At 46.6% G+C, this 71,552-nt stretch overlaps 1 protein-coding gene and 1 long non-coding RNA gene across 6 annotated transcripts; one reads left to right on the top strand and one right to left on the bottom strand.

Moving 5' to 3' along the window:
- The first annotated feature begins 1,065 nt into the window (after positions 1-1,065).
- LOC141407103 (uncharacterized) lies at positions 1,066-3,731 on the top strand. Its single transcript, XR_012414349.1, has 2 exons — positions 1,066-1,522; positions 2,536-3,731. It is a non-coding gene; the product is annotated as an uncharacterized lncRNA (long non-coding RNA).
- A 404-nt stretch (positions 3,732-4,135) lies between these two features.
- On the bottom strand, positions 4,136-46,933 carry BOD1 (biorientation of chromosomes in cell division 1). 5 transcript variants are annotated; one of them, XM_065547053.1, is made up of 4 exons: positions 46,455-46,933; positions 43,431-43,555; positions 39,521-39,717; positions 37,828-38,586 (listed from the first exon to the last, which is right to left on the bottom strand). In XM_065547053.1, the coding sequence occupies exons 1-3, from the start codon at positions 46,689-46,691 to the stop codon at positions 39,522-39,524; spliced, it is 558 nt and encodes a 185-aa protein (XP_065403125.1). In that variant the 5' UTR covers positions 46,692-46,933; the 3' UTR covers positions 37,828-38,586; position 39,521. The 5 variants fall into 5 exon arrangements, with proteins under 5 accessions (XP_015307736.2, XP_073850836.1, XP_065403125.1 ...); XM_015452250.4 differs by lacking the exons at positions 37,828-38,586; positions 39,521-39,717 and adding an exon at positions 4,136-5,053; XM_005558549.4 differs by lacking the exon at positions 39,521-39,717.
- Positions 46,934-71,552: the final 24,619 nt, after the last annotated feature.

A 71,552-nucleotide genomic window follows, 5' to 3' on the forward strand; every position in this document is an offset into this window, starting at 1 on the left:
GAGCCCCTCCAAAACCCTGGGTCCATTTAGATTTGGGGATGACTCGGGGTTATTTGCCCATTCAGCCTCTGCCCTCCACCAACCCTGGAGGTGAAGGGCTGGGGCGGGTCAGGGACACACGTGATGTGGAGAACCTGCCCCAGAACAGGGTCAGCTGCAGTTGTGCAGCTCCCGGCCCACTCGCCTTCCTTTGTGACATGCATCCTGCGGCCTCAGCTCTCCTGCACACCTCCTTTCCTTCCTGTCCCATGGGGCCCTCACGGCCATCCTTCTGTGACTGCATCATGACCCTGAATTCTGCTCTTGGACCCCAGGGGGTGCAGGCCTTTTGTAGAACACTCCAGACAGAGCCACTTCCAGATCAAGTGTTGAAACTCAAATTAGCTACAGCTCAGAGGGACATGGGGGAGTGGGAAGACCCCAGCCCCCATGGAGGCAGAGAGACCTGTGTTTGGGGAGGTCGCTTGTACCTCATATCTGGGCAATCTAGCACAGGGCTCTTCATTTCTGAGCAGTCTTTTCCCTACATGTTCTTCCTCCATAGGCTTGTAGAGAAGATTAAGACAAGGTGACCCCTGCAACCTCTTAGCCCAAAGGCCCAAAGCTACTTCTCCCTACATCCTTCTCTTGAGTTTTAGTTTTTAGATTTTCCTGATTCTCCCCCATTTTGTTACTAATAATTATAACACATTTTTGCAAGACACTGTTCTAAGTACTTTATACATGTCTACTCTTTAAATACTTACCTTGACTTTTTTTCAGATAATCAAGTCAATGTGTAGGTACACTTTTGAAATTAGTAAGTGACATGGTTTGGATGTCTGTCCCCTCCAGACCCCATGTTGAAATTTGATCCCCAATATTGGAAGTGGGGTGAATGGGAGGAGTTTGGGTCATGGGGGTGGGGTGAATGGGAGCAGTTTGGGTCATGGAGGTGGGGTGAATGGGAGGAGTTTGGGTCATGGAGGTGGGGTGAATGGGAGGAGTTTTGGTCTGGAGGTGGGGTGAATGGGAGGAGTTTGGGTCATGGAGGTGGGGTGAATGGGAGGAGTTTGGGTCATGGAGGTGGGGTGAATGGGAGGAGTTTGGGTCATGGAGGTGGGGTGAATGGGAGGAGTTTGGGTCATGGAGGTGGGGTGAATGGGAGGAGTTTGGGTCATGGAGGTGGGGTGAATGGGAGGAGTTTGGGTCATGGAGGTGGGGTGAATGGGAGGAGTTTGGGTCATGGAGGTGGGGTGAATGGGAGGAGTATGGCTCAAGGGGGCAGATCCCTCATGAACAGATTAAGGCCCTCCCTTGGAGTGAATTCTTGCTTGACTAATTCCCTCTAGAAATGGTTGTTAAAGAGCCTGGCATCCGGCTCCCCACTCACTTCATCTCTCACTACGTTATCTCTGCACACCGACTCCCCTTCCCCTTCCTCCATGAATGGAAGCAGCCTGTGGCCCTCACCAGATGCAGATGCCTAACTGTGAACTTCTCCAAACATCAGAATCATGAGCTGAAGAAAGCTTTTTTCTTGGTAAATTACCCAGGCTCGGGTGTCACTTTCTAGCAATACAGCACGGACCAAGACAGTCAGTGTGCCCATGCGGAACAGCGTGTCAACAGTCACCTGTGCACTTGATAAAAAAGCACATTCTCAGGCTCCAGCCCATGCCTACTGAATCAGAAACTCTGAGGGGGCCCAGCAATCTCTGTGCCCACGTGACCTTCAGCTGACTCTGATGTGCACCCAAGTTTGAGAATGATGGCCTAGTTTCCCCGTGTACTCAGCTACCTTATGTGATTAATACAGGCTGAGGGTACCTTATCTGAAAGTGTTTCAGGCTTTGGATTTTCAGACTAGGGATGCTCAACCTGTAATTATTACTAATAATAGTAAATGCTTATTTGTCTCTTGCTATGTGCCAGGGGCTCTGCTAAGTGCTTTGACATGGAGTGTCTTCCTTATTCTCAAAGCATTTGATGAGGCTGTTAAAGTCCCCATTTTACAGGCAAAAGAACAGGCACAGAAAGACTGGGTGACTGTTTAAGGTCACACAGCCTCCAGCGTGTGCCTCCTTTTCCACAGTGTTTGCAATGATGACAGGGAGGCATGGCAACATTTTACATAATTTTTAAAAAATTTATTCCCAGAAAGCCTTGCAATCTCAAGGATTTTTTCTTAAAAATGGCAGTTGACCAGAAAATGTAATTGAAGGGAACTGGCCCATTCTCAGGGCATCTGGATAATTCAGGCTTTCCTGTGGTCTAGGTGGCCAAGCCAGATGCCTGCAGGTCCCGGCAGGAGACATAACACAGCGAGGTGGTGCCAGGGTGAGGACTGTGGTGAGCTGGAGAGTGTATGCCCAGTCCAAGGGGAGCAATGGCTGGCTCCGCAGCTCTAGCGAGAGGGAGGTGTTGCCATGGGGGGATGTGGGTGTCTTTTACCTCATTTTATAAGAAAAAAACCCCCAGATATCTGGGTGTTACATGAACTCTCCCAAGTTTAAAAATCTTTCAATGTTAAACTCTCTGAATTCTATCTTTCAGGCACCATGAAGGCTGAACAAAGGATACCTGGGAGCAAAACCTGGGCCATGGGCTGCCCATTGCCATCTCTGGGCAGCCCTCCTTGATGGTGTGGAGTCCGCAGTCTGCATTGGTTAACTTACCTGTGCTTCCTCAGATCCAGTCTGGAATTAATTATTGAATTGTATGCAGTTTCAATGCCATTCTCAAGCAAACAGCCAACTATGCGGGGGAATAAAACGGAGCAGATAATTGAGTTGGGTTCCGGAGACCCCAGACCGTCTTCACTGCAGTTGCCAGGTTCCCTGCAGCCCAGGTCCGTGGATGTCTTGTGGCTCAGCGCCTGCAGCTCCGACTCCGTGGAGCCCCGCGGCGTGGAAGAGGCGTTGCGCGCGCCCTCTAGTGGAGAGAGGAGGTCACTGCCGAACGCCAGCTACGGACTGTCGAGAGTTCCTTGGGCCTTGGCTCCTGCCGGGAGCAGCCCTGGGGCCGGGATCCAGGATGCAGAGGCGGGAAAATGAACTGCCCGGCCACCAGGAAGACGGTCCACCCTCTGCCAGTCGAGAACTACTCAAACTATTGACAATGTCAACAACAATAATTATAACAATCGTGTTAATAATGAGTAGCATGACAAATATGGGAATATTTAACAGTTTGTGATTTTCAGCTCACAAGGTTTCGCCTACTGTGTAGATTACTTGGGGCTCTGCAGGCCAATAGGCCATGCACAGATGGATAGAAAGACGTTTGTTAGGAGACACTGGCTCACACGATTGCAGATACTGTGAAGTCCCACGACCTGCTGTTTGCAAGTAGAGGATCAGGGAAGCCAGTGGAGTAGGTCAGTCCAAGCCCAAAGGCCGAGAACCAGAGGAGCCGATGTCTGGGGGCAGGAGAAGGTGGATGGCCCAGCTCAAGCAGAGACAGTGGCGTTCACCCTTCCTCTGCCTTTTGTTCTCTTCAGGCCCTCGGCAGATTGCAGGACGCCTGGCTGGCACACTAGGGAGGGCGATCTTGACTCAGCCCACGGATCCAGCTGCTAACTCCTTCCAGAAACACCCTCACAGATACACCTAGAAATAATGTGGGTTTTATTATTATTATTTTTTTACTTTTAATTGCATTTATTTTAATGCTGGATGTATTCCCACGTTGCCAGCTCCTGAGCATCCCTGAGCCCAATCAAGTTGACACATAAAATTAACCATCACGCAGTGTCCGTTCAATCATTAAAAATATGCAACACTCGGCTGGGCGCGGTGGATCACGACTGTAATTCCAGCACTTTGGGAGGCTGAGGCAGGTGGATCACAAAGTCAGGAGTTCAAGACCAGCCTGGCCAACATGGTGAACTGCCGTCTCTACTAAAAATACAAAAAATTAGCTGGTCGTGGTGGTGTGCACCTGTAATCCCAGCTACTCAGGAGGCTGAGGCAGGAGAATTGCTTGAACCCACGAGGCAGAGGTTGCAGTTAGCAGAGATCACGCCATTTCAGTCCAGCCTGGAGACAGAGCAAGACCCTGTCTTGAGAAAAAACAAACAAACAGACAGACAAAAAAACATGCAACACTCTAGTAACACATGAACGTATTCTCACGGAACAAGATTCAAACAGAATGAATGAACATATTGCAAATGCTTTTAAGTGTTTTTGAAAACTTTCATTTTGAAACAATTTCAAACTTAGTTGAAAAGTTGCAAGGATGGCACAAAAACTTTCTATTAATATATACCTTTTAGCAGGATTCCTCAGTTGTTGACAATTTGCCACATTTGCCTTATAATTTTTGCTCTGTCTCCAAATACATACTTTTTTTTTTTTTTTTTTGAGATGGAGTCTCGCTCTGTTGCCCAGGCTAGAGTGCAGTGGCTGGATCTCAGCTCACTGCAAGCTCCACCTCCCAGGTTCACGCCATTCTTCTGCCTCAGCCTCCCGAGTAGCTGGGACTACAGGCGTCCGCCACATCGCCTGGCTAGTTTTTTGTATTTTTTAGTAGAGACAGGGTTTCACCGTGTTAGCCAGGATGGTCTCGATCTCCTGACCTCGTGATCCACCCGTCTCGGCCTCCCAAAGTGCTGGGATTACAGGCTTGAGCCACCGTGCCCGGCCAAATACATACTTTTAAGATCTGAGCCATTTGAAGTATAATGCCCCTTTATAATAGCTCTGTGGATCTTTCCTAAAAACAAGTCATTATCTTCCATAACCCAGTACAGTTGTTCAAATCAGGAAAATTAACATGAATGCAGTAGTATTCTCTCCTCTGCAGACCGTATTCAGATTTCACCACCTGTCTCAATAATACCATCCTTTTTAGCACTTTTTGGCTGATTCCCACTACAAACTACGAAAGTACAAGTGTCTTTCCTCTGCCTTGCCCAGAAGTTCCTCTTCCAGTCATAGGGGAGGTGCCTTCGAAAGGGTCTTTCATTTTTCTCAATGCAAGCACATTCCCCACTTCTCAATTTGCCTTGGGAGCTCTTATTTCAGTATCTTCTCAATCCTTCGAAGCAGGACTCCTCCCTAGCCGTATTCTACACAGAAGGAAACAGAAACTCAGCGTGAGGACGGCTCCTGCCCTGTGACCTCAGGTCCCCCAGCCACCTTGCTAAAGGTTGAACAGTGCCCCCAGCCCCTACCCTGATACATTTCAGCAAATTTATATGCAAGGCCCCTTTCCAGGCCCTGGGAACATGAAGAAGAAGTTGCTGGTGGCTGTGCTGAAAGACTTCCCAGGCTAGTGCAAGGGACAGGAGAGGGTGGCCCCGCTGGAATCTCAGTGAGGAGTCCTGCGGAGGGATGCAGTTCAAACCGTCAAGTCCTCTGGTGACCTATGGGTGTGGGGGCCGGACCAGAGGGCCTTAAGGGGTAGCCCTGCAGGTCTCAGCCCCATCCTTGGTGGAAGTGTTGGCTGGGGTCTCTGGAGTTGAGTGGGGTGGCGGAACTGGGGACTTGGATGCCAGGAGAGGGAGGATGGGCAGGAGAGGTGTTCAGGAAAGGAGTGCAGGGAGGGTGGAAGAGCCGCTGTGTGAGTTTACCCCAGCTCCTTGAGCAGCTGTGGGCCTCCTGCCCAGTCCCCATGCTGGGACCAGGAGAGCAGAGCGTGCAGAGAAGGCTGTACAGCCTGCAGCCTCGGCCAGCATGTGATAGGGGAGCTCTGGGCAGGGACAAAGCTGCAGTCCCTGTCCCTGAATGTCAGAGGGGAGAAGGGAATAGAAAGGAGAAAATGGGGCAAAGAGAAAAGAAAGCGGTGGCGCGCACACCCCCAGGCCCTTTGCTCCACTTTCCATGCTATATGAGACACTTCCCAAATGTCATGCTCCCTGGGACCCTGAGGATGGGGGCAGTATCAGAGGAATTAATTCAGTCACAGGACGACAGGAGTCCAGCTCCGACTCGGTCCCAGTGGAGCATCGTAGAAAACCAACCACCAGTGTCTGAGGAGCCCACTTTGGTGTCCGGCGGGTCACCAGGAGGAGTTTACTAGATTCCTGAAAATCATAAGTGAGCATCCCTGCTTTGTGGAATTTCAGTTGGTGAGTGACAACGCCAGCTATGCAATTTGTCCTTCAACCTTTCATTTATGCCACACCGCGTGCTGGGCTCTCTGCAGGTGCTGGTGAAACAGACGTGAAAAGGCACAACCCCTGCCTCGGGCTCTGGTGGGAAGACCAACAGGTAAACTGCAGGTCTGATAGAGAATGACAGGTGTCACTTGGAGTGAGTACGGGTGGCAGAAACCCAGAGGGCACCGCCTGCCCAGCCTGGGATTGGGAAAGGAATCTGATTAGTTTCTCATGGCTGTTGTAACAGATGACCACAACCTTAGTGGCTTAAAGCAACATGAATGTATTCTCTTAGCACACTGAAGGTGGGCAGTGTGAAATCAGTTTCCCTGGCTATAGGTGTCATCTGAGCCGGTCTCTTCCGGAGGCTCTAGGGCAGAGTCCGCTTCCTGGCCCTGCTCAGCTTTGGGAGGCTGCCTGCATTCCTTGCCTGCAGCCCTCTTTTCCATCTTCAAAATGCACCCCTGCAACCTCTGCATCCAACATCGCACGGCCTTCCCTACTGTACTCAAATGCCCCTCAGCCTCCCTCGTTAAGGACACTTGTGATGACATTTAAGGCCCATCTGGATAATCCAGGACAATCTCGCCATCTCCACATCCGTACCCACACCTGCAAAGTTCCTTTTGTCACAGAAGGTAGCATTCCTGGGTTCCAGGGATTGAGACGTGGACATCTTTGTGGTGGGCATTACTCGGCCTGCACAGCTGCCTAGAGCAGACGGCTCTGGGATGGCAGGCAGGAAGAGTGAGGGTGCTCCTGGGTGAGGGCCTTGGTGGGGTGGCAAAGGCAGGAAGGGGAAAGCCTGGCATAGTCAGGGAAGGACAGATGAGCAGGAAAGGCTGGCAGGGGCCAGATCCCATAGGGCCTTGAAAGCTCAGCTTGGTCTGGAAGGAAGTGGGTCTTGCCTGAAACCTAAACATCGAGTGAAGGCTGTTGTCTCAGCCAGGGCCCCAGCAGGACACAGACAACACACTCAGATGGGTAACTGAAGTGCAGGCTGATAAAGACGCTGTCTGCAAAGGGGTGGATGGGGTTAGGGAAGCCAACAGGGCATGGAGCATGCCTGGGACTGACACAGCTGTGAGGTGCTACTGCCTCTTTGGGGAGCTGTGTCTACCCCTAGCCCCGAAGAGAGGAGGCCAGGGAACGGCTATCAGAACCCAGAGAGGGTGGTTGTGTGGAGAAGGCACATATGAGTCTGCAGTAAAGGGACGCAGCCTACATGTGGCAACCTGGCAGGGAAGGAGCGGGGGTAACAGATGTCCAAGTCCATTCTTCCTGCCCTGAGGGCCCGCCCATGCTTCTGTTGGCCAAATCCCACTTGAAGCCAGAGAGCAAGAGTGATTGTCCACACGGAATGGCTGGGTGGGCACAGCAGGGAGAAGGAAGATGGGGTGGGGACAGAGAAACCCAGCACAGGTGTCACATGGGCAGTGGCACCACCAGATCATTGTGGAGAAAGATCACAGTGACCATGATGTGGAGGGTGGACCCGCGTGGGACAGAGGAGGATGTGGGGAGGTTGGGGCATTCCAAGTGATTTAAAAAGCACGTTAAAAAAAATGCATTGCCCTAGTTAGTGGTCCATTGACTCGAAGAGGTATCTGGGATTGTTCTGCTCCCAGCTTTGTCTGGTAGGGTGGAATTCATTCCAAAGTTGCTGTTGTATATCACACCAAATGTCTCCCTTGCAAAGGTGCAGCGCCAGTGGAAGGCCTCAGGCAGGCTTGGTTGCAAACAACAGAAACCACTTGTATTGAGTTTAAGCAGAAATGGGATTTATCACTGGCTACTTGAATGACTTGGGAACTGGGCTCTGGAATATGGCCCAAATGTGCCACCCACTGCAGAGCAGCTCCAGGAAACAATACTGCAGCCTGCCCTGAGCAGGGCAACCACAGAGGGGCTTCCAATGCTACCCTGCAGCCTGCCCTGAGCTGGGCAACCACAGAAGGGCTTCCAATGCTACCCTGGAGCCTCTGCTGCCTCCCCACCGGGGTGGATCCCACGGGACCTTGCTTCGTCCTGGAGCCCCTGGCTCCGAATCTGAGTCTGGTGCGGGTACATCTATCTGGTGAGTTTGGTCACATGCCTGCACCCTCCTTTCTGAGAAATAGAGTTTCTGGCTCCTCTAGACAGTCAGGGACTCAGGAGGCAGGAGCTCCCCAAAGAAAAGAAGATGTTCGGAGCGCTGGACAAGAAGAAAGCAGGATGAACGTTCATTACAGGTAAATAAGGTAAATTCCTTTAAAGCTCAGACTGTCAGGTACCCCCAGGAGAGATGGCATGTGTGTGAGTGTCATGCATGTGAGTGTCACGCGTGTGAGTGGCGTGTGTGTATCATGCATGTGAGTGGTTTCATCCTTAGGAAGAAAAACATGGGAGGAACCTGCAGTGTGCAGCCTCTGTCCAGACCCACCTGCTGAAGGGCACAGGCACCCAAAGTATCCCTGTGATCTGGTCCAGGGAGCATTGGGACTGAGTTTTCAGATTAGCCTCTGTGCAGCCTGACTTCCCATGGGCATGGTAGAGTGCTGGGAGCATTGATTCAATTATTCCCTTGAGCACTCTTCACCCCGCTCTCTCCAGAAAGGTACTGAACGTCTAACTGCTCTATACTCTGGGAGGAACATGAACATGATTCCACCTCAGTTCCAAGCTTTCTGAGACCCATCCTGGGAACCAGCAAGCACACCAATACTCCACCTTCTGCATCAGTCACTTCCGAGGAGGCCAGTGGGCACAGTTCATGCTGCTGAGTGAGATGCTGCCCAGAGGCCACGGGCAGGGCTGCATTTTCTGATTCTTTTGTATTTGTAGCAAGATACTCGTAGTGGAAGAGCCCAATACCTGGGCTTGCCTAAAAATCTCCTTAGCTAGATCATTCCATTTATGAGCTTTCCATCTTGCTGCAGTGTTGCTTAATTTCTGCCTCTCCATAACAAGAATCACCTTTCTTGAAAGTGAGAATGTTTTGTTCTCACTTTCCTATAAACCCTCACCAACATCCTCCTCCCACTACCGGCCTCTCCAATGCCCTTTAGGCTTTCTCTGACACTTTCTTCAAAGTCGTTTCAGCTTCTGCCCTCTGCTCAGTTCCAAAGACACTCCCACATTGGTAGGTTTATGTCCCATCAGCACCCCACTTCTGGTACTAAACTTTGTATCAGCTATCTACTGTTACATCACAGCCAAAACCTAGTGACTTAAAACAGACACAAACATGCATATCTTTCACAGTCTCTGTGAGTCGGGAATTCAGGAACAGCTTAGCTGGGTGCTCTGGATCCAGGTCTTTCCTGAGGTTGCAGTCTAGATATGAGCTGGGACAGTGGTCCTCTGAAGGCTGGAGGATCCACTTCCAAGGTGACTGACTCAGATGGTTGGCAAGTTGGTGCTGGCTGCAGCAAAGGCCTTGTTTTCTCCCCATGTGGGCCTCTCCACAAGGCTACTTGAGCAGCCTCACAACATGGTAGCTGGCTTCCCCAGGGCAAGTGATTCAAGAGCAAAGGTGGAAGTCACAATGCCCTTATGACTTAGCCTTGGATGTGACATACCATCACTTCTGCAGTGTTCTACTGGCAACACTGACCAGCTCTGATTCAGTTTCAGAAAAGAGGACACGAAAGCATGAATAACAGGAGGTAAGGTTCATTGAAGACCTGTGGACCATCTGGTAGCTCTCTCCCACCAATAGTCAAAAGAAAAAATTAGGTATAAATATATGTGTATGTGTGTGTGTATATATATGTATGTGCACACATACATATAAACATATGTATGTATAATTTTACAAATATATATTTATTATAAAAGTAATTTATGTTATTTGTAGAAATTTTAAAAAAATTTAGAGTAGCAAAAATAAGACAGTAAAGACTACCCCACAGTAACCCCATTCAGAGAAAAATCATTATCAACATTTTGGGGCATATCTTATCAGCCTGGACTTTAAACATTTTTACAAAAGTGGAATAATACTGGACAAAATCTTTCATGCTATCAATTTTTTCATTTACTAGTACAGTCAAAAATGCAGTTTTATTGCATCTTTTTTAACGGTGACATTATATTCCTGCCAATGATTAAGATGTAATTGATTTTTCCAGTGCCCTATTGCTGGACATGTAAAAGTTCTCAAATTGTTACATCATTAACAAAACTGGAATGACCATCTTTGGAGCTAACTTGCTATCTATATCCCTGATCTTTCCTTAGGATGGATATAGAATACCAGCATCAGCAAGTGTACACGATTTAAAGCACATTTGGTATCTATTATCAAGCTGCCCTTCAGAGAGGTTGTCTCTGTTACACGTTCCACAGCTGTGACTGAGAAAGCCTGTTGTCGCATTTGACAATCCAGGTTACTATCATTAAAACTTGAGTTTGTAAGAGCAACACACCATGAGATAATATTTGTAGCCAATGTAACTGACAAAAGACTAACATCCCATAATATTAGAGCACCTACAAACCAAGAAGATAAACATCCCTTTGGGAAAGTGCAAAAATATGAACATAAAGTTTACAGAAGAAAAAACACAAATGGCTCATAAACATACAGAAAGATGATTTTGTTTCCTGGCAATTGGGGAAATGCAAACAAAAACTACAATGAAATGTCGTGGTATTGTGTATCAAATTTGCAGAGCATAAAATAGATTACATTCACAACCAGCAAGTACAACCCAAACTTCAACCTCACTAGACTTCTTGCCATTCCCCAAACCATATCCCTGCTCCTCTCCACAGTCTGTTCCTTCTGCCTGCATGCCCTTGATGGCACCAAGGAGGATGGGCACTCTAACACAACTGCTGGGAATGGGAATGTTTCAACCTCTTGGGAATAAAATCTAACAGTATTTGTTGGAATGTAACCTGTGCATACTCCACAGTTGGGCCGCTACCCTGCAAGAACCCCTCTGGCTGCTGCACAAAGCTCTTCTTTGCATCCTTTTTTATACTAGTGGAACCCTGGACACAGCCTGCATATGGATCAAAAGGGGAGTGGTTATAAATATACTATGGTCCATCTCTAGGCTAGACTGTGATGCAATAGTTAAAGTCAAGTAATGCAGAAGAGTGATTAAGCATTCGTGCTCCAAAGCCATATGGCCTAGGTTTAAATCCCAGCTTTGCCACTTACTTGCTGTGTGATCTTGTGCAACTCACTTAGCCTTTCTGTGTCACAGTTTCTCCATCTGTATAATGCATGATAACACTAGCCCCTACCTCATAGGGTCATTGTGAAGATTAAATGAAATTAATATTGCATATATCACAGAGTGATCCTCCTCAAAAGTTATTTATTACATGAAAATTTATTAGATGAAAAAAGAAACTTCTAGAAATTATCTATCTACATACATATTCAGATGGGATTTGTGTAAAGAATTTAACCAATAAACCCAAATTACACACACATGCACATACACACACACACGTGCGTAGAAGTAGAAATAGGAAGATCCATGACACACATGCGAGGCAGGTGGAATGGGGACATTAAAAGGAGGACTTCCACGTTTAATTCTGAATGGTTTAACCGTTTTATTTGTGCAATTAAAAAAAAAATCAAAGCAATAAATCACTGTAAAAGAAACCGGCCAGGTTTTGAGTCTCACCATTCTACCCTGGGCTCACCCTTCTCTCTCACTGAATCTCAGGTGTCTTCAAGATCATTTAGTTTAGAAGAAGAAGAAATGTCCCTGGACCCCACCAGTTGAACACCAATGCTTGGTGGGTTGGGGTCTTGTCCTTGCTAGCTCCTCCCGCCTGCTCAGAGTGCGCCCTCTGGTGGTGATACCTCGCAGTACTGCGCGCCTGCAGGACGTGTGGGGAAGGCGAAAAGCTTTCCTGATTCTCCCAGGGGCTCAGCCCAGGAGCCCTGGGCTTTGACTCCGGATCTGGTGCTAGTGGTGGTGCCAAATCTCTGTCCCTTGTGGAGGAAGAAAACTTTCTATTTGTTTTTAAGTTGTCTCTCTCTAGGGTTGTCAGATTTAGCAACTAAAATCACAGGACGCCTGCTTAAATTTGAATTTTAGAGAAATCACAAGTAACTTTTAGTATGAGTATGTTGCATGGTATCTACTAATTTTACACAGCTTATACTTATATTAAACAAAATTATTTGTGGTTTCTCTCAGGCTTAAATTCCACTGGGCACCTGTGTCTCATCTGGTGACTATGGGAGGAGATCTGTTGGGAAGGGGGTAGGGGAGGTGGTGAGAAAGGAAGGGAGAAGGCCTGGGTACGGTGTGTGATGGAAGGGCACGATGGTTCCGGTGAGTCTTTGGTTGCAGGAGACTGTAAATGGCATCTGCTCTCCAGGCAGCTGGAGCTGTCGGGCTGTAGAACAATGCTGTTCAGCCCTGGGAGCTTTGAAAACCTGATATGCGGGTCTGATTCCCACAGATTCTGATGTCATTGGTTTGGTGGCATTGGGGTGAGGGTAGGCTCTGGCATTTTTAAAGCCCCAGGCAATTCAAATGTGCAGCCAAGATTGAGGACCACTACTCTAGAGGATCTGGGGTGTGTGCATGTGTGCGTGTGTGTGTGCATGTGCGTGTGTGCACCCACTCGTGTGTATGCCAGATGCCTTCAGCTTGCGTACTGCCAAGTTCACCAGTCTGGGGTCCTTCCCGAGAGCCTCCCAGTCCACATGTTATGGAAAAGCCTTGGGCCCTTTCCAAGATGTTTCTAGATTCCCCCAGGGCTTGTATTTTACTGGCCATCCCTGGCTCTGATTTCCTGTTCACACTGAGCACTCCATCTCATTCCTTTCTTCCCCCTGGGACTGTCTTTTTCTTTCTGCCTGTCAACTTAATGCTGGTCTTTCAATGACCACCAGCAGCACACAGCTGTCAAGTTTAGCAGATGCTTCCTGCAGGTCTGCAGTTAACAAGAGGTGTCATCCCCAAAGTAAATGATTCTACACTGAAGTCCCCATCTGGGCGGGGAACTCCTGCTAGGAGGAATTTATCACTGGCCTGTTTCCTCCTCCAATTCCCTCTGCCTCATTTGTACTTCCAGGCCCTCTCACTCTTTCAGAAATCACTTTGTCCCCTCCCAAAAAAAAAACAAAGAAACAAAAACAGAAACAAACCCTTCTTCCTCTAGCAGTCAGCATGCAGCTGCTGATCAAGTTCCAAATTGCAGTTCCTTTCTTAATCAGAACAGTTCAACTCATTTTTCCTATACTGCTCCTATGCGTACAGGTATTTCCGAGAGTGATGCACGCTCCCTGGGAAGCATTGGGAATTCTGCACTTCTGGGCAAGCCAGCTCCAACTGCAGCCAATGTTTTAAAAATAGCATCTCTCCCTTCTTTCTATATGTACAAATCTTCAGGGATTTAGCAAATTCTCTTAAATAGCTAGAAGACCTTGCTGACTTCGATGCAAATATTCTGGCCAGAGAACTGAGGTCCTTGGATGAAACCCAATAATCAGAGGGGTCACAGTTTCCTTAGCCCGGGAGGAAGGCAGCTGGTGTCTCAGCAGATGTTCCTAAAGGCCTGGCTTTTTCCACATCTGTTCTGTGTGGTGAAGGAGAAGAGGAAGGGAGGAAGGGAACAGAGAGGAAACAGAGAGAGCTGAAGATTAAAACAATACTGTACAGGTCCCCGCTAAAGATGGACTCTCTGGCCACCAGAAAAGGACTGAGAGATAAATAGAAGGAGCAAAATCTCGTGAGCATAAGAACCTGGGAACTGGAGGCTGGTTCACCCTCCCTCAGCTTCCAGGACCCAGAGGGAGGCAGGCACAGCCAGCCTTGGCCCTGTGGAATCAACACCTTCCAGCCAGGCTGCCAGAAAGCCAAATTCCAAATGTCTAACTGTATTTTGCACTTTTCCACAAGGTGACCTGCAGCTGCTCTGATGGCCTCTAGGATTCCGTAGGGTACTGTGAGTCCAGAAAACTTGACTTTCCAATTCTTCCCACTTAGCCAGCTGCCATTTTCCTTCCCTCCTAACCGCTTTCCTTCCTATCCTTTTTCCTCTATATGTCCCCCCTTGTTTTAAAAGTTCAACATGAAACTTTACTCTGTACACTTATCAGTTTAGCAAAACTTAGAAAGTCAGCTAATGCCAAGTGTTGGCTGGAGTGTCAGGGAAAGAGGAACCCTTGTTCTTTGCAAGGGAGTATGAGAAGGTGCAGCCACTCTGGAGAGCCGTCTGGCAGGGGCGTTGGCCACTCAGGTGCCCATCCCTGCGGAAGATAGAAGTAAATGTGGTGGGTGCACACCTTGGAGAAGCATCTATCAGTCAGAAGCAAGGGAGGAAATGTCTACACAGATTTAGGTAACTTACGTTAGATACTATGTTCAAATTCAAGGATGAATGTCAGAGCACATAAAGGCTGCCTGTGGGGGAAGGGACTGCAATTGGAGAATGGGGATTGTAGTGGATTGAAGATGGTCCCAAATTCCTTGATGCTACCTGCATGGAGAGGTGAGGTGGGGTGACTGCTTGACCAATAGAATACAGCAGAAGTGGTGCTTGTCAGTTTCTGGGCCTGGGCCTTAACAGGGTGGCAGTTCACCTCGCCTGTCTTAGGACACTCTCTCTGGGAGCTTGAAACTGCCATGTAATCAACTGCCCTAATACCACCAGGTTGGAGAAGCCATGTTCAGGAGCTCTGGCTGGTGGTCCCAGCTAAGCCCAGCCTTGCAGCCAGCCCCCACCAGCCAATGTCACCAGACATGTAAGTGAAGCCATCCTGGGATCTCTAGACCAGCCCAGCACACCTACAGGATGATTACCATGGAGTGACCTCAGTTGGCGCCACATTCATCAAGAGAATCAACCAGCTGAGTCATGCAAATCCCAAATCCACACAATTGAAATATGATAAAGTATCTAACTTTGGGGGTATATATTAGCCTGTTTTCATGCTGCTGATAAAGGCATACCTGAGACTGGGAAGAAAAAGAGGTTTAATGGATTTATAGTTCCACGTGGCTGGGGAGGTCGCATAATCATGGTGGAAGGTGAGGAGGAGCAAGTCACATCTTAGATGGATGACGGTAGGCAAACAGAGAACTTGTGCAGGGGAATTCCTCTTTATAAAAACCATCAGATCTCATAAGACGTATTCACTATCATGAGAAGAGCACAAGAAAGACCCACCCCCATGATTCAATTACCTCCCACTGGGTCCCTCTTATGACATGTGCGAATTGTGAGAATTAGAATTCAAGATGAGATTTGAGTGGGGACACAGCTAAACCATATCATTCCGCCCCTGGACCCTCCCAAATCTCACGTCCTCACATTTCAAAACCAATCATGCCTTCCCAACAGTCCCCCAAAGTCTTAACTCATTTCAGCATTAACTCAAAAGTCCACAGTCTAAAGTCTCATCCGAGAAAAGGCAAGTCCCTTCCACCTATAAGCCTGTAAAATCAAAAACAAATTAGTTACTTCCTAGATACAATGAGGGCACAGGCATTGGGTAAATACAGCCATTTCAAATGGGAGAAATTGGCCAAAACAAAGGGGCTACAGGCTCCATGCAAGTCTGAAATCCAGTGGGGCAGTCGAATCCTAAAGTTCCAAAATGATCTCCTTTGACTTCATGTCTCACATCCAGGTCATGCTGATGTAAGAGGTGGGTTCCCATGGTCTTGGGCAGCTCTGCCCCTGTGGCTTTGCAGGGCATAGCCTTCCTCCTGGCTACTTTCATGGGCTGTTGTTGAGTGCCTGCAGCCTTTCCAGGAGTATGGTGCAAGCTGTTGGTAGATCTACCATTCTGGGGTCTGGAGGACCGTGGCCCTCTTCTCACAGCTCTACTAGGCGGAGACCCAGTAGGGACTCTGTGTGGGGCTCTGATCCCACATTTCCCTTCTGCACTGCCCTAGCAGAGGTTCTCCATAAGAGCCCTGCCTCTTCAGCAAACCTCTACCTGGAGGCATTTCCACACATCCCCTGAAATCTAGGCGGAGCTTCCCAAACCTCAGTTCTTGACTTCTGTGCACCTACAGGCTCAACACCACATAGAAGCTGCCAAGGCTTGGGGCTTCCACCCTCTGAAGCAACAGCCTAAGCTGTACGTTGGCCCTTTTAGTCATGGCTGGATCAGCTGGGACACAGGGCATCAAGTCCCTAGACTGCACACAGCCGAGGGACCCTGGCCTGGGCCTGGCCCACAAAACCATTTTTTCCTCTTAAACCTCTGGGCCTATGATGAGAGGGGCTGCCACAAAGGTCTCTGACATGTCCTAGAGACATTTTCTCCATTTTCTTGGTGATTAACATTCGGGTCCTGTTTGTTACTTATGCAAATAAATTTCTGCAGCCAACTTGAATTTCTCCTCAGAAAATGGGATTTTATTTTCTATTGCATTGTCAGGCTGTAAATTTTCCACACTTTTATGCTCTATTTCCCTTTTAAAACTGAATGCCTTTAACAGCACCCAAGCACCTCTTGAATGCTTTGCTGCTTAGAAGTTTCTTCTGCCAGATACCCTAAATCATCTCTCTCAAGTTCAACGTTCCACAAATCTCTATGGCAGGGTCAAAATGCCCCCAGTCTCTTTGCTAAAACATAACAAGAATCACCTTTGCTCCAGTTCCCAACAAGTTCCTCATCTCCATCTGAGACCACCTCAGCCTGGATTTATTGTCCATATCATTATTAGCATTTTGGTCAAAGCCATTCAACAAGTCTCTAGGAAGTTCCAAACTTTCCCATATTTTCCTGTCTTCTTCTGAGCCCTCCAAACTGTTCCAATTTCTGCCTGTTACCCAGTTCCAAAGTTGCTTCCACGTTTTCAGGTACCTTTTCAGCAGCGCCCCACTTCACTGGTACCAATTTACTATTTTAGTCCCTTTTCACACTACAGATAAAGAATATCTGAGACTGCGCAGTTTACAAAAGAAAGAGGTTTAATGGACTTACAGTTCCACATGGCTGGGGAGGCCTCATGATCATGGTGGAAGGCAAGGAGGAGCAACTCACATCTTACGTGGGTGGTGGCAGGCAAAGAGAGAGAGCTTGTGAAGGGGAACTCCTCTTTATAAAACCATCAGACCTTATCAGACTTATTCACTATCATGAGAACAGCACAAGAAAGACCCACCCCCATGATCCAATTACCTCCCAATGAGTCCCTCTTATGACAAGTGGGAATTGTGGGAGCTACAACTGAAGATGAGATTTGGGTGGGGAAAAAGGCCAAACCATATCGGGGTACTTTGTTGTCAAGCAATAGAGAGTCAGAATGGGAAGAAAAGGCAGTAAATAATGAGAGGCCTCACGCTGAGCAGTGATGAGGCTTAGTAGCATAGAAGTGTACAGGGCAGTCTGTTTCTTGCACCAGGGTCCCAGGAACTGGGCCGTTCTGCCACTCCTCTGGGCAAGAAAGAAAGTCCCCAGTGCAATTCATGCAGTCCAAGTCCCATGGTGCAGAGGCAGAGCAGTCTTTGAGAATAACCAGAGTAGGTACTGCAGAGCTGACAAGCAGCAGGAGATAATTGATCCTTTTATCTATTAGTCCCACAGCCCAGAAGTGCCACATACCCTGTGGTATTGTCAATTCAGCCACCATTAAAATTGATGTAGAAATATTAATATGTTGTCAGGGTTAAAATAATTTCAGATTAAAAATATGTTAAAATATAATTACTAAGCAAGAGATAGCAAAAGTGGCTCAACTGAATTAAAATTGATCAATATTTGATAAATACCCATTATATTCCAGGCATAGTACCAGCATCAGGGATAGAGATAAAGTAAGACACAGTCTTGTCTCTGGGGAAAGGCAAAGATTAAAGTTAAACAATAAACTGACACTCACCTTGTGCCACAGAACACTTCATGAACTTGGAGTTTCTGTAGCCTTCTTGATGATAATATGATAACCTGATGCTAATATAATATATATTTAAATTTTTAGTGTTTTTTTTTTCCAGGGTGAAATCTACTTATATATTATCTTTCTTCCAAAGCAGCATTTTGAAGAATAATGGTTGCTATCAGCATTTTTTAGATAATTAAATTACTAGAACATCAGGAATTTTTTTCCCTAAAATTTCTTCACAGAAAAAAATTATTGTCAAAATTCAATACCTCTGAATTAGTTGAGAGAAAAAAGACTATATTAGTAGAGCATAAGTTCTATTTTTTAAGTGTATTAATTTAGATCCTACCTTGTTCCAAAAATAATTTGGGATGGCTTACACAAATGCGTACCACATGAAGAAAAAGAAAATTTGATATAGAAATCAAGACAAAAAAAAATAGGAAAGAAAAGGAAATAAAAGGCATCCACATCAGAATAGAAGTAAGCTATCCATACTTGCAGATAAAAAAAAAAAAAACTAAGGAATGCACTAGAAAACTATTAGAACTAATAAATGAGCTCAACAAGGTTGCAGTATACAACATTAAAATACAAAAATTAATTGTATTTTGATACAGCAGTAATGAGTAAAAGAAAAACAAAATTTAAAAAACTTCAATTTGCAATAATAGCATCAAAAGCAATAAAACACCAAGAAAATACTTAACAAAAGAAATGAAAAACTTATACTCTGAAAGCTACAAAACATTGTTGATTGAATTAAACAAGACCTAAAAAAATGGAAAGACCTAAAAAAATGGAAAGACATCTGATGTTCATGGATTGGAAGGCTTAATATTGCTAACATGGTACCATGGATTGAATTGTGATCCCCAAAAAGATGTTGAAGTCAGTCTTAACTCCTAGTACCTGTGAAGGTAATCTTATTGGATATAGGATCTTTGCAGCTGATCAAGTGAAGATGAGGTCATTAAAGTGGGCTCTAATCCAGTAAACTGGTGAAAGGGGAAACTCAGACACACAGACAGACATGCACGCAGGGAGAATACCATGCAAAGATGAAGGCAGAGATTGGGTTGATACATCTAAAAGCCAAGGAACACCAAATACTGCCAGTAAAGCATCAGAAGATAAAGGAGAACAGCATGGAACAGATTCTCCCTCACATTTGCTCAACTGTACCAACACCTTGACCTGGCAATTCTAGGCTCCAGAACTTTAAATAAGAATAATATTTTAAATAATAATATTTTAAAAAGAATAATATTTTGTTGTTTAAGTCAACCAGTTTGTGATACTTCATTATGGCTACCCTTGCAAACTAATACAGATAGTGATATTCCCAAAACTGATCTATCGATTCAAAATAATCACTATCAAAATCTCAGTTAGCTTCTTTGCAGAAATTGACAAACTGATCCTAAAATTCATATGGAAATGCCAGGGACCTCAAGTAGTTGAAACAATTTTGAAAAATAAGGACAAGATTGGAAGACTCATACTTCTTGATTTCAAAACTTACTACAAAGCTATAGCAATCAAGACGGGGTAATAATGTTATAAGGACAGACATACAGATCAATTGAATAGAATTGAGACTCCAGAAATAAACCCTCAAATTTATAGTCAACTGATTTTTTACAAACTTGCTAAGATAATTAAATGTGGACAGAAGAGTATTTTCAACATATGGTGTTGAGATAGCTAGATATCCACATCCAAAAGGATAAAGTTAGACCCCTACCTCACGCCTTACGTAAATACCCCTCAAGTGGGAGAGCAAAATAAGCTTATCATCATCAAGATGCCAAGGCTGGTAAGAAGGGTATGCAGCCAGGCACAGTGGCTCATGCCTGTAATCCCAGCAGTTTGGGAGATTGAGTCAAGTGAATCACAAGGTCAGGAGTTTGAGACCAGCTTGGCCAAAACTGGTGAAACCCCATCTCTACTAAAAATAAAAAAAAAATTAGCTGGGCATAGTGGTGGGCGTCTGTAATCCCAGCTACTTGGGAGGCTGAGACACAAGAATTAATTGAACCCGGGAGGCGGAGATTGCAGTGAGCCAAGATCGCACCACTGCACTCCAAACTGGGCAAGAGAGTGAGACTCTGTCTCAAAAACAAACAAACAAACAACCAACAACAACAACAACAAAACCCAGGGGATGCAAGGAATGAAAGAAGCAAGGCAAAGATGAAATCAAACCATTAATTAAAAAAATAATAATTTGCAAAGTTTCAATTTACAGAAATATTGCAAAGACAATACAGATGCCTTCCCACATGTCCCACTATTAAAATCTTGTATTACTATCGTACATGTGTCACAATTAATGAACGAACGTTGGTACATGTTAGGAACTAATGTTAATTCAGAATTCCTGAGTATTCCCCTCATGTCCTTTTTCTGTTTCAGGATCCCATCTAGATTCCACACCACATTTTGTCACCATGTCTCCTTGGGCTTCTCTTGGTTGTGACAGTTTCTTGGACTTTCCTTGTTTTGATGACCTTGACAGTGTTGGAGAACTCACCAGATATTTTGTAGCATGTCCGTGACTAGAACATGTCTGCTATTTTTCTTATGATTAGACTGGGGTAATAGGTTTGGGGGCAGAGAATCACAGAGGTTAAGTTTCATTCACATCACATTCTATCAGTGGTACAGACTACCAGCATGACTTATCACCGTTGATGTTGACTTTGATCACCTGGCTGAGGTAGTGTCTGTCAGGTTTCTCCATTGTAAAGTGACTCTTTGCCCCCCTTTCTATATGTACTCTTTGGAAGGAAGTCACTATACGTGGCCAATACTTAAGGACTGGGAGTCATGTTCCTCCTGGTTGAAGATGGCTACATTAGGTAGCTCCACGATTATTGGGAATTCTTCTGCATGAGATATTTGAATCATTCATTTAAAATCTGTTACAAACCAAAGCAGGGGGCAATGGGGATGGCATGGGGGAGAAATATCTCCAAGCTTGGAATTGCTCTTCTACCCTTTAGGGAAATGAAGGGATGGTATAAATCTAGAAGGAAAAGAGGAAAGAGGAAAGAGAGCTCACAAGCTAGGGCGCATGCAGGTGGTGGCTGTGTCTTCCCTCTTGCTTGCTCACCAACACAGTGAAAGCTGGGCAGCCCACTGACATCACTGCCCCAGGCTATCTCAACTGTACCTCAGATCCCATTAACATGCCCCAGAATCTTGAAATAATATATTGGTGAGTTTCCTAAACAATAGTGGAAAAGTTTTCCTTCTTTTGTTCTGAGCAGACTATTTTTAAAAAGAGTCAAATGGTTACAAGACCACAGCAAAATCATCTGTTTCAAGAGTGTCTCTCCTCCTCCTTCCTCTCTCTGAATGAGTGGCCAGCGCTGAGCTGTGTGCCCACACCTCCTGAAGGGAAGTCCTCAAGAACATGTTCCCCAGCGAATGCCCCAGCATCACCTGGTCAGGAGATATGGGGCCCTTGGGACTTGTGAACAGGTCCCAGCTCTGGGGAAAAACCACCAAGAATTTTTCCACTCTGGGAGGGAAGAAAGAACTCTTCTAGTTTGGGATCTTTAATGAAAGGCAAAAGCAATTTGGGAAAAACAAGATCTGGCTACGAAATAAAAAGGTTATTTTTACTGCAGAGAGCAAGCCATCTAATAAAATGCTGCAATTGCCAAAGTTTGTTCAGCCCCTGGGGAACTTTATGGGCACTTAAGTGTCTGTCCTTTTGACTGTGGAGCCCATTTGTGGTGAATGTTTCACAAGTTCAGGGAGACCACAGCCAAGGTTGAGCAGTCCCTGCCAACTGAGTTGGTGTCCCCTGAGGATTGAAGTCTGTTTCCAGAAGGGGAGACTGAGGTTTCATTTGTTAAAGTCACATCACCATCCTTCCTCAGAGCTGTCCCGGACCCGGAGCTGCCGCCCACACACCGGCACATAGGCCACAGGGGACCTTGCCTTCTGGGTCATTCTGTCCTTGAGCTCTCTGCAGATGCACTGAGAGGCGAGTTTCTTGCTGAGGTCACATGCCCTGTGCACACATCCTTTCAAACTGGACAGAAAATATTCTCTGATGATTGTCTGTAGACAGATTTAGAGCTGAGATCCCTGCATTCCTGAATTCTGAATTGAGAAGTATCAGGTAAGTGGGTCCGAGAGCCATGGCTCTCCTAGGAGACACGTGAAATCAGCATGCAGTTGGCACCTGTCACCCATGCTCGCTGCAGGCCTCCCTCCTTTACAGAGAGACAGGCAGAGTGGCGCCAAGGCAGCTGTGGCTTTGCAGTCAGACAAGGCTGGATTGGAATCCCAGATCTATCACTGTAACCTCTCTGTCAATTTCTCTAACTGTAGGCAGAGATGACGTGAAGTGGTATATGCAAAATGCCTGAAAAACAGCAGATTGCAAAAACCAAATAGTAAATCAGGAAGGATAGATTTCCTCTTTTGACACAGACCTCCTGCTCTTGATTCTTAAAAAGCTAACCTGTTCTCCACTTTTACTACTATTTTTAAAAGTACACAATTCAACAGAGTATTGAGATGGTTTTAAAAAATCCCAATTTCCCCACAAATCCAAACATCATAATTTACCACAGGTAGACCTTAAATTTTTTCACTTTTTAGAAAGTATTTGAGGCATTTTCATTTGTGAGAGAACCCTAAAGTCTTGCCTTCTCGTTTGTGGATATTTAGGTGTGCCTATGCTTTTATGTGCTGCGGATACATTAAGATCAGCCAATCTGAATAGCTGAAAAGCTTTTATCACTAAGGAGCTTAACAGCTCTGCAGATACATTCATTTCCTGTACAACTGGTCTGACCTATAGCTTGGAGTATGAAATCTAATTTTATTAAGAAAGTCAGGCACCAAGAAGGAAATATCCTACCCAAGGCTATTTTATTCTAATTAATCACTGAGTCCTCTCTCCCCCTCACACACTGTTATTATAAAGTTCAATATCTTGTTTTTGAATTTTCCAATATCCCCTGGGACCGTATTAGTCCTATTTCTGAAATACCAGATGTAGAGAAAAACTGTAACCTTCCATTGCGCCTGCTTCTCTTCACCACAAGGTGGCACTGTTGAACACCAGTGCTGCACAGCTCCACTGACATTCAGACTGCTTTGTTGAGAACTTCACTCTTTTGTATCTGTTGTTTCTGCAGTGGTGTCCCACATTTGGGGTCCAAAGTTGGCTCCCTTGGTTCATGTTCAGACATTATTCCCCCAAATGAGACCCTGAGTAGCTTTCAGCTTCAGCTATGATAGTTCTAGGGCCACCTAGAACACCTCCATCAGCTATTAGGTTTTGAACCCAAATCAGTGACCACCGACCTAGACACTTACGTGTTTTAGAGGCAAGTATTTTGGACAGAATGTTTGTGTCCCTTCATATGTTGAAGCTCTAATCCCTGTATTTGGACATGGGGACTTTCTGGATGTAATTTAGGTTAAATGAGGTCATAAGGGTAGGGTCCTGATGCTGTAGGATTGATGTCCTAATAAGAGATGCCAGAGAACTTGTGTGTGTGCTCTCTCACTCCCCCATGTGTGGACACAGTGAGGAGGCAGCCGTCTGCAAGCCAGGAAGAGAGCCCTCACCAGAACCCAGCCATGGTGCCCTGATCTTGGGCTTCTCAGTTCCCACAGAACTGAGAGAAGGTAAATGTCTGTTGTTGAAGCCACCCAGTCCATGGTATTTTGTTATAGCAGCCCAGGCAGACTGAGACAGTGAGTTTCTCTGTGCAGTACTTTATGTCCATCCCTCCCAACATACTTTGATAGGGTCACCCTGGTCGTACCTCACAGATCCATCTGGGTAGAGAATTCTGGGGTACCCAGTACCCAGTTAGGGTGGAGGAAATAGGATCCAGGTGGGCACATCCATTGGCCCTTGCTGCCTGGAAAGAGGCATGTCCAGAGGGGGACAGTATCAGGCCCTCTAATGTGAGCAGCCTGGGGCAGGGATCCTTTTTGCCCAGGTTTGAAATCACAGCTCTGACATCCACTCACTGTGAGCCTTGAGTAGGATATTTCCCTCTTGGTGCCTGACTTTCCTCACCTGGAAATGGGGATAATGATAGGACTAGCCTCCTAGGACTGTGGTGAGGATTAAATGTGTCAGTCCATGGAAAGCACAAAGAATAATGCCTGGCATGTGGCAGCAATTAATTTTTTAAAGTAAAACTCAGCCTCTCTTGAGTGCCCTCAAAACCATCTACTCACACAAAAGCAGTGGTGATCAGTGTGGACTTTACTCAGGTTTTAGGAAGTGGGCCAGAGGTCTGGGGTTGCATTGCATGCCCCACAACATACAGCCTAAAGGTGTCCTTTCTGAAAGTTCTGTCCCCATATTCTCCTTGGTCATCTCCCAGCAGGCTGTCCCTCTGGTCTTTCCCTGCAGGGCCTCTAGGGTGCTCTTATTTCCCTGGCCACCATTTCCAAGGCAGTCCTCACTCTCCTTCCCTTCCCCATGGGAAAAGACACCTCCCCTTCCTTGTCTCCTTATTTCCCAGTCCCTGTGCCATTTTGTCATTTCTGTTTTTATGTGCACATGTTCTTAGGATATTACCTTCCAGCCCAATCATTCTAACAAAATGATTTTTTCAATTTTTTAAAAAATATCTTCTCCCTCAGAGGATCCTGGTTGAGAATATCTTCTTCATCCTTTTATGGCAGAAGTGGAAGCAGGGCCATAGTGTGTCTATGAGGTGTTGCTGTGCTATTTCATTTCTGCATCTGATCTTGAGTTCCTCAGAGGCTGGGGTGGCACCTAGTGACACCAGGGCTGGGATCCCAGAGGTATAGATGATGTGCCTGTGTGGGATCAATGAGCAGGTGCCGCCTTGGGTTTCTGCTGGCTCCTGTGGCAAGGTCTGCAGGTCCTTCCCCTGTCCTCATGGTGGGACAGCTCCCCGGGCTGCCCCACACCCCAACCATGCTCTGAACTTCCTTCTGGGAATGGCATTTTTCTAGCACCTACTAGTCACTTCCATTTTTGTCTTCACCCTAGGGCTTCTGCAAACTCTGCTCTATGTTTTTCCCTAGCAACATAGAACATTAAAAGCTTTGGCATTTAAAATTATTCCTTTCATATTGTTTCACCTTAAAGAGAAATATAGCAAAGCTTTGACTCACAGGCCAAGACTAACTGGGGACCCCCCCTGCCCCACCAAATGTTCATGATAAGAGTCCTGATGTCTCCTATGTAAAATAAAATACAAATGAAGAGTTTGTGCAAATGTATCCAAATCCAGAAGCAACCAAGAGACCATGCTTATATCAGCTTGGTCAGCTACTAGCTTAGATAAATGCCTAATTTTAAAGGTACACTCAATCATGACTTGTTCCAAAAACAAATGGAGACAGCTATAGAGTTGAGTTATAAATTCTTAAATAGATAAATATGTAAGAGAGATTTTAATTTAACAAACACTTATTGACACTTATTTTATGCCAGGAAATGTTTTAAGGTATTAGGAATACTGACTACTCATTGGATCTTACTATCAACCTTATGAGGCAGGTACTACTATAACCCCATATTACAGATGAGAAAAATGAGGCAGGTGCTACTATAACCCCATATTACAGATGAGAAAACTAGGGGACAGAAGAATGAAGTAACTCACTCAAGAACACACAGCTGCTAGGGGCTACCAGGATTGTAAATCCAGGCAATGTGGCTCCAGGGCCCATGCTTTTAACACCTGTACTATGCTTCTGGAAGTTCAAGAAGCCTAAGAGATCATCACTTTATCTATCTGTGTGTTAATTCAGTGGACAAACTTGTGGTCACCAATGCTGTGCCAGGTCTGCAAGGGGTGCCAGCTGCACAGAGCGGAAGGCACCTGGGGCCTGTACTCAAGTGGTCTCATCCTATGCTCCTGACAACGGCAGAGTGAGGTGCCAGCATTCCAGCCCCGCCCCCCCCCATCAGCCTCCGAAGTGTGACCTTTGGGCACATTTCATTTCTTAATCTCTAGTCTCCGTTTCTTCCACTGTAAAATGAAAATCAGAACACTGGCCCCATTGGGTGGTTTGGGGGTGAAATGAATGAGTGTTTGTAAAGCAGCGTGCACAGTACTGATGCGTGCTCAATCCATCTCCTTCAGAGAGTATTTTCCCACTCAAATTCTTGTTTCTATATCAATTCATAGTCATTCCATAAACATGCTCTATTTCACTGGGCGTGTTGGCCAAAGAGGGGTACACTAGAGCCTGGGAAGCCCCGAGGGTTGGCTCTGGGGCTGGCAGAATTGATTTTCCAGTGAGAAGCAGGGGTGAGAGCTGAGGTTTGGAGCCGGAGTTGGATTCCAATCCCAGCCCTGTGTCTTACCAGCTCTGAGATTTGGGGCTAACCATTTACCTCCTGGAGATTCCGTTTCTTTGTCTGTGATCTGTGATCACATGGGATGGCGTATTAAAGGCAAAAGTGCACGTGAGGTGCCTGGTTATCCCATTGCCAGTGCTGCGTTGTGACCTCATCTGGGGGACAGGCACGCCGGGAGCACCGAGAGGCAGGTACTCACTCTGGGGAGGTCACTGCCAAATTGGAAGAAGAGCAAAGAACCCAGGGCAGGATGACGGCCAGGCTCAGCAGGGTGGGGGAGCCAGAAGCAGGGGTGCAGGCTACATGCCCTCTGGCTTCAGCACCCCCACTGTGGTTCTGCTGGCAGAGGGTCTTTGGTGGTCCGCCCTTTCCCTGGTTCTCTTGTTGTTTCCATCAAACCGGCTGCCCCCTCCAACTGACCTCCTGCAAGGCAGGTGGCCTCCAGGCCACCGGGGGGGGGTGTTTACTTACACTGCCTCAGTCCTCTTTATAGCAGTGGCACTGAGGGGACAAACGCTGCGGTTGGGCTTGGGTGGCTGCCCCACAAAGACAGCTTTCAGGCCGCAGTTGGCTGGAAAGTTAGGGACATGAGAATGATGAGATAGGCAGCAAGGTCAGGCCAGCGGCTGGCTCCCGCTGAGTGAAACAGACAGGCAGTAATAACAACAGCAACCATTTTTAAAAGTCCTTACTACATCCCAGACTGAACTAAGGGCTTCGCCTCCATCTCAGTTATTTATTCCGTAAGGATTAGGAAACAGAGGCTGAGACACTTGCCCGTGGATGCTCAGCTGCTTCGTGGGGGAGCTGGGGTTTTTCGGCCCTGATCTGTCTGAGATCAGAGTCTGGGCCATCTCCACTTTGATTATTTTGCCTCCCTGATTAAAATTAATACCAATACTGCTTGTTTAAGGATTCTCTATAATCCTCAAAGCAGCCCATTTTACAGATGAGGATACTGAGGTTCAGAGAGGACTCATGACTTGTGTATGGTAGGAAGTGACAGAGCGGGGACACATCACCCAGCTCCTCCATCTTGTGAGGGAAGGAGCCTGGCCGTCAGGCCAAGAAGCTCTCTTGGTAGAGAGAGAATCTTGCTGGTTCCTCTGCTGGCATGACAACATGGAGTGCACCGCTCAGTGCACGTGAGGACAGACGGCTGGGCCTTCACCCCTGCCATAGGCTCAGCCTCACTCTTCACACCAATGATAACTGCCACTGTGGGCTGCGTGGTGGCTCTGGGCTGCGCACGTGAGTGACATCATCTCGCTAATTCCCACAGCAGCCCCATGAAGCAGGTACACCATCTCCCTCATTTTACAGATGAGGAAGTGAAGGCTCAGAGAGTCCAAAGAACTTGCCCATGGTCACCTGGCTGCTGAGGGGTCCACCTAGGATAAAAGCGCAGGGGGCTTTCACTCCAGAGACAGGCAGCCGCTGCCTCCCTGCCTTCTGCACACCTTCCAAATGGCTGAGGGGCCTTGGCATTTCCCCAATGTCCAGGTGCCCCCTTTCCAACAGGTAAGCCCGCCTCCAACCTGCTTTTCCCCCAGCTCTCCTGTTTCTTCTCTCTTCCATGTCCCTGGTGTGTCGATGCTCAGTATTTTCCAGCTCTCTTTCCCCTTTTCCCACATCTTTTGGATCCTGCTCTAGTTCCCTGTAAGATAAAGTCCGTGTCCTGAGTTGGGTTCCTGTGAATTCCCGCAGGGAACAAGCTCTCGCTCCGGCTGTGCCACCCCTCGGCTGGCTGGGCAACTTTGGCCAGGTAACATCTCAGTTCTGGGCTTCAGTTAATCCACCTGTGAAATGGCTGATGATGGCTGCTCTGCATTTGGGGGTGTCACGATGGTCAAAGGAGTCAGCAACAACTCCTGGTACTCCTGGGCTTATTCTGTGCCCTGTACATGCCAGTGCTTGGCAGCAGCATCTCATTTCATAAATGGTGGAAAGAGATGAGGAAGTGATGCTGGTTTTGTACAGGTCCCTGTTATCTGCTGTTTCCTCCCCATTCCGTTCCATTCCAACACCTTATCCTATGTCCTCCCCCCCCCTCCCTTCCCCTCCTCTCCCTCCCTCCTTCCTTCCTTACATCTCCCCTCCCCTCCCCTCCCCTCCCCTCCCCTCCCCTCCCCTCCCCTCCCCTCCCCTTCCCTTCCCTCTTCTATTCCCAAGGAGCCTGGCCATGAGAGCACCATCATGTCTCAGAGCCCAGGGAACAAGCAAAGATGCAGGATGAAAGAGGCAGAGGTTGAGCAGGGGAGACCTGATCCCTCAAGGATGTGGCTGTTTTCCTCCTCACAGATGGGCCACAAGTCCATAGTCAATCCGCAAGGAGGACAATTAAAAACCTTCCTCAAAGCAGCCACTGGGAACCACACACCCCCTCTTTCCTCAACAGGTTGTGAAAGGCCAGCTCCCACCTCCCCTTGACACCCCCAGGGATGGCTCACACGGAGATCCTACTTGCTTTTGCGAGAATGAGCCCTGGTAGGGTCGGTCACATCCCAGGGCCCTGGCTGGGCCACAGTGCTGGCAATGTCACGCACAGGCTCAACATTCCTGGGCAGCCCCTCTTGATGACCATCTTGTGAGATAAGGGTGGGCACAAGAGCTGGCCCTGCTCCCTCAGGGGGCTAGGGAGGAAGTATCCTCCTCTCTTTTAGGAGACAAGTGGGGTGAATAAGCTCTGCTGGTTCTGGAAAGGCCTTCTCCATCTCCTTTTGTCCACCACCTGACATGCTCCAGGCCTCAGCTTGGCTCCACTCTGGGCCCGGGGACCATGTCCCTCTCCTGTTGCCCATCTTTCTTGCTCTCTTCTTCTCCCCCAAGTGGGAGAGGCCTTGCATCTCACCAGAGGGGTAAGTTCTGAGACTTGGGTCTAGGCGGGATTCACAGGCCGAGCTGCCTTCTTAAAGCTGGCTTTGGTTCAAGGCCACGTCATCCTGGAACCGGCTTGGGCAAACACACCCTGTGTGGTCCCGCCTGCCCCCTGGACTTGTGCGTCAGGGTTTGGGGCCAACGTCTCAACTGATAATAAAGAGCCACTTTACCAGCATCTCCTGTGCAAACATCTTCCTTGGGGACTTGTGGGGAGGCAGGAAGCTGGGCCAAGGCAGGACAGAGTGGTCCTGGGTCTCCAAGTCAAATGAGTCCTATTTTACAACTGCAAACCACAAGCCATTCCCAGCACAGACTTAACGAGGAAAAGCAGAGTGCTGTATTACAATACTCCCTTTATGGGGGCTTCATCCAATAATGTGCCCTGTGTTTTCATCACCCCTGGCCCAAGTGTTTATGGAGAGATTTGTGTTGAGAATGGAAACCAGTAAAAGCTTATTAATAACTTATGGAATACAAATATGTTTCTGTGTGTTTCCACAGCTTGTGAAATGGTTGCACGGACTTTCACCAAATTTGGTGGGTATGTTTGAGACGGTCTACGTTGGTGTATGAGGAGTAAGCCCTAGGCAGGCATCAGAGACAGGCAGGGTCCTGCCGAGTGGCTGACAATAAGCCACAACAGGGGCCCTCTAAAGCAGAAGGGGCGGGGGGACCAGAAGACAGTGTGATGAGCCTGGCTGCACAGACTCCCCTCTTTCTGCTGTTCTACCCTGTCCAGGTGGTGGCCCACTGTTTCCTCTGTGGCCAAGCCTTAAGTCAGCTGAGCCTGTCACACGGTGCTGATTCCAGCTGATCCTGCAGCTCATACTGCAGGACTTTAAGTAGTGATCAAATCAAGGGCTTACCCTTGGTTTCTGAGTCACCAGGTAGGGCTGGGCGAGGTGACGTCCATGGAGATGGAGGCCAGCAGCGGACCAGCATGGGGTGTCAGAGCTCAAACGGGGTGAGGGGACATCTTTGTGGCTTGGGGTAGCGGTAACCAGAGACTGGCTTTGTGTAGAGGTGACTGATCCAATGTAAATGTATTGAGGATGATGAGAGACTGTTGGGAAAAAAGAGAGTTAAAGGATGGAAGGCAATTAGAACGAACCTCAAGAGGACCTGGGAACGATGGCACATCCAGCACTCAGATTTGATTTTTAACCACCAGTCAAAGGAACCAAAGCTCCCCGGAGCCAGAGCAGCTCCCGGGGCTGGCGCAGAGAAAGGAGAAGATGAGCCTGCAGCACTCTGCCGTGCCAGAAGGTAAAGCAAGAGCTCAAGACTGATGGAGGGATGGAAAATGAGGCAAGCCCCAGCTGGAAGGAGGGTCTGTCCATCCAGTGGCCAGATCTGGGACAATTTGGGCATCAAAAGAGAAATGGTAACACCAGATACTAGAATCCACTGGATAAGATAGGAATCCATAGGTCCGTACTGACAGAAATAGGTGAATAAATACACGGAAGGCTGGGCGCGGTGGCTCACGCCTGTAATCCCAGCACTTTGGGAGGTTGAGGTGGGTGGATCACCTGAGGTCAGGAGTTCAGGACCAGCCTGGCCAACACGGTGAAACCCCGTTTCTACCAAAACAAAACAAAACAAAACAAAAACCCCCCAAAATTAGCCAGATGTGGTGGCACACGACTGTGGTCCCAGCTACTCAGAAGGCTGAGGTACAAGAATCACTTGAACCCAGGAGGCAGAGATTGCAATGAGCTGAAAATGCACCATTGTACTCCAGCCTGGGTGACAGAACGAGATTCTGTCTTGAAATAAATACACGCATACATACTTATGTACACACATACATGGAGAAAAGAGAAAGCTTTTACTTACAGTAGGATGCCAACTAATAAATGTAGAAGGAATGATGGAATTGGGAAATTACCATTTGGCCACCATCATAGTAATACTTTATCCAACCAAGAAATATCGAGGAATGTGAATGTTTAATGAAGAACATGATACTTGCAAAGGCTTAAAGTCCCTCTCTACATAACTAATTAATTACACAGGAACAAAAGCGTTACCTACGTGAATCACCTGATCAAAGTTAACCTCGCCAGCAAAGAACGAAATCATGCACCTGCCAGGACGCAGTGAGAAGAGCACAGCATCACATCCGGGATATTCCTGCCAAAGGTCCAGAGTCTGCATTGGATCATGAGGAATCCTCAGGCAAGCCCAACTTGAGGGATATTCTACAAAAGATCTGGCCTATAGTCTTAAAAAACTCCCCAGGAATTGTTCCAGATTGAAGGAGACAAAAGCATATGACAACTAAATGTAATGTGTGATTCTGAACTGGATCCTTTTGTTAAAAAGGATGTAGTTGAGACAACTGGCAAAACAGAAATAAGGTCTGAGGATCAGATGGTAGCAACGCGCTCAGGTTGCTTTCCTGATGCTTTTGTTGTGGCTGTGTTGAGGTCATCCTTGTTTGTACTTGGGGGTGATGGAGCGTTGGGTCGGCAACTGCTTTCAAATGGCTCAGGAAAAAGTTATTTTTATTTGTATTACAACTTTTCTGTAGGTTTGAAATCATTTCAAAGAAAAAAGCTTTTAAAAAGTTATTAAGTATCTACTAACAGTTGGGCATCTTAGATCAGAGTTGCGGTTAAAAGGTAGCTTTACAAAATATGATACATACATACAATGGAATATATTCAGCCTTAAAAGGGAAGGAAATTCTGACACTTGCCACAACATGGATGAACCTTGAGGACATTTTGCTGACTGCAACAAGCCAATCACAAAAGACAAATACTGTATGATTCCACTTCATATGAGGTGCCTAGAGTAGTCAAACTCATAGCAACAGGAAGCACAGTGGTGGTCATTGCCAGTGGCTGGAGGGAGAAGGGGATGGGAAGTTATTGTGTAAAAGGTAGAGTTTTAGATGGGGAAGATAAAAAGTTCTAGAGATGGATGGTGTTAAATTGTTGCTTAGAAATGTGAGTGTCCTTAATACCACTGACCTGTATACATAAAAATAGTTGAGGTAAATTTTGTGATGTGTATAATTTTTTAAAAATTGGGGGGTGTCCCCCCAATTTTCAAAGCCACTTTGAAGTGAACCCTGGCTTGGACTCTCAGCTTTATACTTGTCACTGACGAGTGCTTGTCAGCGGGGATGACAGTTCTGTTTCTGTGGTGCAGAGCTAGAATTCATGCAGGGAGCCGTGGAGTGCAGGGGCTGGGGTGGACGGCACACGGCACACACTCACGTTGGGTGAACTCCTCTTCTTATCATAGCTCATCACGGACTCCATAGCTCTGCAAGGCTGCTGTTGCTTTCCCCAGTGCCCTCCCTTCCTATTTTTAAGAGCTGTTGGCCACCCAAAGTCTGGACTTGCTCTCCTCTCCTCTCTAGGAACCTCCACCACAGAGAGGTGAAGTGTGTCCCAGCTAAAGGCATACGTAAAAATTTACAGGCGTTGGTGTCTTTGGAGACAAGGATGGAACTGGTAACAGCTTCTGGGGAGGGCATCTGAGAGACTGGAGGGACACTCTAGGGAAACTTCTCACTGCTAAACCCATTTGCACCCTTTGACTGTGTTCCCGCTGCAAGTTTATCTATTTAAACAAATGTGTAGTGTCAACCTAAACAACAGTCTATCTAAAAGAAAAAAACAACAACATGATGCAGGACATTGCAACAGGAATATGCACGCCATAGTAAACTATGTGCGTATTCGGGCAGGTAAAGGAAAAGGTTTTTAAAGAAACAATGAGAGGATTGCATCATTGAGATAATTATCTTTGGCTACAACAACATGGACCAATAACAAGGGCGGCTTCAGTCCAAGGCTGGACAGGCGGTTGCTGGGCACTTGTCCTCGCAGAAGAATTTGTGTGGTTGTCAGGGTGCAGTGGCCTCTGTGCAAAGCTGTGGTTTTCGCAGTCTTGTGATAGTTTCTGTTATCAGGCATTCCTCTCCCTTCATGGTCTTCCCCAGCTGTGTGTGTGTATGGCTTTTTTTTTCTTTTTTGAGACAGAGTCTCACTCTGTCACCCCAGGCTGGAGTACAGTGGTGCGATCTCGGCTCACTGCAACCTCTGCCTCCTGGGTTCAAGTAATTCTCCTGCCTCAGACTCCCCAGTAGCTGGGATTACAGGCGCCTGCCACCAGGCCTGGCTAATTCTTTTTATTTTTAGTAGAGATGGGATTTTGCCATGTTGCCTAGGCTGGTTTCAAACTCCCAAGTTCAGGCAATCCACCCACCTTGGCCTCCCAAAGTGCTGGGGTTACAGGCGTGAGGCACTGCGCCTGGCCGTGTATGGGTTTTTGACATAAGTGACTCTATTTTGACTGACAACTTTCACAATAATCAAATTGCCAGAGGGACCCCTCCCTTTCCCCTTCTCTCTCACACCCTTCAGCCTACTGCCACCTTGCAGTAGCCCCCAGCTCTCCATTCAAACTGCTCTTGCCCTTGTTGATAAATTCAACGCATTTCTCCCTTGATCTTCCTGTCTGCTCTGTGGCATTTTGACACTTCAAACACTATTTCCCTTAGCTTCACAGAAACCAGTGAGATGTGTCCACTATTAGGGGAAGGGCCACGTCTGTCCTGGCCACTGCTGTCGTCCTATGGCAAAGTGCACTGCTTGGCACACTTGTGCCATATATTACACATGGCATGAACAAACCATTACCCACACACACCAAATCAAAACAAAACCTCCTGACCAACCTCAACACAAAAGTAGGCTCAATAATAGCACTGGCAAACTCACAAAAGACTTCTTGATGTGCAAATAGCCAGAAATAAAGGCAGAGGCCATCAGTTTTTAAATAAAGCAACCTTGGTTGTGATATTGTACCACCGTTTTGCAAAACATTACCATTGGGGAAATCGGGTAAATATCAATGTTTATACAGTCTATTATTTTTTAAAAATTACATGTGCATCTTCAGTTATTCACATGTAAAAAGTTTAATTTTAAATACAGCAGAAGTACAAACCTGATCTGTCAGCTGAAGAAAACATCTACCAACCGGAGAACCACTAATGGGTAAATCAAACAAATGCTATGAGACAATTGATCAGGACATTTTTTAGTTGCAAGCTACAAAAATGCAAATAAACCAACGTAGTAGAAGGAGGATGTACTGGGCAGCAGTAACTCAGGGCATTTACACACCTAATGAACCAGTGGCTGTAAGGGAAGAGGTGGAAAGCAGAATGCCAATGGTATGGGTGGTTGACGGTATTTGGAAGATCTTACGAGAAAGAAATGAGCCCGCAGACAAGTTTTCCGGTTTGTCAGCAGAAATTAAGGGACAGTCCAGATATTCGAGAACCTATAATGCTGAATAAGTTAACTTGGCTCCAAACAACAAGACACAAACGCAGAGAACAGTGGCATGACAAAGGCCTCAGTGTGATGATTAAGGAGGTGGCACCCAAGCAAACTTTCCAGCTGGACAAAATGGCTCAGGGGAAAAAATCTGGCTTTTTTTTTTTTTTTTTTTAGCACAGAGGCCCCACAGGTGTAAATCTAGACTCAAAGTTTAAATCTAGAGAAGCATAAGGGTAAGGGAGTGAAGAAATACAGCAGATTTGAGAACTGAGTCACAAAAAAGAACTGAGTGTGGCTTCTGGCCCATGTTACCGATTGGAATCAATCAGGTAAAATTCCTGCTACATTTTTGAAGCTCATTCTGACAAAAACAAACCAAACCCATGAGCCCAGGTTCCAGAAGTCTCTGTTCAAAACTTAAAATGTTCCTTGGGTCTCCAATCTCCTAGAGGATGAGGATTGAGAAGGCCGCACAACCTCTAACGGATTCTTGAATGTCTCTCCCGGGTGTGGCCGAAGAGGAGGAAGGAAACGCAGGATAATGGAAAAAGAAAGAACCTAGCAGAGGGTGAAGCCAGAGGCCACAGAGGACAATGGAATGGGGAGACCCCTGCTAAAGAATGGAACCCAGTCCTCAACAAGCAACATCTGCCAGCCTAGGTGAAGTGGCCTCACAGCGGCTGCCCACTGGGATTAGGAATTGCTATGGGGCAGAACGGCGAGGTTTCTCATTCTTCCCTGTTCTAAATATTCCTGTTGCTTATCAAGTGGGATGTTGGGCAGACAACCTGAGTTTTAATTCTTAGGTCTAACAGAGGAGCTGCCTAGTCCCCACTGTAGAGATGTCCTGAACCTTGGGTTGGATGCAGAGACTAGATGGCACTTTGGGATCTTCCATGGAGCAGGATGAGTACCTTTGTGGGGAAAATACACCATATATTTGGCAGTCAGAAAGGCTAAAATAGACTTCTAGTATGCACCCATATTTGATTCTCCTCTTCTTCTGGGAACTTCCAAGGGACTATGGGAGAATTTTTTAAATGACATACTAGTCTTGCCCTTTAGGAGCTGTTAGACACACACACAACTATGAATTAAAATGTTTCTTAAGCAAACGTGACTTTTAGTGTGCACCTGGAAGGCTTGCTGGGGCCCTCCACATCTCCGAGTCTGGGGTGGGGGCCACATTTCTAACAAGTCCCAGGGTGATGCTGATGCTGCTGGTTGGGGATTATCTGTTCAGAACCACTGTTGTAATGGATGTTAGCACTTATTCAGTTCACTGCGCTAGTGGGTGACACAGAATGCATAGAAACCTTGACCCTCCACCCATCTGATGAGTAAATAGAGGCTAAGGCAAAATGATGGAAACAGGATAAAACCATTCCTTAAATTTTGCTACAGAAGCCACAAACCTCACTAAAGGCCAAAAGATAAAATGATCAGGACTGGGTTGAGGTGAGCTGGCAATACCAAACATCTAAGCTGGTAACCGGAAATGGGCCAGAAGCAAGGATCTCCATAACAATCACAGATGCCGTCCCAGACAAAAGAACTGGGCTTCAAAATGATACCCGTCTTCCTGCCTCTGCTGACCCCCACCTTACATGATGGGGCTCTGAAGATACTCATGACTGCAATTGGCTTGCAAGTGTTGGTAATATTTGTTCATGTATTAGCTCTGTGTTTTACTGGGCTTTTGCAAATAGCAGCGGTTTTTCCAACTAGAGAGAGAGAGAGGCCTAACTGGTTTGAGGTCAGTGACAGCTAATTTCTTGTTTAGGAAAGAATTAAGCAAGGGTGTGTTTAAGAGGTGGAAGTTTTTGGTGGTCTTGTCTTCCTCGGGATCTCAGAACATACAGAGTTTTTCCAGATTCTGCATCACAAACCCAATTAAAGCATGAGAACTCAGTTGAGGATGCGAAGACGCTTACCTGGTGACCAGTTCCTAAGGAGGAAGAGGCTGGCTTGCTTTCCCCTAACCCTTCTGGTGCTGTTGTCTTGACTCGTCTTCTTGTGTATGCCAATCTGAATATGGTTACCCAAACCAATCTAGGCATGTCTTCCCTTTCAGTGTTGCTAAGAGCCAAAAAGTCCATCGTCTATCCCAACAGTAATGATGTGCCCAGTTACCTCTATAATCTCATGTTCTGCTCCATTTTTTTTCAAATGAAATAATGTCTAATCTAGGTGACTCTTGGCAGATATAACACAATGACTTAACACAAAAAACAATAGAAACTCTTTGGTATTTGGCACATTTAACATTTTGTGAAAATTAGGGTGTTTCTCATCAACTGGCCCAGCCATCTCCAGTAATAGAAAAAGCAAAGTAAGAGAACTGAGATGAACCAAAAACTGTCTTCCAAAAACATATATAAAATACAGTTAATGGAGCATTTGGGGGCAGAAAGGGTGAAGCTTTCTCTGGGATTTTGCCCTTTTTGTTGCTAGTTGAGGTCAGTGCGGGATAGGCAAGATGTTGGGAGGGTCAACACAAAGTAGCCATGTGAAGGATGCCTCACAGAGAACATCGCATTAAAGCTATGCGGTCCTGTAAAGACACTCCAGGTAGTTTGAGCAGCTTTTCTGCAAGCACAGGACTGGTAATTCTGGCCACTCCGTGTCTGCCTCGTAGTAGAGAGGACTGGAGGGCCCATTCTCTGGGGTTAAGAACTTTGTTGACTCCTGCAACTGTAAGGCAGCTTGAAATGGAACTGCACCTACTGGGTGGGAACAGACCACACTTCAGATATAACTTGCACCTGTCTTAAACGTGTGGCCAGTTTGCTTTAAAATGAGGGCACATGCTACCAAACATCTTGCTGAATATGGTACTGCAGTCCTAATATAGGGGTATTCATGGTAAAGGTGGAAGTGGAACCTTTGTCTTAACAGGGAACCAACTGAATTGGTTAAGATTTTGATCAGATTAGCAGTAATATGCAGTAGTAGACTCAACCAAGAACCAGACTCTTAGTTTGACATAATCTTGGATATATTATCCAAGGCTTATTATACACAGTATGTTCAGAGGCCTCGCAGCATCAGCATCACCTGGCAGCTTGTCAGAAACACTCCTAGGTCCCACCCCAAAACGTCTTAATCAGAAAATGCATTTTCCCCAAATCCTCAGGTGCTACTTCTGCACACCCAAGGTTGACAAACACTGACACACACACCATGGACTACCTCAACTAAAGACTAGTGTCAGTAATGGCTCAGGGAGGAGAGAAGCAGCCCACTTCTAGCCACACCTCCTAGTTTCATAGTTCTAAGTTCTAGGTACCAATGCTCACTGCCAGTAGATCACGTGTGGTGCACAGAAATGGCAGAGGCAGAGCACAACGTCTGCCCTTCCCAGACCTGAGGTCTAAGCTTCAGCTGAAGCTTCGAAGTAAGAGTATCAAATGATTTTATTATGAAAGATAAGCCATTTATTGACCATTCACTTCTAAAAAAACACAAATGTGAGGATAAAATAAACATACCCAAGATTCACTGGCCCCTTCAGGACAGGAAGCAGCCCTGGACAGACAGCCTGCAAACGAGTTTCCTTATGCCTACTGTCTGAACTTCTCACACATTCTAGGATTTCATGTCTCATTACCTATTACAAAGGAAAGGAAACTGGCTAGAAGATTCATGTACAAGAAGGTCACAACTTTAAAGCTATCTGATGCTAATGACTTGTACAATCTGGTTTGCAAACTCTGAGAGACAGTATCAAATAAACACTGTCAAAGACAACTCCCAGCTAAACTTGACTGTCATTGTTCTCTGAAATTGTCTTTGGGACTGGCTATGTTCTCACTGTAGCTTCCGTTTATTCCACCACACAAACCCTAAAGTCCACGCGCAGTCTCCATGTTCAAGTATAAAAGTCTGTTTCAGGACAACCCTGGGTCGCTGTAGTGTTTCTCTCTGTAGTGTCTACTTGGTGTCATGCCCTTGGACAGGCTGGCCAAATGGCAGCACAATGCAGGGGGCGACATAGTCAACTTTCCCACTGCCGAACTTGCTCCCCTTTCAATCTGGTCACTGCCCGTAGTCAGGGTTGAAATCTTGAGATCAGTGACGACCTTGGCCTATCTTCGGTCTGAAGTTGCACTCTTACGTAACCCAATCCACTTCTTCACCAGAAATTAGCTTTCAAAAGGTGTCAGGTATATTCTAAAAAGGAAAGATAATCATATCCAAATGTTATTTATTGATAAGAGACTATATTCACTTTTATGTTCCTAAAGAAATTTACAATTAAAAAGACTTAAAATGAATGTTTTACACTCCATATAGGACTCAAGGGCTTCTCTCGATAGAGGCGCAAAAAGACAATCCGGATGCTCTTGCGTTGTTCATCACTGACGCTCAAAATGCCCTAGTCAATTCACCTCACTTACTGATTAAGAATAGGCATCCCAGAGAATCTTAAAAACCGAACACCAACATCAGAATGAAGGGATAAAATATACCCCAACGGTCACCAACAATGGCTAAGAGTCCACTGTTAACTTCATCACTGCTCATACTAATGTCTCCCAAAACCTGCAAAAAGCATTCTTTTGTACATCTAGAGCTTTTTAAAAATTACATTTAATTCCAAATTTAATTTTAAAAGGGGGAGTGTTCCTAACAGAAGAATCCCATGGTAATCAATAGTGGTAAACAAACTCCTTCTAAATTCACGGAATTGAGTCGCACTCAAAGCGGACTCTGAATCCCATTTAGGATACCACTTCAGAAGGCACTGCTTGATTTTAAATAAAATCGCAAGCCCAAGTTAACTCATGTCCAGGGGAGAGACTCACTTAAACATTTCAGCAAAATAAGACTCTCATTTGAATCTCCCTTATGCACACCAATCATCCCAGTTGATTTCTAATGAAGCATCTATTCATAGCTTACATGTTTAGCTCTGGTGGAACAGAAAATCAGTCTAATTTCTGATTAGTTCTCAGTAAAAAAATGACTCGTAACAGTAGGTGAAGTCCATCTGCAGTAAATACTTTCTGAATGATCCTCAATTATGGCCTACCCCATTCCTATCCATTTTACATATCTACAAGCCAGAGATGCATGCTCCTGGACAGAAGATAGGATACTGGACCTTAGGAAGTGTCCTGAGATGGAGCTGGAGGGTCCTGGCCTTCAGGCTCTGGAGGGGGTGCTGGCACAGCTGCTTTTTTCTGGGCCGCCAGGAACTCATGAATTGCTCGTTCTATTTGTGGCCTGAAGATGTGGTTAAGTTTTGGATCCACCACCTGAGAAATAATCCTGTCTACTCCAGCTTCCAACATCCCTGACCTTGTGGAGACAAACAGATCATTCTGTTATTTAGTTCCTTTGGGATTCATCTTTAGCCCCAATAAGTGTCATGTGGGAGCCCAATAAATGTCCACCTTCAAAGCTACAGCCCATCCAGGGAGTTTAGAGGTCAATCCACTTACCACATACAGCTCAAGCTATTTTCACTTTCGAGGGGCAATTCTCAACCAGCAGCTGTTATTCCTACTGCACAATCTTATCCACAATCACCCAAACTTGTACAAAGGAGCAAAACAAAAGTAAGTGGGCTGCCCCCAAACAACAAATGACAGCATGGCAAGAAAGAATCTGACACGTGTGGCGCTGAAAACCTTCCTCATACTGTCAAAGCCAGTGAGCTTTGAATTTCCCTCCATTTCCTTCAACATTTATTCTCTTGATAGCCTAAGCAGAAGCTCCAGCAGCAACCTGTTTACTAATCCTCACATCTTAAACAAGGCAGATCAGTCAGGGCTGGGAGTATTTACATCACCAGCAACTCACCATGGCCTTTAGCGGCGGCTGCTACCTGTAACACATAATAAGCAACTCGGAGGCAAACAAGAAATAGACAAGAAACAAATTAGTTCCCAGCTCTGGAGAGCTAAATTACATCCCCAATCCTTTCTGAAGTAGAGCAAAAGTCAGAGCATATCAATGTCTATATTCAAACACTTGGGACAGGGTACTGGAAATGATGGTGAGAGGAAATAAATCACATTTGGACAGTCTGGAAAACAGCCCATAAGGTTCAAAGTGAAGTGTTCTTCTCAAAGGATTGAAATATTCCAATACCATCACAAGCATGTGGGCAGGTTTTACTTATTTTCCCGTAGACTTGAAACTTTGGAGGCCATTTAAGCCCTTGGGCAAAAATAGGCCAGGCAGCAACTGGGTAAATAGTCTGTCAGGGCACAGCAAACGAAAGACATGAGTAAATGTACATCATGACAAAGACGAGAAGCAGGCCCTGAACTGGGAAAGATGATTAGTGTGTAAAGTGCTTCCCGGATTCAATGGTAACTAACAGCTTATCGACAGGAAGCCTAGATGTAAATACACCACCACCAGAGCACTGAAGGGCACATTTTCAGGTAGACCAGGCATTCGACAGTATCTGCCCTTAGTGATGAGCATTGTTAAATACAGCACACTTAGCATCAGGCTATGGGTCAGTTATAAAGCAAAGCCACCTCTCCTCAGTCACAAGCCAATACCTTTCCAACTTTACCAAACCACTTCCTGAGTCGGATTCACAGGGGTCTTTACTAGATGTAAAAGCTTGATATTATGAACTAAATGCCTGTGTCCCCCAAACTTCCTATGTTGAAATCTAATCCTTAATGTGATGGCATTTGGAGGTAGGGCCTTTGGGAGGGGATTGGGTCATGAGGACAGAGCCTCCATGAATGCAATCTATGCCCTTACAAAAGGGACCCCAGGAAGTTAGCTAGCTCTCTTCACACCACACAAGAACAAGAAGTAGTAGGCAGTCTGCTGCCTGGAAGAAGGCCTTCCCCTGAACCTGACCATGCTGCCATCTTGGTCTTGGACTTGTAGCCTCCAGAATGGTGAGAAGTACATTTCCATGGTTTACAAGCCACCTAGTCTACGGCGCTTTGTTAAAGCGTCCCCAACTGACCAAAACCCCTGATCAGGGGAAACCAAGTACCAAGGGAGTGCAGCTCACTTTCCTGGAGATTCTTAAAGCTTTTGAGGAAAACATAAAATCTTGTCAGGAGCCTAACGTAGAAGATGGAATGAACAAATATTGTATAGTTAAAAGAGTTATTTGTCATAATTCAGTTCATAAGTCAGTACAGGCTAATTTCCTGTTAAACCCTCTAGGCTGTGGCACTGGGTTACAGCATCTGGGCCAGAACAGCTAGGCCAGTGAGCCAATGCTCTGAAGGCCTGCAATGTCCATCTGCGGAGAGCACCCGGGGGCAAGCAGAAAGTCTGCATTTCAAAACTCCAGTAGATTTTGCCTCAAATTCAAAATGCTAGCGAGAATTGTGGAGAAATGTCCCAGTATTAAAGCCAAGTTCATGTTTTCAGGTTAAACACATTCTAAGTCAAATCAAAAAGCAGGAAAAAAAAAATTTCACCGAGGTGGTAAAAGCTATGAAGAGAAGAAATGATTGGCGTAAAGTCAGGAATACAGCAAACTTCTGAAAGGAGGAAGGTATGTCTGGGCCTAGGCTATTCTGGGAGGGTGTGAGTTCATTTCTTGACCTGGGTGATTAAGGGATGTTCTCATTATCTGTTTTACTGTATTTCTGTGCACTTTTTGGTATTACAATTCCTACTAAAGAAATGCAAAAAGAAGTGCCACATGGATTCTTCTAGAATGACATCCATGCTCATTATGGAAATCAACAGCAATGTTAACAGCCTTCATACAATTACGGCAACTTTCCAAGTATTTCAAAATGTTCAATGTTTTGATTTACTCAAGATAGGGTAAACACAAGTGACTTCAGCTGTGAAATAGGTTTTTTGTGAGGATGAGTGATATATGTAAAGACCAGTGCCAGACATGTAATAAAGAGTTGCTCAGTAAGGGGCAGCTACTGTCCCCTTCTCTCTGAAAGAGCCTGGTGCCACCAGTCTGCTCTCTGCAGAAAGGGAAAGGCACTCGGTACTGACCCCAGAATGACAAGGCACCGGGCATCTTCTGCTATCAGGCTTCTTCCCAGCATTCAGCCATATTGGAAGTACTAGCCTGTTAGTAAAACACTTTTAAAAACGTTAAAAATCTAAAAATCACTGCAGATTCACAGAAGTTGTGAAGTGTCCAGGGAGTTCCACATGCACCCTTCACCCAGCCAGCTCTAATGTTAGCACCTTGCATAACTACAGTGCAATATCAAAACCAGGAAAATGACACTGGTCCAATCCAGACCTTATTTAGACTTCAGTTACACTTGCACTGACTTGTGTGTGTAGCTCCATGCAACTTTACGAGTTGCTGCACATAAGCACAGCACAACTCAGATACTTAACTGCACTATCGCAAGTTCCCCTCGTGCTACCACTTTCAAGTCACACTCGCCCCTCCTCCCATCCCTACCCCCAGGCAATCACTAATGTGTTCTCCCATTTCCGTAACTGTTAGCTCATGAATGTTATGACCAGATTCCATGACCCTCCTCCACTTTTGTGCCCAGTGACAGTGAAGTCACTCAGATAAGCTATCAATAGCACCTTCATTAACTAAGGTTCAGTTTGTTACTGTGAAGTACAATACTTTGTTAAGACTATGCCTTCCTGAAAGCGGCCACCATTACACTTTAGAGGTGGCAGCCCTGGTGGACTCAAAGAATTTAACTTACATTCACCTGTGAGAATAAAGATCCAGCTCCTCTTGCCCAAGATCCAAACCCTGAGATCTTGGTATAAAACTCACATATATGTTTGGACGACACTGAAACTTCGAAGAGCAGGGAACATGTCTCATAATTTGGAATGTCTTTCGATGCACCCAGCAGAGATGCACACAAGAGGCCTTCACAGGCTGCAGAAACTGGAATTTCAATTGAGTACTTTGCTTACTTTAACCTTAACTGTAATAAAGGAGCAGACTGCTGCAACTCCTAAGTGATACTTGATATAAAGTCCCATCAACCTTGACTAAACAGAGACCTCAACCTTCTTGTGCATCACACTTGCGATTACTGCCTTTTCAAAAGCTTTAAATTCTGCTTACTTACTGAACCACACTCTGCCTCAGACCATTTCGCAATTGGTTTTTGTTCATTGTAGGATTCCATTCCTGCTTGTCCAGATGTGTTGACACAAAATTATCCACTTTCTGCCTCAGGTTTTGGTAAGCTGGCTAAAATGTTAAAAAGAGGAGGCAAGGTCAGAAGTTACATGCACCAAAGTTTTGAACTTAGTCTCTCAGAACATTGCTTTTCACAGAAACGTTATCAAGCCTAAATACACTTCCATTATGCATGAAGATCACCATGCAGTGTGGCAGTCAGGAATTAATGGTTAACACAAGTGCCCACTTGATGGTGGGTGGGCACAATGCCAGGCGCTTTACTTATATTATTCCATTTACTTTTAAGTAACTCTACATGCAGCAGGCCTGACATCAACCCATAGCCTGGACCCACATTTGAGCAGCCTGCAGCCAAGCCACCAGCTGAAGCCTTCCTAGCTGCCCCGTGAACATGTGAACCGTGCTGGTTATAAGCTGCTGAGATTCAGTTTGTTATGCAGCATTACTGTGGCAAAGTTTGCTAACAGGGAAATGAAGTTGACAAAGGAATCAGCAGGCCTCAATTCCACAACTGGCCTCTTCCGAAAGGCTGAGAAAGCAAACTCAAAGATTCCACTAAACCTGGAAAAGAGAAAGGCAAGGAAATGGGGGCAGAGGAGTAAAATTCACCGATACCATGTGCTATCTGCCTAGCAACGCCTTCTTTCTAGTAACTGTCTTCCTCTTTTCACGAGGGTAGGGCAGAGGGTGCCACAGGAATGGGTGCCTGAGCCATGCTAAGACAATGCACACATTCCCTGGGATTTCTCAAATTGGAGCTGACAGTCTCTCGAGAGGAAGAAGCTGTAAAATGTAATCAAGAGATGCTAGTAACCAAATGGATGATTCCACTCTGAAGCAACAGTAAAACAGGAATCAACAGAGATGAAAGACATAGAACGAGTGGGGAATATCTGGTTCCAAATGCATGCCTACCCTCTGGGAGAGTTTGTTCATTCAATCCTTCCTTGGATTCCATGAGGCAATAGATTCTCCCCTTTGCATAAAGCAGTTAGGATTATTTTTGTCCCTTGTAAGCATAAATCCTGATACCACACCTTCTACTCAAAAGAACTCACCTGGTTTGAGATGATACAAACTGTTTATTGAAAAAGGACAAAGGTCAGTGAACATCACCACCAAAACATGTAACAAACCCAGGTGATACAGAATAATCTCAGTTCAAGAAGTCAAAGGAACTCATGAGCCCACTCAACGTTTTACTGTACTGCCAACCACTCCACCTGTTCGCTTATCAGTTCTATTTGTTTTTGGATGCACTGCAAATTACAGACATCTGTTCAATTTCCCCTAATTACTTCAGCAGTCTGGGGTGGGGCCCAATATGTGCAGTTCTAACAAGTTCTCAGGTGATGCTGGTGTTAATCCAAGCACCACACTTTGAGAACCATTGGGCTAAAGCAACGAAGGTCTCAGATAACATATGCCTGAAAAAACATTATCTTCAAGAATTAAAACAACCTGTAATAGAAGGAAGAGCTAAGGAGCTGAACATGGGAAGGTTCCAACCACTCTCCCTCAACAGTCGCTCAAGACAGTAGTCCCTTTCCCCTCAGGGGATCCGTTCCAAGACCCCCAGTGGGTGCCTGAAACCTCAGGTAGTACTGAACCCTATATACACTACGCATGAATTTCTTTGAGGGCCATTATGAAGTAAAATAAGGGTTACCTGAACACAAGTACTTCCATACCGCAACAATTGGGTAAATGAAACCGCAGAAAGCAAAACCTTGGATGGGGCGGGCTACTGTAGTCGTTTTTGTTTTAAAATCACACACAAAACCTAACGGAATATAAGAAATATGAATGGAGAATTTGTCCTAGGAAAGGTGAAAGCTCTGTCAATACATATCTGGGATGTATATGTATGAAATTACTTTGTTTCAAGGACAGTACTTCTAGATGGGATTTTCTTCTTGGAGAAGTAACAGTGTATACCACTTTCTCTCTCTACATACGTATTTACCACCTGGTTTACAGGTCAGTTTTCTATCCTAGACTATAAGCTTTGAGGATGGGGTAGTGACTTTTTCCTGTAATCACACAGTTTGGCAACTAGAGGCCAATAAACGTTCAATGAATAAACAGACTAGGGTTTTTCCCTATCTGAAGGTCTAATTCTAAGCTCACAATCTTGCTGTGAGGTAAGCAAAATGTTTCCATGACAGGCTTTGGTAGGAGAAATTACTACCCTGTAGGAGTCCAGTGACAAGAGTCTCCTAACCTACAACCATAGTCGTGGTTAGGCAAGTTTTGAAAAGGGAGAAAATGAACATTCCAGCAACTACTGTATGTCTGATACTTAACACCCATTATTTCACTGAATCCAAACCACTCTGACAAGTAGGTAAAGTGAAATAGTGTTTTATCGGTGGGACTGACCTATGCATTAAGATCTAAACTAGGCACCAAATCTCCTTTAATCAATGATGAAGTGCAAAATAAGGGTGCTGTTTCTACAATTTATCTTAATTCAACGCCGTACTAAAGTCTGCAAAACACTAAGCTAGAGAAAACGTATAAACAGTTATAAAATGGTGAAGACTGTGTGTTCAAATCATTGTTTAATGCCAGCTTCTCAGTGGTGAGTACGGAACAGGTGGAAATTCTAAAGCACGCTTGCTTAACTACTTGGTTTCGAAGTTTGTTACTAAGGGCCTTAGAGGAGTTCCATCTTGGGAATGACAGGGTCTAGGCTCTAAAATCCACATCGAAACCCCAAGTTCGGAGAAGCGACTGGGTAAAATCACAGCTAGTAAATGACCAGGCGGGAACCCACGTGTGCATCGCTCAGAAAGCTCTCCGTACTGCCCCAAGCGGTGTAAGACCTCACTGCTGAGATTTTTAAGCTATCTTTTGTTTCGCTCTCGGCTTTCGAAAATCAAAGCTGCAACCCAGCGGCCTCACGTGCAGCCCCGCTCCCCCATGCCCAGGCGGCCGCAGCTACCTTGGTGTCCACGTCGGCCAGGCAGTCCCGGCGGAAGCTGTCAAAAAGGCCCCGGCTCTTGAGCTGCTCCACGATGAGAGCGATGAGCTGCGGGTCGCCGGGTGGCAGCGAGGCCGGGTTGATGGGGCCACCGCCCCCGCTGGCCCCAGTAGCGCCAGTCGCTGCCCCGGCAGAGGCCTGGCCCGCTCCGCCACCGCCCACCGCGCCCGTTCCCCCGCCGCCGCCGCCGTCCGCCATGGCTGTGCCCCGGGCCCACAAGGGAGACCGATAATAGCTTCTTCTCCAAGACAGAAGGCCTTGAACGTGTAGAGGTGGCGAAGGGGGCGGTGAAGGAGGAGGGCCCCAAGGCGGCAACGGCGGAGGTGACGGTGGTGGTGGCGGCGGTGGCGGTGGCGATGGCGGCGGGGGCGGTGGTGGGGGCGGCGGCGGCGAAGGCCAGCTCTGAGACAGCAGAGGTTGTGGCAGACGCGGCAGAAACTGCCTGCTCGATTCCAGGCGCGCCCTAGATGGCGTCGCCGTTGGCCTTTGCATTGTGGGGCGGGAAGTTTTCTGTAGCCATCTCCGGCGTTCTTTATAGGCAGCGGCCTAGCAAGGGAAACTACAACTCCCGGCAGGGCTCTGGCTTGCTCGTCGCTATTTCGCGGGGCAATATGGGAATTGTAGGCGCACTCCTCGTGATCGCTGCAACCCGCCTGGCCTTCCCCGCCCACTCTCTGCTGACTTCCCATTCAATCAACACGTCCCAGGAGTGCCTGATTGTAACAGTCATCTGTGGAGCTGGTTAAAAGTATAGATTACCAGAATTATTTCTTAAAGATTTTGACCTAGTATTTACGGATCGAGACCTAGCAATCCGTGCTTTTAGCATGCACCCCCATGTCCTCCTTGAACAACGTGTTCCGGGAAATTCCGGAAAAGTTGAAACAGTCAAACGTCTATTGTTCAGAAATTTGTGGGTTTCCCTCCTTTGGGTGTTAATAGCAATGCATACTCATTTTAGAAAATTGGAAAATAACGGAAAAGTGTGAAGAAGAAAATAAAAGTTTTCGTTAAGTCTCTCTTATATGTGTGTGGATTTCCTCCCAAATATTAAATATTGTCAATAATAATAAGCCAATATTGAATAATTAAAAAGTACCAGGAGTGATGCTATGCACTTTGCACGCACTGCTTCACAATAATCTAAAAAGCAGGCACATACTACCATTATTGCTATTTACAGACGTAGAAATGGAGGCAGAGAAAGTTTGTTAACCTAATCACATACCTAGAGGTAGAAGAGTAGGATTTGAACCCAGGTTTTGAGGATCTAAATCTCGCTTGTTTAGCCTGAGGTATCCTGAGAGCTAGTTGGTATCCCACAATAGGTAAGGCTTTATATCCTGAGTTTTTTTAAGTAGCCGCAATTCACCATTGGAATCCCATAGCTGCCACCATTATCCTCTCTTCCCTTCATCTTTTGCCTATTGTTAGCTCAACTCCCCCTACCCAACCTCAGCAATTATGTCTGCTATTGTTATTTCCTCATCCTACACAAGCAGTAGAGGGGATGTAAATATCAAATTCTGCAATATCCTTGGCTTCTGGGAAGATGCAGAATTGGCAAAGATCCAGGATGTTCTCCACACCAATATTTAGTACTCAAGACAGTTTAAATTTTTTTTTTTTTTTTTTGAGACGGAGTCTCACTGTATTGCCCAGGCTGGAGTGCAGTGGTGCGATCTTGGCTCACTGCAGCCTCTGCTTCCTGGGTTCAAGCGATTCTTCTGCCTCAGCCTCCCGAGTAACTGGGATTACAGGCTCATGCCACCACACCTGGCTAATTTTAGTATTTTTAGTAGAGGTAGGGGTTTCCCATGTTGGCCAGGCTGGTCTCGAATTCCTGACCTCAAGTGATCTACCCGACTTGGCCTTCCAAAGTGCAGGAATTACAGGTGTGAGCCACTGCACACCTGGCCAAGAGAGTTTAACCCTCAAAAGAAACATTCAGGTGTTGGATTATACTCATCCTCTAACACCAGCTCATTCACAATGGGTCAGTTAATGACAAACATTCTTTCTTGATAGCTCACCATCTTTGAGATTACCTAATGTCTGTTTCTACTGGTTGACTCCACACTGATCACTCACCTTCAGCCCCTGGAGAAGCCCAGTGCAGGCTGCCTCAGCTCCAGGTTCTTCCTTCTACAAGCCCCTGATCACTCTGACTAGTCTCTTCTCCATTTTTGGCACCCCACACCTTACTCTCCTTCCTCAGTGAAAATTCTTCTGACCCCTAGATCCAATGAGGTCTTTCTTGCATGCGCAGACACTCAAAGCCTGATTTTTTGTAGCAATTATTATAATTGGAAGTGAATGAGTTACAGACAAATTGGCCACCTGTGTCCCCTGATAGAGTGTAAGATTTAGAACGGGGACCATGACTTGTTCATCACTGTGTCTCCAGCTCTTAGCACAATAGTTCTTAGCTCAAAGAGAATGTATAAATTCCTGTCTGTTTCCTAAAGCTGTGGGATAGCGTCACAGAGTGCGTGGGTAGGATTATGTGTAGCCATACTCTTCAGAAAAGAAGGAGCATTCTAGCAGGAGATGATGGATGAATCTGTCATGACTTAAATGGGTAAGTGATCCTGGAGATTGTCTGCACATGGTTCACACTGTGACAATTTCACTGTCTGTCATGGGGACCTGTGTCCTGGTTGCTGGGTCTCTGAATGTTGACAAGAGGGCTGCATTCTGTATCCATGACCTTCCCTCTGGAATCGAAGTAAATGGTGAGGGATAAAAGGGGAAGGGGATGAGGAGTGAAGATGATCAAGCCGAAGGGAGGCTTATTATTTATCCAAACCATGGAATAGGAGGCCTCCACGACATCCAAAATGTATTCTTCCCCAGTCAAGAGACATGTAATACACACCAGCAGTCATCAGAGAGCGCCATTGCTGTATTAATAATCCAAAACATTCGGAAATGTCTGTGCAGAATACGGTTTTAACTTTGGTGTAGGTAGTAATCTGGTTTTCAGGTATCCTTCACGTAGCAAATTCTTGTTGCTTCTCAGCGTTAAAACTTGTCTGTATTAAGTTGCCCAACCCCAAAGATTTACACATTTTAGGTGCTGAAATATTTTTTGTCGAAGGCTACGTGAAAAAGTAGAACTTCCACAAGCCCAAATCTAGACCTCACAGAAACTGGAAAGAAATCAGATCTATCGTTTGCCAAGGGAGAGATAAGAAAGTAGTCAAATATGTGGACTTTTTGCATCAGGTGACACTGGATTGGAATCCCAGCTGGCAAAGCTGAATCACCTCTCTGAACCTTAGTTTCCCCAGGACAGCGGAGAGGCTTAAGTGCCATTTTGGCAATCCATTTTAGCACAATTCTTGGTCTTTAGCAAATGTTTAATAGCATATCATCATCATGAATTTACATTTGGGTCAGGAGGTTATTTAACTTCTATTTCTCCTCTTAGCCTCTAAATTCCACAAAGGCAGGGATTGTCTGTTTCAACCATCATTGCATCCCTAGCAACAAGAACAGGACCCGGGACATCAGGCTCTCCACAAATACATGATGGATAAATTAAAAAAAAAAAAAAAAAAAAAAAAAAAGGAAGGATGAGTGAATGGGAAGTTTACTCTTCTAGGTGTAGGATAAGGCCATTTAAGACTTTTGACACTGCCCTGGACCAAATGTCAGAATATAGTCAATATTCAGAGGGGCCAAGTACAATCTAGGGATCTGTCCATAATGTATGACTAAACTGGACTAAGAGTCTGGGGCTTGGAGCAGGCCCAAGGTTAGAAGATGATCTGGGAGTTGCCTTGGTAACCTTCCAACCTTCTAATCAAAGATCCTGGTCCTGAAGCGAGAGCATTCCAGAGCCCTAAGCCTGAGTCCAGGGCTGCATTTAGACAGCACACTTGCTTGGGGAGACTAGTTATTGGTCCTTATTTGTGATCATGAGGTGGCTCTTTTTCTTCTTACCTATGTATATTCATCCAAGGAGTCTTGCCAATTCTTAGTCCGGACAGCTGTTCATTTCTTCATTAACAGCGTCCAGAGTTTCTTAAGATTGCCTTGTCTATAGCATTTTGGCTACATCTGCACCATCTGATCCCTGCTTCTTTTTTTTCATTTGTTTCCTTTTGATGTTTTCCAGCATCTCTAATGATAGATTGGATCCGATACACATTTGAAAAAACAGGGCTTTAGTAAACACGAATCCCCAGCACCAAGCAACACTACTACCGTCTCCCCAACCAAATACGCATCTTGGACAAGATTTTACGCCACCGTGTTTTTAACACATTGTCATGTCAAAGTATTATTAATAAGGGGTGTATAGTGAAAGAGGCGACCTGATGTAACACAGAGAAAAAGGTGAGACCTTTGGAGTTTGGTTTACGTTTGGATCCAGCACCTCTGCCTATTGGCTGTGTGACCTAGGGCAATCCATTAGCCTGTCTGAGCCTCCATTTGCTCATCTGTAAAATGGGGATAGTAATACCTACCTTGAAGAACTGCCATAAAAATTAGAGACACTATGTGTGTAGAACCTGACACAGATAGGCCCTCAATAGCTAGTAACTAATAATGTGGTCTTGTTACAACTTCCTGATGTATTTAATTGTAGCCTATTATTGGGCAGAAATCTTGGCTAATGTGTATCTAGAGTTAACACTAATAAATGTATTAGTTTGATAGTTTCAATCTTATGAGGACATAGGGATCGACTCAGCCAGTCTCTAAATTGGTGGACTCAGTGGAGTCAAGTTCATGGCCAAATCCTGCATGCTACTGCTGCTGGGTCTGGATCCATCCTCTACCTCTGTCTTCACACTTCGTGTTCTCTAGCAACACTCCCTCTGCCCCCAGTCACTTCTAGGTGCCTACCCAATATCCATTTCCCCTAATTTATAAACAGGACCCAATTTTGTTTGGGGCTGCAGCACATCTGGCTAAAGTATACACATCTGTGATTTCCTTGTTGCTAAGAGTGACCGTAGGGCCCAGTTCCGGCTGCGGAGAGAGAAACTGAGGGTTTCTGGGAAAGCTTTGCCTTGCTGATAGAAGCAGCACCCCTTCCTGCTGTAGCCTCCTTCCTTCTTCCTGCAGGGAGGTTCAGCACTCAAGAACCAACACCCTAAGGGTTAGCTGGGGCCATGTTACTAGTTCTGGCCAAAGAGTCGTGAGCAGAAGTGACTTGTGTCACTTCTAGACCAGGCCATTTTCATACCAACATGAGACCTCCCAGAGCTCTCTGTCCGCCTGCCGTGGTAACCAGGAGAATTTGAGATGACGGCTAATCCATCATCCTGGGCCTCAAAGTGAGGTGACATGGAGCAGAGGTCCCAGATAACGCCACACGTAACATGAGTGAGAAAGAGACTGTTTGTTTCAAGCCACTAAGATTTAGAGTTGTTTGTGACTGTGGCATAACCTAGCCTATCCTGCCTGACACAATCCTGAGCGCGTTCCTCCACTAAAGCCGTCACTTTTGGAATGACCAAATATGGAAACTAATGAGTGAATAAATGCGCGAGTGAATCAGATTTCTTCCCCAGGGCCCTGTGCCTTCAGATAATTTCTATGAGTGACTATAAGTCAACCTAGTTGACTCTATGTCTCCTTGAGACAACTTAGGTCAGTCCTTCTTTAACTTTGTTGTTTATTGAAATTCCCTGAGGACCTCGTTAACACATACAGGTGCTCAGTCATCCTGCCAAATCCACAGAATGGATCTGTAGAGACGGGCCATGGCCGTTTACATTTTTAAGCACGTTTTCAAGGGGGTTCTGAGAGTGGACCAGGGTGGGAAACTGTTGTTTCTCTGGGTAGAAACATCAGATCCATCAATGGAGCCGAAAGAGAGATTATTTTCCACACGTGGGGTTCTCGAAATCATTTTCTCCTCAACTCCTACTCCCATCCTGCCTGCTTGTTTCTGGCTGGCCACTTCTGCTAAAACTGAATACCTTTGGGTAAAGATTTACTTGAACACAAAGGTCAAGCTCTACGACCTTTGTTGGCAATGTATCCTCTCTGGTCTTTGCAGCTCTTGCCTGTAAAAGAAAGGAGTTGAAACACGGTGATCAGAAGAGCAGTAGGTCTGTAAGAGACAACACTGAACAGTCTAACAATTCCACTGCTGCCACGCACACAATATAGTGTGATGAGTGATTCTGCTACTTCTAAGATAATGAAGAATATATATCTATATGTATATATAGATATATATATTTTTAAAGGAGTCTCACTCTGTCGCCCAGGTTGGAGTGCAGTGGCACGATCTCGGCTCACTGCAACTCCGCTTCCCGGGTTCAAATGATTCTCCTGCTTCAGCCTCCTGAGTTGCTAGGACTACTGGCACACACCACCACGCCTGGCTAATTTTTGTATTTTTAGCAGAGACGAGGTTTCACTATATTGGCCAGGATGGTCTTGATATCCTGACCTCGTGGTCCACCTGCCTCACCCTCCCAAAGTACTGGGATTACAGATGTGAGCCACTGCACCCAGCCAACATGTATTATGTGTGTAAATTCACGTGTGCTGCACACCCTGGGGCATAATGATGGGACAAAGTTTAAAGCTCTGGACAAACGTTTCCTTTGCTCCTGCCAATATTTCTCTGCAATTGCATGTTTAGCGTTATTTGGAGAGAATATCTAAATCTGAGGACTCTGGACCGTGAGGCCCAGGAGAATAGCTCTCCTGTCATCCAATCTCATCCACCGACTTCCCATATCCTGTGCCAGGAGAGCACAGGGAGGCCTAGCTCTGGGTGTCTGGGTGTGGCTCAGGTGTGGGTGGGTGTGGCTCAGGTACCACCTCTCTGTGTCAGAGGCAAGCAGAAGTATCTGAGCTGATGTTTGTGGGAATCCCTTTCGTTTCTGAGGGCTGAGCAGGCCCCAACATGTGCTGGATCTTTCTGAAAATGCAGCTGAAATCCTAGAGATTCAGGGGACGGGGAGAGGCAGAACAGCAGATGGTGCCAGCCAGGGGAAGGGAAGTAATATTTATTACACACCTTATACGTATCTGGTCCTTACCCTCCTTACCCCCACCACCTCTAGTTGAGACAAAAGTTCTGCAAGGCAGACAGATGTTATTCCCATTTTACAGATGAGACGACTAAGGGGCAGAGAGGGGACATCAGTTCCCTGGTGTTGAAGCCAGGGTTCAAACAAGCCTGCCTGATACCTAAAGCCTGGGTTCCTCCTGCTATAACATATCAGGAGAATTGTGGCTTTTGGAGACAGGTCTGGGGTAGAATCCTGGCCCCACCACCAGGAGAGGTTATCTCTCTTCTTGGGGCCTCTTTCCTTGTGTGTGACATGAGGACAATAACAGAACTTACATTGTAGGGATGCTGTGAGAATTATATGAGACAATGCCTGGTAAGGACCAGGTCCTAGACCCGTGCTTCCGTGAGGATCCTGGAAAGGAAAGGGATTCAGCTGTGGTGATTTGCTGTTCAGGGGAGGGACCATGCAGGGGTGAGGAGGGACATGCGTATAGATTTTATGACTCCTGAATTCAGAAAGCTTTCTCAGGGCACAGGTGGCTGTTGTTTAATGTAGCCAGCCCTCCCAGGGGCCAGGGCGGAGTCCCACAGAGATGTGTAATAGCCGCGTGGGCAGCATGGGAGGCACCTGATGTCGTGTCTGTCTCAGCATCAGGGCAGTGACGTCTCCACAGGATGTCCAGTGGTGTGATGTGGGTGCGGATCCTATCCCTGTAGTGTCTCAGCCTGGATCTCTAGCCTTCCTAGGGATCTTGAGAGTCACCCATATTCTCTCCTGGTTACCTTTACCGCTTAAAGTTGCCAGAATTCATTTCTGTTGCAACTGAGAGCCTTTCCCGGGTAAGTAGGTGGAGGAAGGAGTGGCTCAGGGTCCCAGGCAGAGGGAAAAGTTTGAGCAAAAGCTCAGAGGCTTGAAGGGCATGAATATATTCTGAAAAGGCGGGGCCAGTCCCATGAGCTGTGTGGAGGTTGCAGAGCATGTGTCTGAGATAGGGCGAGATCCAGCAGGAGATGAGCTTGATGAAGTAGCCTGGGACCTCAAATGCTGCAATTTCAGAGGTTGACTTTTACCTTGGGGTAAAGACAATGCTTTTCAATAGGGCAGGAGCAGCATAGTATACAAAATTCACAAAGATTCTTCTGGGCTAGCACGGAAGTGTGAGTGGATGGGGTGACACTGGAGGCAGCGAGACTGGAGAGGAGGCTGCAGGGATCATCTCACGGGCGGGTGTTGGCTAGGGCATCACTGCTCCTTGGGATCTGGCTCAGCCTGCTCACTGCCTCCCAACCTACCTCTCCCCACGGCCATCCTAGGTCCTGCAAAAGGCCGATCCTGACCTCCTCCATGATTTCTTCAAATTCTTCACCTCTGCATTGGAATTCCTGCCTCTGCTGTATTCTTTTTAATTTAGGGGCTTTTATGTGAATCTCAGCACCTTTATTATTTGGTACTGATTGACTTTCTGAAGGAATCAGAGGAGGGACTGATGTTTCAACCACATTAAAAACAAGCAAGCAAGTTGCAAATTGCACTTTCAACCTTGTTCTTAGAGGACATTCCGTGTCCCAAGGGACCCATAGTTAGCCTCCTACCCACTCACTATCCAGCTCACAGTGCCTGGCTTCCCCCGGATCTTCTTGGGGACACACCCTGCCAGGTCATCTCTCTGCAACCAAAGCAAAGTGTGAGCCCAAGAAGCCTGTGGACACTCTAGGCATCCTGGCTCCTGCTGCCTGTCAGACAGTTACAAGAAGAGGATTTATTTCCAGAGGGAGCCTGGGGCTACAGTGAAGTGCCCACCTTCCCTAGGAGACAGTGCCATGGCTCAGGAGCCGGTGGGCAGGAAAGAGGCTGCCTGCCTGAGCTCCAAGAGCCTGGGCTTGGCTCCCAGCTCCCCTCACTCTGGGCCCTCCATTGCTTCATTCGTGGGCTGCGCTTCCAACATCTGCTGCTGCCACTTGCAGTTTGAGCAGAGTGTCTTCTGTGGCCACACCCTAAAGTAAGGGTTTCCTCTAGCCCCCAGGTGCTGCTAGATACATGTACAGTTCTCAGGGGCCCAACCAGGAATGAAGCTCTGCTCTCCTGCCTCCATTTCAGGGCTCTGGCTTCTGCTCCCTTTCCAGGTGGACTTTGATTGGCAGGCCCCATTCAGTGGGCCCTGGGCCTTGTCAACACTACTTGCCAGATTTTCCCAGCTCTCTGCCCTCCAGATCTGGGGCAAGACAGCACTTGCTGGCCCCAAGGCAGGGCCGTGTTACTAGGTCTGGTCAGTGAGCCATGCGTGGAAGTGATGTATGTCACTTCTGGTCGGGAGCCTGTAATTGCTGCTCTAATCACCCCTTCCCTCTGTCGTGGTGACTGTGGGAAATATTTGAGATCAGGTGGCTCCAGCAGCCTGAAGTCTGAGTTAAGAATGTCCTGGAATGGAGCCACTTGCTGGACACATAGGCGTGACCCAGAAATAACCCTTGGTTGTTTTTAAGTCCCTCAGATTTAAGATGTTTTCGTTACTACAGCATTACGGAGCCTAACCTGATTGATATGTGCACATTTGCCTGTGATTTGGTTGCCTGGCATCTCAACTCTCAATGCCCTTCCTATTTGGGGGGAACTTTTTACCCCCCGAGGCTTGTTAGGTGGCAGAGCCTTCCTATGGGTAGAGAAAATGCCAGACACCCACTTTCCCAGCCTCCTTTGCAGCTGTGTGCACAGCCATGGCCAGCAGGGACAGTGCTCCAGCTGCAATGACAGGGGCCCTGTGTTTGTAGCAGCTGCAGCAATGACATCACCAGGCTGGTTCTGGAGCAAGAGTTTTGTCTGTGATTCTGGCTGTGTGACCGCCCTTTTTCTTACCTATTTCCTGAGCCCAGTTCTTCAGCCTTCCTGTCAATTCCGTGAGCTACCTAGAATCTTTCAATGAATTCCCTTTCAGCTTAAATCACCCAGAATACATTTTTGTTGCTTGCAACTAAGAGCCTTGGAGCAGCACTGCCAGTTAGAGGTCCGTGTGAAGTTGGAAGGGAGAGCAGAAACCGGTAACATGTACCTGCCTTCCCTTGCTCTTCACAAACTTGCTTCTCCAGGGGCAGGCCTTGTATGTCTTAGCCCAGGGCAAGCTGAAGGGCACTGGGCAAGGGTCTTCTGGTCAGACTTGGTCACCTTTTGGGCATGTGAGCCTCACTTTCCTTATATGTAGAACAGAGTGACTAAAAGACCTTACTTTTAGGGTGGATGTGAGGAATGCATTTGAAAGAGAATGTATTAGAGAGAGTTCCAGGAAGGATAAAAGAAGACCTCCAGTACAAGTTTACCACGTTACTATTGTTAAGTGTTAACTTGCATGAGTATATCAAGCTGTGGAATCGTGACTGGCATAACAAGGTAAAGTGGCATCTTGAGACCCTTCCTAATGTCACTCTGTCACTCAGCTCCTTGGAGGTCACAGTTCATTCCTCTTCATTCAGACCCATGTGAGGTTCTGCCCAAGAGACCTGAGACCCCAGCCTTTAGATACGAAGAAATTCTTTGTGAACTTGGTAAAAACGGAGAAGCATAGAGGTGGGAGAGAATATTAGGGAACGTTTTATTCAACATTCAATTTACAGAGTTCAGAGACAGACAGCCACTAACCCACAGCCACACAGCAACTCTGTGGCTGAGCTTGGGGGTTGGAATGTAGATCTTTTCAACCTGATATTGGGGTTGTAATCCGGAGGTAAGTTTGTTCTGTAATCTAGGTCTGCAAAAATGTACTGGAAATAGGACGATTCTCTCTCAAATTAATGACCCTATTTCATAACAACTGATGACCAAATGATGCTCGTTCCCTCCTACAGAAAGATCCCGAGAGGGCCCCTTCTCCTTTTCTTTCTCAGCTGTCTAAAATACTTTATTGAGGAAGGGTGAAAAATTGCTGAATTGATCTTTTTAAATGAACACGGATCTGAACCAAAGAAATTCAGAAGAAGAGAACTTTCTCATCCAAGTGGCTGCCAACACCTTCCCCCCGGCTGAAGCACTCCCTTGTTCTCTCCTGCTCTGCCCCAGATTCATGGGCTGCTCTCCGAATCATTGGCAATTTTCTCTGCACTGTCCTGACAACCTCCAGCCATGAAATTAAAAAGCTAGTTACCGAATCTTGCTCCTAACGGCTTTGTCCTTGCCAGCAATTCGACAGAGAAATCTGGAAGAGCGAGCCTCCACTTTGCCTGCAGTGGGTTGAAATGCTGCTGGAATGACAATGGGATTCGCAGTGGGAGGAGGAGAGAATGCGCAGTTTGCCAGGAATGAATGAATGAAAGGGAGGGAGAAAGAAAAACTGAACTTCGGGCTTTAAACTGAAAAATTCCAGTGTCTCAGCAGAAGCCCTGATGCCCTTACTCCCAGACCCGCTACAAAATGCTGAGCAGGCACATTGTCCCACACCAGTGCCCTCTGGCCCTCAGCCTGGGTTCAGAGCTAGGGGCCGGAAAGCCGGAGAGTTGGAATTTGGGAGAGGAAGTGACTTCAAATTGGGGCAAGCCCTGGGAGGCCAGTCCGCCTAGCCAGCTGGCTGTCTGGCCAGGCTTTCCTCCCCCCATCTCATGTGTCTCCCCTGAATTCAGACATCATCCGTGCCCCCAAGGAATTTTAAGAAATCCTCAAAACCCAAGGAATTTTAATTGCCCTTAATTAAGGAAAAATGTTCTAGAAGACCACTGTGGTGTGGCTCAATGTGACACGGGTCTCCGAGCTCAGGAGGGCAGGGCTCAGCCTTGCTGCTGTCTGTGTTCCAGCCCTCGGCCTCGGGACCCACACAGAGCAAGGGGCTGCCAGATGCCTGTTGGATAAAGAGACAGGATCAGCTGTGTTCAGGGAGCTCGTTTTCCTGCCTTTGCCCTGTTCGGGCGTGGACTGACAGATGGATCTGGTGATGTGCAGGGGTCACAGGAGAGAGAGGCATTTGAGCTGTCCCTCCGTGTCCAGGGACAGGTGGAATGAGGTTGGAGTCCCAGCTCTGTGATATCTTAGCCAAGAGACCTTGAGTGAGTTATCTGTAAAATGGGATTCCCCGTGGTGATGGCTCGCCGGGGGGCTGGCAGATTAAATAAAGTCTTACATGTAAAGTGCTTGTCATATAGTCAATGCTCAGTCCCCATGCATCTTGGAATTAGTCTCCTTGCTGGGCAGGCCTGGTACTGAATGGACCCTGGGAAGCTGTGTTGGCCCTCGCTATTTAACTGAGCATGTGCCGTCACTCACGCACTCATTCATACAAATATTTATCCAATGCCTTCCATGTGCTACCCTGTTCTAGGGGGTAGGGCAAGAAGAGTAAGTAAAAGGTAGCACAGTTTCAGTACTTGGAGCTTAGCCAGCAAGCAAGCAACAAACAAGCAAAATCAAGATAAAAATCATTTTGGGTACAGATAAGTTGGTGATCAGAGGAGGCCTCTCTTGGGAGGTGACATCTGAGCTAAGACCTAAATAACAAGAAGGAGCTGGGCACACTTAGACCTACAGGGCAGGAAGAGGGTCCCAAGGTAGGGAATAATAGCAAAGGCTTGGAGATGGGAACATGCCTGGCCTGACTGAGGGGCAGCGGGAACCAGGGTGGCTGCAGAGGGAGGCCTTGTGGGAGTTCAGGCTGCATTCTAAGAATTCTGGGGAGCCGCTGGAGAGGTCATTTCACAGTGCTGGGAATAGGAAAAGCAGGAAGTCGGCCTGGAGGATTGGGGCTGGAGCCCAGAATATGTGCTGGGTGTCGTTGGCTTTCACCAACCACTCCTCGAAGGCTGGATCCGGCCCCCTCTTTGCCCAGCACATGCTGCAACTCTGCACGGCAGCCAGGTCTTGCAGAATAGTGATGCAGTGATACCTAACTCAGCATAATTATGTGTGGTCCACCTTCTCAGAAGTGCATGTCTTCCCCAACCACAGGGTCACACTTGCATGGAGGAGTAGAGCCCCTACTGCTCCCCACCCACCCGCCCTGGCATGGAGCACAGGCTGCTGTAGCAGCCAGGGACCTACTGGAGTCAGAGACGCTCTTCCCTGGCTGGGCCTGATGGGGGCAGTATCAAGAAAGCTACGTGGCGGGCCCGTCCTCCACACCCCCGGGCTGAGTCCACCCTCTCAGCCAAGATGCCATAGACCCCGCAGCCACCCGAAGGGTGGAATCTGGAGTCCTAAGACCATGGTAGGATGACCAGCCAGTTCACAAAGCACTGCACCCTTGGGGTCAGACAGCCAAGAGCCTCCTGTGTTATGGAGCTTGAGATTCTTCCCATTAAAAGGGAGCTAAGAAGTTAGGAGGCATTAAATCCAGCTTCATACATTCACTCAGTAAATGTTTGTCAAGCATCTATCCTGTGCCACACATTACATCAGCTTAGGGTTATACACTAAAGATGGAGGACTCTGTGGAGCCCAAAACAGAAATGATTCTGGCCCTCATGGACGTCAGTGTTTCTAGGGGGGTGAACAGACATGGAACAAATCAACCTACAAATACATAATTCTGAACCATGACAAGCGACAGAAAAGACAGAAACAAAGCATGTGGCATATGTTCCAGATCCAGGAGTGGCCAAACCGGATCCGATGGTACAGAGATGAATGGCTCAGCTAGGATCAGAATCATAAAACACCATTTTGAAGGGCACTGATGCATTCCCAGAATGCCTGTATCCTATATGAAATTCATTGTTAACAATAACTGCCAAAATCAATTAATATGGAAACGATGTTGTGGAGAAAGTCTGTCTGGCTAGTATTGAGACTTGCTGGCGAATCTTGACTTAATGAAAGTTGTTAAATGTAATGGTCTGTTTGCTGTGTTTGTAAACACAAACATGAAAACAGATGACACATTTGTGGAGCTTCTTCTGTGTCAGGCACTGTGGTGGGCACTGGGGGCCCAGGGATAAGCACCCTGCTTGTTAGACGTTGCCTGGAAGTAAAGCACTCCCACCCACACACCAGAAGCCCCTCACAGTGACTGCCCTCACTGCGCCAAGTGAGGGATGGCCAGCCTGCACATTCCTGGGCTGTCTGTTTTGTTTTGCTTCAAGATTTGACCTTGTTGCCAGATTTCTGTCGAGATTGACCTGGCAGAGTTTCTGATGTAGTTCATTCTGCAGCGAGTTAGGCTTTCGCACTTGATGAAGTCAATGATACCTGCATCGTGGTGAGGCAGGCACAGAAGAGGAGGTTTGCGTGGCAGAACCTCTTTTTAGATTAGGAAACACAGAATTCATGTTGGAGAAAAGAGTGCTATTTCTGTCTCCAATCCGATTTTGTACCCACTTTCAGTATCAAGCTGTGCTCCATTCCAGAGCAAAGTCCTCCTCCCCTTCCTATCCTTATCTCCCCCACTGCCCCCTTCTTCTTCTCCTCAAGTCCTCCTTCCTCCTCCCTCCCCACATCTCCTGCCCCTCCTCCTCCTCATCTCCTCCTTCCTCCTCTTCCTCCTCTTCCCCATCTTCCTCCTCCCCTCCCCTCCTCCCAGTCCTCATCTTCTCCACTCTCTTCCTCATCCCTCACCACATCTCTTCCCTCCTCCTCTTATTCTTCCTCCTCCCCCTCCTCCCACCTCATCTTCCTCTTCATTCCTTCTCTCTCCTTCCTCCCTCTCTTTCTCTCTGCCTTCTCCTTTTAAAATCAATCCAGATTTACTTGGCTTTTGATTTGGGATTTAGTAGTGATCAGGAGATTTGATGTTAAAGGAAAATCAGATAACCCCAGAGCTGCTGACCTAATTGACAGGAGTTCCCGTTGCCTCTGTTTTTCTGTATAAAATGGGAACAATTCAATACCACAAGTATGTATTTGAGCGCATATTTATTTTCACCAGTCTTCTGAGTTCTGTGAGGAACAAGAAAGGAATGAGTAGGACAGTGTCCTCCCTCTTAGCAACTTCCTATCTCAATGGAGACCGCCTACTGAATGGGAATTTTCTACCCCAAGACACCTGAGAGAGACCACAGTACATGCTGTGAGTGATTGAAACACAGGCTCTAAATGCTAATGCTGGCAGAGATCAGGCTTAGTATGGGCTGGAGGGAGGCTCCATAGACAACGTTCATCTTTTTTTTTTTTTTTGAGACAGAGTCTCGCTCTGTTGCCCAGGCTGGAGTGCAGTGGCATGATCTCGGCTCACTGCAACCTCTGCCTCCCGGGTTCAAGAGATTCTCCTGCCTCAGCCTGCCAAGTAGCTGGGATTACAGGCACCCGCCACCATGCCCGGCTAATTTTTGTATTTTTAGTAGAGACGGGGTTTCACCATGTTGGCCAGGCTGGTCTTGAACTCCTAATCTTGTGATCTGCCTGCCTTGGCCTCCAAAAGTGTTGGGATTACAGGCATGAGCCACTGAGCCCAGCCCGACAATGTTCATCTTTAACAAAGTTCTGAAATTTGGGAAGATATGGAATTGGAGGGCTAGGTACTTCTAATTCCGACGAAGGGAGAACAGTCATGATCATAGCACCAAACTCTCTCCCCTAATTCCCTGTTCCTGTGGGGAAGGGACCAGCCTTCTCATTGCCTGCCCTTCTCTCCCTTTATTGCAGTCCCCTACCCTGAGCAGGTTTTGGTATCGGCCCTTTCTTCTTCCCTTTCCTCTCAACCTTGTATGGGACCTCAGCACTCCAGGGAGAAGCAAATGTCCTAGGCACAACAGCGAAACAGTGCATGTGGTAGAAGGCCATAGATGCTGACCTGAGCCTGGATCCCAGCTCCGCTCAAGATTTGTGGACTTGGGAGAGTCAATCGACAAGTTGCAGCTAGGCGTCCAAGTTCGCTCCCGAAAAGTGGGGGTGGTAATCCTACCTCACAGGGCTGCTGTCAGGATTCAACAAGGCAATGCCTGGGGAAGCAGCAAGATGCAGATAAAGATGCCCCCGAAATATTAGCTCTAACTTTTCCTCAGCTCTTTTCAGCTCAGCACGGTGGCAAATAAAACCTTCAGGGGACACAGAAGATGCAAGCATTCACACTCTGGAATCTGTTCACCCTGGGCTTGGTCTCTGTTTCTGGTTCCAGGAGAGGTATCTTTTGAACAAGTGAACTGTCCTCTCTGAGCTGCAGTCCTCTCATCTGTAAAACAAATATCCAGAGCCCCCTGGAGGGCTGTGCTCAGCATGAAACTAGCCATGCATGTGAAGTGTTGAACCCAGCGGTGGCGTAGAAGGTGCTAGCATCGCTGCCATGGCGACCTTGGCTGAGACAAGGTCACAGATATGGTACCCCTTGGTGGCATCAGTGTAGGGCTAGATCTTTCTACCAACCTTAGAAAGATGATGAAACATGTTGGAAATGGTGAATCATCTCTACCAAGTCTTTACACGAAGTTGGCCGTCAAGGTGTCTGCAGGCCAGGAAGCGTGTTTGGAAACAGGAGCTGGGAGCCTCCACGGGACTGATCTTGAATTGCCCTTTGGAGGCCACTCACCACATCCCGTCCTCCCTAGAATCCACACACTGCCAAGAGCTCATCGTGGCTCAAGAGCATAGTCACCAAATCCGGGGCAGCTGGCATTCTGGGGTGCTTTGTTCACTAACCTTAAAAACAAACCCAGCAACCCAGCACCCTGACAACAATCCATCAGCCTGCTTCAGGCAGGTCAGAGCCTGGGGACAGAGGAGCTTTCCTTGTCTGCTTATTAGAGCGACAGCTGTGGAGATAAAAGTTTAATGTGCCGATTATCTTTCTGTTTTCAGGTGCCCGGCAGGATTGAACGGGCTACCTCATCCAAGCAGCCCATGGAGGGTGGGTGAGTGTGTGAAGTTGAAAAAGGAAAGATACTCGGCTAATAGGATGGCAACACCGCTGCATTTTTAATCAGGGCTCTGTGTGCTCTGAGCTGTCCCCAGAACCTGGCTATAGGGCCTGGTTCAGGCATTTCCACATTTCTCAGGTCCATGAGGGTTTGTTAGGGAGACAACGGAGGGACCCGACTAAAATAAGCTCCCAGGAACAGAACTATTTGCAGGCATGCCTGGGTGCTGTGGCTCATGCCTGTGATCCTAATACTTCAGGAGGCCAAGGCAGGCAAATCACTTGAGCTCAGGAGTTCAAGACCAGCCTGAGCTGGGAAACATGGCAAAGCCCCTTCTTTACCCAAAATACAAAAACTTACTCAGCTGTGGTGGCGCGCGTCTGTGGTCCCAGCTACCTGGGAGGCTGAGGCAGAAGGATGGCTTGAGCCTGGGAGGTGGAGGTTGCAGTGAGCTATGATCAAACCATTGCATTCCAGCCAGGGTGGAAAAACAAAAACAAAAACACCACACAAAAAACAAGAACTATTTGCAGGCAAACCAAAGGAACATACATCTGAACATATTTTCATGCTTCTTCACAGGCTTAAAATGAGTGATACTAACAGAGCCTGCCCTCATAGCGAGAAAATGTGCTGTGAAACTGAGGCAGGGCAGGAATAGGCTCATTCTCCCCCAGTGATATTTAACAACAGTAATTATTATGATAATAACAAAAGTGACTCACACTGATTGGGCACTCAGTATGTGTCAGGCAGCTTTCTCAGCACACACCTTAATGCATTTAATCATCACCACAAGCCCATGAGGTAAGGTACCAGTGTCCCCATTTTACAGAGGGGAACACTGAGTCTCAAAAAGCAAGAATAAGAACCAAGAGATAATATTCTTAGATTCACGTGGGCCCAGCCATCAAAGAGCCTGTAGTCTGGTGCACAGACCGTGATGCATGACATCAATGCAGATAAGCAGTGCTGAGGACAGAGATTATGGGGAGAGGATTGGAAAGGAGGGATGTGTAAGCCTGAAAAAGATAGGTTGGATTCAAGCAGTAAATCAAGATGGCAGGAGAAAGGATGACAGGACTCCTGGTGGAGGTCATGCCTCTGGGTAACAGGAAAGAATTCCAGTGTGGTAAGCTGTGAATTCACAGGAGGTGGGGCTAGAAAGGGGAGGTGGAGTTGCATTGGGAAGCCTTGAACGCCAAGTCACGGGGACCGGGCTTGATTTGGTCAACATCAGGGAACAGCTAAGTTTTGGAGCAGTAGTGGCCCAGGAGGCTGCTCTTCCTCTTGGCTTCCTCTAGGGAAGGAAGCAAACACAACAAAAGTGGGCTTTGGAGTAAACCAATTCTGATTTTAATCTTGATTTTCCTCGTGGATTTGCTCTGTGTCCCTAAGGAAGTTTCCCAACTTCTCTGAACAAAAACCATAATTGTATGCATTTAGTAGGTTTTTGGAGATAAATATAATGTATGCAAAGTGTGAGGCATATAATAGGTATTCCATGATGGTGGCCAATATTATTTATTAATCATATGGGTGGGGTGCAGTGACTCACACCTGTAATCTCAGCATTTTGGGAGGCCAAAGCGGGCAGATCACTTGAGGTCAGTTGTTCAAGACCAGCCCGGCCAACATAATGAAACCTCATCTTTACTAAAAATACGAAAATTAGCCTGGCATGGTGCTATGCGCCTGTAATCCCAGCTACTCAGGAGGCTGGGGCAGGAGAATCGCTTGAACCTGGGAGACAAAGGTTGCAGTGAGCTGAGATCACGACACTGCACTCCAGCCTAGGCGACAGAATAAGACTCCATCTCGAAAGAAAAAAAAATCATATGAACTGTCCTGTTTATTTTCATTTTTTTGGTGCCTTGCCTTCTTAGGACCTGTCCTTCTGAAACTAGAAATATAAAGATCCACTTTCTCTTTCTGCATGAACTCTACTCAATCCTCAAGACCCATTTCAAAAATTTCCTATACTGTGAAACCTTTGCTACCTTCCCCATTGGAAAACAAGTCACTCTATCTGCCATGGCTTCAGCCTGGCCCTCATCACAAGACATGGTAATTATGTCTGTTTATGGTCTCTCATCTCAGTCATATTGGGAGTTTCTGGAAGTGCAGAAACTGCTACACTCCCCTCACTTAAATGGTTCTCTACTGTGGTCTGTGGAACCCTGGAGGACCTCCTAAATCCTTTCACAGGGCCTCACAATGAAAACTACTTTCGGGGTCAGGTGCTGTGGCTCACGCCTGTAATCCTAGCACTTTGGGAGGCTGAGGTGGGTGGATCACGAGGTCAGGAGATCGAGACCATCCTGGCTAACACAGTGAAACCCTGTCTCTACTAAAAATACAAAAAATTAGCCGGGTGTGGTGGCAGGTGCCTGTAGTCCCAGCTACACCAGAGGCTGAGGCAGGAGAATAGCGTGAACCTGGGAGGTGGAACTTACAGTGAGCCGAGATCGCGCCACTGTACTCCAGCCTGGGTGACAGAGCTAGACTCCGTCTCAAAAAAAAAAAAGAAAGAAAGAAAGAAAAAAGAAAACCATTTTCATAACTCCGGGATATTATTTTCTTTTTTCATTGTGTTGTCATTTACACTGGAGGTGGTAAAACTGCTTATACCTTAGTATGAGTCAAGGGAGTGACCCTGAAGTGTACAGGTACTCATTGTATTCTTATCACCTACTCGCATTACAACACATGCCAGTTTCACTTAGAAATATTCTTAATGAAGCAGTACAATTTTTGTTGTTGTTGTTGTTGATTTTTTTTTTTTTTTTTTGAGATGGAGTCTCACTCTGTTGCCTAGGATTGAGTGTGGAGTGGCCGATCTCGGCTCACTGCAACCTCTGCTTCCCTGGTTCAAGTGATTCTCATGCCTCAGCCTCCTGAGTACCTGGGACTACAGGCATGCCCCACTGTGCCCAGCTAATTTTTTTTTTTTTTTGTATTTTTAGTATAGACAGGGTTTCACCATGTTGGCTAGGCTGGTCTTGAACTCCTGACCTCAAGTGATCCACACGCCTCAGCCTCCCAAATGAAGCAGTAAAATTATTAATTAAAAAATTCTCAACCCTCGAATGCATGTCTTTTTAATAATCTGTGTGAAAAAATGGAAAGTATGCATAAAGCACTTCTCACCCAGCTGCGTACCAAAGCACAATGGTTGAAGGTAATGACAAGGAAAAGCACATGTGATTGTTTGAGCTGAAGTAGCCACTTTTTTCATGGAACACTCATTCTGCTTGAAAGAATTCACACACACACACACACACACACACGCACGCACACAGCACAACCCATGGTAATTTAGATAGGTTTTCTGGCTGATGTTTTCCCGAAAAGTAACAAAATGAGCCTGGCACTTCAAAGAAAGCAATTAGCAGTACTTGTTGCCAATGATAAAATTCAAGCTAAGTGAAAATTAGAAGTTTGGAAAATTTTATCTGCCACTACGAGGGTGGCAACTTCCCATTACGCTTCTCCCATGAGATCTGTGGTGATATGGAGGCATATGGTTTTTGATACTGTATAATGAAATGTGTCAATATTTGAAAGATCTGCGGGGGAGGCAGCGAGGCAATAGTTTCCAAATGAACAAAATACATGATGTTATCAAATCGTGCATGGGTAAAAGACCCATTCAAAGGTCAAGCCAGACCATTGCATTTTGAAGTGACGGAGTAGAAAGAGTTCATTAACATGGTTTCAGATTTTACACTGCAACATCGCTTACCCACTTGTCAACTTTTCATGTAGCCTCAAAGAAGAATATCCATAATTGTCTGAAAAGGCTATTAAAATACTTCCCCCTTTTCCAAGTACGTATCTGTGTCAGGCCAGATTTTCTTTATTCGTGTTCACCAAAACAAGATGTGGCACCAGATTGAATGCAGAAGCAGATATGAAGATTCAGCTGTCTTCGAGTGAGCCTGATATTAAATAGGTCTGTAACCATGTACCACAATGCCGCACTTTTTATTAAATGTCTTTATTGTGTAAAATATAGTGTAAAATATTGTGTAAAAATATTGGGTAAAAATATTGTGTAAAAATGAAAACATTTTTATTTTTATAAAAATGTTATATGTTAACATGGAATGGACTTGTTACATTTTCTAAATTACCACAGAAATAAATGTCTGTGCAATTCTTCAGCTTTAATTTCTTATGTAGTAAATAGAAGCAAAAGTACTTTAAGGTCTTTAATAATTTTTAAGAGTGCGGTTCTAAGCAGGGACGGCCCTTGGTGACCTGGGAGCTTTTCTGTAGGCTGAGTTCTCCTGCCCGGTTCACGCTAAGTATGATTACCGTGAGCCTCGTGTCCACATCCCGAATTGCGTCTGCAGCCCGCAGGTTCTAATTCCGTTTGTTTTCTGCTTTTTCCTCTGGGCTCAGGCCAGATTGGGAAGCCTACAGAATTGCTGAGACAGTAATTTGCAATTAAACTTAAGAAATATTAGAGGTCAAGTCTGGGGCAGATGTGGGCTCTGTTTTAGAATGGACCATTTCAGAATCAAGCAAAGGCAGACCACTCACCACGTGGGCCTTCTTCTCTTGGCTCAGGAAGGGCGCCCCACTGCAAGAAGGGAAATGCTGATCTCGCTGTCCTTGCTGGAAGGCAGAAAGAGGTGGGGGGAGCAGTGACCCTCGCCTGACACCCCGTAATCCAATCTCCCCTCTCCTTCCTCTCTCCTTCCCGACTGATCCCTGTGGGCCTGAAAGAGAATGTCTTCCCTGGCCAGGCTGAGTGGCTGCCTGTCATTAGAGCTGAGGCCACGATACACTTGAGGGAACAGTAATGGGGCCTGGGAAGAAAGCTAATTAGCTAATGTAGTAAAACGTATAAATAAAGAAGCCCAACAACCTTCAAGGTTTCCGAGCTTGTGGAGGTTGAGGTGACCCTGGGGCTTTGGTGCCACAAGGCCCTTTGTGAAGGTCTGAGGTTCCCAGGCTTCCTCCGCTGGGGTCTCGGTTGGGAAGGGGCTGCTGGGAGATGAGCAGGTGGCAGCTCTGAATGTAATGGGTGCTTTCGGAAGGGGTCTTAGCTTGAGTTTCCCAGGAAGCAGGCTGAGATGGATGGCGTTTGGGGGAGTAGGCAGGAGAAGCTTACCTGTGAGGGGGTGCAGGGGCAAGGCTGGGCAGAGGGAGAAGCTGGACAGTGACGCAGCTGCCACTGAGGCCTCAGCTGGTCCCCTGGGAGCTCAGGAGCCTAGGTGACCCCATGGAGTTGGCTTGAATAGGGGCAAGGGGTCTGCATTGTTTCCCCCACACATATCAGTCACGACTGTGGCTGCCCCCAGGGGCGGGGCCAGAACCTAAGGCCACGCAGTCCTCTTCAGCCTAGTGCCAACCCCAGAGAAGGACTCAGTGACGAGTCACCAGCAGCCAACATTCTCAGAATCCAGAAGAATGGGTGCCTGGGTCCCAGTGGGAGATCTGGAAGCCGCACCATGGCAAAGCTCACAGAGGGCAACTGGAAGCCATCTGAGAAGGCCTGGAGCGGAGGGATGAGAGTCAAAGCCTGCAGGAAGCTGGAGACAGCAGGGATTTCAAGTTTCATTTTAAGCTGAAATCAGTATTGTTTCTAGTGAAATCAAAGGAAACAGAAGGCATATCTGTTGAATGAATGTTTGAATGAAAGAACGAGTAAACAAATGAAGTCATGTATAGGAAATCAAGACATATGGAGGACAGAATTGCTCCTGGGCAAATATTTGACCATTCTGTGCCTCTATTCAGTTTCCTCATCTGGAAAAATGGGCATGGCACCCTTGCGATGATGAAATAATGTAATACGGGCAAAGACTGATTACAGTGTCTGAAGCACAGTAGGAACTCAGTGATTGCTACCTGCTATGGTGCTTGGTGGATGCTGCTGTTGTGGCGGTCCTTGGTCATTGTTATTACTATTATGCTCAGTGCTCACCCACCATGGCAGCCCTTAGGTAACCGTGAGCCATGGAGCTTAAGGTCTCCCAGGTCACTGTTGTAAGCCAATAGTATAAGGGAAACCATGGAGGTACACATGTAGTTGGTCTCAGGTTTCAGCTGGGACTCAGTTACCCAGAAAGGGGGTGGGGAATGCTAGCAGTATCTAGAGTTTCTTCAGGGACATAGAGCATTGAAGAAAGTAGTTCTCTTATTCAGTTCTCTATCTTTCTGATTAGATCAAGGAGAGTCTCATGACAGTGCTGGGGTGTCCCTAATGCCTCTTAACACTCGTGATTCTCTTTACCGGAGAGAGAATAGGCTGCAGACTCAGCATCTCTCCAGGGCAGCAGAAATCTGGCTGCATTTCAGTAGCATTCTTTTGCTTTTGGTGTTCTTATTTTTATGGTGGCCATCTATTTATAGCAAGTGCAACCTATTTTCCAATTACTGTTGTGAGAGATTCTTCTTCACATAAATTCTATAAAATAAAAATTGGTGAGCTGACTTAAAGAAAAATGTGAAACAAATGAGCACAGTTTGTATGTGAATATAGCAAACACCAGGAGGCATTTGTGTAAATAACTGAGATTTGGGATGTGCTGGGCTTCCAGGACAGACAGGAAGTGTCAGGGAGGCAGAATTGATGGGGGCTAGAATCAGTTCCATGCCTTTGACTCACAGTTTATGCCACAGAGAATGCCCTAACCTTCTCATTTCTGTGTGGCTCAGTTCCAACACATCTTTGCCACCCCAGCTCCAAGGCCACCTCCTTCACAAGTTTGCCCTGCATCCTTCCCATGTGAAAGTCACCTCTCTCCTGTCTATTCCCATAGCACTTTGGGGGCAGCATGCCTTATATGTTCTATTGGAACACAGTACATCAAATTCCAGTCATTTGTGCCTAGCAAAGCACAGAGCATACAGGAGGTACTCAGCAAATGTTCACTCCAAATCTGCACCTCACTAAACCGTGGCCAGATGCACTGATTGACCTAATGGTAGCCAGAGATAGAGACCACAGCAAAGTAAGTGCAACGGGACCCCCCAGCTGTCAAATGCCTGATCTCCCTGTGATTTAAGACTTCACAGTTGCAATACTTAACTCAAGCCAAACTTGCCGGGTGGCGGGCATGTTTCTGGGAGATGCCGTGGGCACTGAATGGACATGGGAGTGCATCAGAACTGATGTCTGCTGCAGCCCTTGTCCTGTCCCCGGGAGCCATCCACTTTTATCAAAGTTGCCTTGCCTCCCCTGTCTCCTTCTCAGGACACTGCTGAGTTCCCCCTCCTCCATCACAGATGATGGAGGTCATGCTATCAGCTGACTTTGGGAGAGAGGATCTCTGAACCAATAGTGTTCTCTCAACATGATGATTGCCTTTCTTCTGTTTCCACTTGGGGAGAGACAGTTTGGCTTGGTGGAAAGCTCCCCAGGGGCTCTGATGTCTCATGGACTGGGATTTGAACTCCAGCTCCTCCACTGATGGCTTTGTGACTTTGGGCAAGTCACCTCCCCTCTTGGAGCCTCAGGTTTCTCATCTATGAATAAAATGGGGATCGAAGTCCCTTCCCTCTGGGTTGTGCAGGTGGCAAGTGCTCCTGCTCCACAAAGCCCTGGTTCCTTCACCTGCTAAACTCTGAGGTCGCACTGGGGTGGAGGGCGGAATGGTTGGGGAGAAAATGCTAATGGAGAGGTTCTCCTGTCCCCATTGTAATGGGTGCCAATGAAGGGCCTACCTTATTAAAATGGAAAATCCAGGATTTGTAGTTCTCACATTTTAATGGGCTTAAGCCTCATCTGAAGGTGCCTGCTAAAAGGCAGATTTCTGGGTGCTGATTCCAGAGCTTCTGGGTGGAGCCAGAGAATCCACATTTTAAATAGCACCCTCAGGCATTCCACGGCATGCAGTTTCCAGCAGCCCCTCTGAGAAGCCCAGCTCTGGATTGCAATGGGGGACCACCACTCACAATTGGGATTTTTTTCCTTAAATATCCAGATTTCTAGTTCTTTGGGAGAATCTGAAACAATCCTGGGTCTGCTTTCCTGCTTGACAGCAAAGAACAAGAGCTGAGTTGTACAGTTGTTAGATGAGGCTACTGTCTCCAGGAACCTATTTATTTAAAGTCCTGGCCTAAACTCTAGTGTCGCTTGAGTTTGTGACCCCTGGCAGGTCAAGTCCTCTAACCCCACAGATTAGGAAACTAAAATCTGGAGGCAAGTGACTCAGGTATGGAGAGCTAGCTGTGGATGGCCAGATCAGAGGCGGCCTCTGAAGAGCTGCCCAAACTGCAAGCTGCAACTTGGTAAACAAGGGTCATCCCTGAGACAGGCATAGGGCTCCGTGTGGGCACAGGGTGGGAAGGAG

Source organism: Macaca fascicularis, chromosome 6 (assembly GCF_037993035.2).
Source record: "Macaca fascicularis isolate 582-1 chromosome 6, T2T-MFA8v1.1".
In the NCBI taxonomy this organism is placed as follows: Eukaryota; Metazoa; Chordata; class Mammalia; order Primates; family Cercopithecidae; genus Macaca; species Macaca fascicularis.

Excerpts from the sequence above, each read along its gene's own strand:
- BOD1 (XM_065547053.1), bottom strand. The coding sequence starts at position 46,691 with ATGGCGGACGGCGGCGGCGGCGGGGGAACGGGCGCGGTGGGCGGTGGC. Across the intron at positions 43,556-46,454 it reads TGGCCGACGTGGACACCAAG|CCAGCTTACCAAAACCTGAG; the intron begins GTAGCTGCGGCC and ends TTAACATTTTAG. Across the intron at positions 39,718-43,430 it reads CTGAGGCAGAGTGTGGTTCA|GTCAGGGATGTTGGAAGCTG; the intron begins GTAAGTAAGCAG and ends TGTCTCCACAAG.